This window comes from Crinia signifera, chromosome 4, assembly GCF_055691185.1.
Source record: "Crinia signifera chromosome 4, ASM5569118v1, whole genome shotgun sequence".
Lineage (NCBI taxonomy): Eukaryota > Metazoa > Chordata > Amphibia > Anura > Myobatrachidae > Crinia > Crinia signifera.
This window is the reverse complement of record NC_139220.1, coordinates 97786053-97848905: the sequence shown is the minus strand read 5'-3', so window position 1 is coordinate 97848905 and position 62853 is coordinate 97786053. Positions and strand designations below refer to the sequence as shown.

The 62853-nt window shown below is 43.0% G+C and overlaps 1 protein-coding gene across 1 annotated transcript; it reads right to left on the bottom strand.

Moving 5' to 3' along the window:
* Nucleotides 1-21319: 21319 nt before the first annotated feature.
* LOC146074195 (double-headed protease inhibitor, submandibular gland-like) lies at nt 21320-45905 on the bottom strand. Its single transcript, XM_083182043.1, has 6 exons — nt 45793-45905; nt 44698-44732; nt 31891-32015; nt 29169-29220; nt 23426-23535; nt 21320-21429 (listed from the first exon to the last, which is right to left on the bottom strand). Exons 1-6 carry the CDS (start codon nt 45899-45901, stop codon nt 21372-21374), a joined length of 489 nt encoding a protein of 162 aa, XP_083038169.1. The 5' UTR covers nt 45902-45905; the 3' UTR covers nt 21320-21371.
* Nucleotides 45906-62853: the final 16948 nt, after the last annotated feature.

The window sequence follows — 62853 nt, the reverse complement described above, 5'->3', positions numbered from 1 at the left end:
ACCTATGAAAATATGCACATCGGGAGGCAAAAGGTACATGCTGACATTTACTGATGACTATTCCAGGTTCACAGTCACTTATCTTATAAGAAGCAAAGATGAAGTCTTTGACAAGCTACAAGATTATATATCCATGACCAGAAACAGATTCAAGAGGAATATGCTAATTTTTCGAAGTGACAATGGAGGAGAGTTCACAGGGCAGAAAATAGAAAAGTACTTAAGGAGACTCGGCATAGAGCATCAGAAAAGTGTACCGTACACACCAGAACAAAATGGCATATCCGAGAGAAAGAACAGATCGTTAACAGAAATGATCAAATGTATGCTTACGGATTCAGGACTACCTGATAAATATTGGGGTGAAGCGGCAATGACAGCCACCTATTTTCAAAACAGACTACTCTCCAGAGCAGTACAGAAGACACCTCATGAGTTATGGTATGGTAAGAAACCCAGCCTAAAGCACATCAGAGTTTTCGGATGCAAAGCCTTCGCCTACATTCCCGCAGAAAAACGAAGCAAGTTACAGAATCGAGCCGTAGAGGGAATTCTAGTAGGTTACAGTGAACATTCAAAAGGTTACAGAATCTTAAATCGAAAAGATGATAGAATAACCATAAGCAACAGTGTGACATTCATGGAGGAAACAAGAGTCGATGTTTTTCAGGAGGGTCTGGCTACATACCCATTCACTGTATGGTGAGCAGGCTGACTTAACACTATTGCATTAGCTGTGAGCCTCGCTGTTTGGGGGCATCCTCGCTGTCCTGTGACAGTGAGGATTCCCCCGGAATGTTGAATATGGAGAGCGACCCGCGAGGGGTTAAACAGCGAGGATCACTTGTTTTCTGCGATCCCCTCTGTTTAACTCCCTCGCAGCCGCATTGAATATGGGCCCATAACTTTCACCTGCAAACTGAATAATATAACACTAGATAACCAGCTGATATAACAAAGTATGGGGTATATTGCGCTCTACCTGATGTGTGTGACTGGTGCTGCTAGTCCTGGGGTCTGTCCAAAAGGACCCCCGGGGATTACTTTTACGTGGGTATGGACAGTGCACTCTGGGTTGGTGTGATGTGATGTACAGGGAAATGATTGAGAAAGAAGTGAAGGGGAGGAAAAGTCTAGATTACTATGAGATGAGTGTTGATAATTACTGATAAATGATGACTTTTAGGCGTAAGTGTTAATACAATAAGTGCTTTATTTACATACAGTATAACAGGTGGGGGTTGTGGGGCTTGACCCCAGGCCCTGAGGCAGTGGGGTGAGGTATAGCTCTGTTCTGGTGCTGCCACTCCACAGGGTGGGATCGAGAGGGGGGTCCCCGACTTGTGGTGTGTGGTAGCAGCTGCAATGGCCTGTATCCAGACCAGGTGATTCCTTCATGCACCTGGTGCATGTAGGAAATCCAGCCCGGGAAATTTCTGGGAGCAGCCCTAAGGGGGGGAGTGGTCTCATGAGAGGAGGGGTCTGTTGATGGGAAATTATGCTCTCTTCTCAAAAGCAAGAGCTTTATCAATGTTTCAGCTTTATCATTATATCATTTTTTTAGGTAATGAAAGGTGCAAGGTTGGTAAGGGTGACAGAGAGGTACAGGGGGAAGGGAAATGGAGAGGTGCAGGTGGGACGCAGTAATGCAGTGCAAGGGTGACTGGGGACAGAAAGGTGCAGGAGGTACAGAGAGATGAAGGAGTGATGGGGAACAGAGACATGCAAGGGTGACTGGAGGATGGAGAGATGCAGGGTGGCGGGTGGATGGAGAAGCCTAAACCCGATAGTCTGGCACTCCAAGCAGCAAAACAAAGACGACCAAACAACGGTCTGTAGTAAAAGTTTATGGGGCATTGATTAACCCCTTTCATTAGGACATCAACCACAAATTCAATACAGAGACATTTAAATAGACTCACCACCTCCCCATGTTCGCGGTCCCAGCAACTCCATCACCTGGAGTCGCAATTACATCATCCCCCTCTGTCTATTTGTGCAGCGCACTCACTGGGAACAGGCGCCGCTAGGGGCACGTTTATTTTTAAACAAAATCTAGGTGCAATAAAAGAAAGATAAATAAATAATACAAAGAAACAAAGTAGCAGCATGTAAAATAATACAGACTTGGCAAAGGTGGAGCAGTAAGTCTTTTTTTACTTTGGCACTCCGGTCTGATTGACATGTGTAAATGAAGACTGAAATTAGGGTGCATCTAAACTATGATTTGAGACCGGAGTGCCGCAGTTCGTAATATATATTTATTTATATTCATATCTGACGAAGGTTGAGTAAACCGAAAACGTTCATAGCAAACTACTGAGTGGTCTCAGTCATTTATTGCCCGCGAGTGCCGCCCGTCATTCCATGTATATATATGTATATATATATATATATATATATATATATATATATATATTTATATATTAACTTGTGAGGATAGCACTCATTAATGCTTGAAGTTTTGGACAGGTGCAGAATCCTTATAGAGAAATAATAAAATTAGGAAAACATCATGTCCAGAAGACATATAGAGGCAGCACTCCTTTTTAAAAATGCAGAAGATGATTTAATTCATAAGGCAAAAGTTCATAGCCAATATTGGACTGGGATGCATCTAATGGCAATACAGAGGCATGGAGACTTCAGTAGATATAGTCAACAAGGTGCAGCATAGTAAAACTATAAGAACAACAATCGGGCGCAATGACACTACTTATGCTCCGCTAATTAGTCTCTATACCAATTTGTGTTGGTTTCTATGTAAAGAATATTATGGCTGCTCCCAAAGGCAATTCTGGAGATTGCCACTTGAAAAATGGAGAATTTAGTTGGAAGTTTAACAATCAATTAGCTTTATGTATAAGAATATATTATAATATTACTAACTCAAAAGAGAGCGCCACACATCTGAATTGTAATATCAAGTACATATAAAAAAAAATTTATTATATAGAAGAAAAGAAAAACAATAAAATTACATAAAAATTCATAAAACCAATATCGCAATAAAATTAAGCCTCAATAGGATGCAATAAAGGCAAAAGCCAATAATAACTTTTGTTAATATTCTGGTATAACCCAACTCTGGATGATATTTCTGCACAAATATATACTATTTGATATGTATACAAAGTCAATTGGTATCGGCCCTTTCAACTCCAAAGGGTTAAATTGATTTAGGATGGTTTTTAGTTGAAGGATAAGTATCCAATACAATGAAGTATTCCTTATTTTGTGAAAAGGGCTTGTAGGAGATGTTCTGCACCAATGGAAATAATAATAGGAACAGTACCTCTTGTAATGTACACAGCACTTTGTGTGATCTCCGCTGCGGACCTCTGTGTGGGTTCGCTTCTACCCGCCCGGCTCCAGCTGATGACAGCGAGCCTTTGATGTTTGTAGTACGGCGGGGAGCAACCTCACTGACCTGTGTTGTTTATGCAGGTTCTCCGTGTCCAGCTTCTCAATTAAGCAGATTTCTACGGCCGGCTGTGTGCTGCTTGTAAAAAGGAGGTGCTTTCGTTCCTTTGGCGTGCAATCTCCCGGGGTATGAGGGAATCTCTGCAGATAGTAGTTGGGTTAATGAATGTCCAGATATCGGATCCTTGATGCGTTTCTCCGCAAATTACACACGGCGGTTTCTTCAGAAGGAGCATCACACAGTCAGGTAGCAGTCAACGGAGCAGTTTAGGCTTATCCAGCCTTCATCCTGGGTCACCATCCACATCGGCGTGGAGTTGATTTTATATGAAAACTATGATCAACATTTTTTATGTACAGCTTAAAGGGACCGCGATGGGTCAAACATGGCCCCATCGTATGCAAACCTTTTCATGTATGATTTTGAGAGCAGATTCATTGTATTCGATGTTAATTTTTCACGTTATATTTCATTATACGTTAGATACACCAATGATTTCTTTTTTGTTTGGACCGGTGGTGAGAAACTTCTGAATGAGTTCATTGTGCTGCTTAACTCCCTCCCAGGGTTCATTAGATTTACCCATACGGCTAGTTTTGAAACATTGGATTTCCTCGATGTGTCTGTGTCAATTAAGAGTGGGAAATTTGTGACTAAGCTATTCAAGAAACCCACTGATAAAAATAGATTAATTTTGTCCACGAGTTTTCACCCACAACCCCTGAAGAAGGGGTTACCATATGCCCAGTTGCTCAGGGCAGTACGGATTACTTCACGTAGGGAAGAACTCGTGGGAGTTTTGGAGCAGATGGGCAAATACTTCTCTGAGAGGGGATATGGATCCAAAGAGATAAATGAAGCTAAGACTAAATGTTTAGCTCTGTCCAGGGATGATCTCCTGCAAGAGAAGACAAATGTGGCCAATAAGGAGGAGAGGATAGTCTTTTCGAATACATTCTCTATCACTTCTGGTAAACTACGAGCTGCTGTTAAAACACATTGTCATATCCTTAGCACGGACCCGATGCTAGGTCAGCTGTGTAGAAGACCTTCACTTTTCTGCTATTGGCGCAGCCAAAAAATCAAACAACAAATCGTATACTCTGACATTAGCCCTGGATTAGATAGGGCTGGGACCTGGCTGGATCTAAGAAAAGGTGCCTTCAGGTGCTCTGGATGTGTCAATTGCAAGCATATCATTACAGGCAGCAACTGGCAGCATAAAACCACAGGCCATGTATATGAGTTAAAGCACCGAATGGACTGTGACACTAGATACGTTGTCTATATTGTCATCTGCCCGTGCCAGAAAATATATGTGGGCAAGACTGTCAGAACTCTATAAGAGAGGATTGCAGCCCATCGATCCTCGGTTAAGAAGGCCCTAATAAAAGTGGATAATACCACTCCTTCTGTTGCAAGACATTTTGCTACTAGTGGCCATCGGATGAGTGACTTCAGGTTTATGCCTATCGACCATATCCCCCTCTTGAGAAGAGGGGGTGACAGACAAAAGAGACTGCTCCAACGAGAGAGACAATGGATATATAACCTGCAATCACTTGCCCCCAATGGCCTTAACGAGGAACTTAATATGTCCATCTTTATTTAAATCCGTGTGGGTAAATTCTGCTGGACCATTATGGATCAGTTTACGACCCACCTGGCCTAAAATATATTACTGAATGTAACGCAATACATTATCGGTGTCCCTCACTTGTTTAGAGTTATTACTCTATAAGTTTTCTTTTTGTTTATTTATTTGCTGTATATTTATTTTTGATAATGCATGTTCTGTGCGTGGTTAACTATGCGGTGATAGCTGTTAGTGCTGCATAGTCTAGCGCTGAAATTATTTAAAAGTTAGAATAACAGATATACCAATATGATAGCTGATAAGTAACCAGTTGCGTAACTATAGCACCGCAGTCCCCGCGGTCGCGGGGGCGCTGTGCATGTGGGGGCGCCAGGGGGGCTGCGGTGCTATAGTAATGCCCCCACCCCCCCATCCCCCGCAGGCTTACCTGTCTGCGCGTCCCGGCTCCCCTCCTGGCTTCAATCAATTCTATGGAGACGGACCACGGTAAAATGGCCGCCCCATAAAGCAGACAGTTCTCTGAAACTATCTGCGGTATGGGGCGGCCATTTTATCGTGGTCCGTCTGCATAGAATTATTAAATGAAGCCAGGAGGGGAGCCGGGATGCGCAGACAGGTAAGCCTGCGGCGATGGGGGGGGGCACTGGCGGCCGGGGTGGGGAGGCCGGCGGGGAGGCACCCCCCCATTAACGGCGGGTAGGCGGCGCCCCAAACCAAGCTACGCCACTGTAAGTAACCATGCACATAGTAATGCTTATCCATTTTGGTTTGTTTATTTTGTCTATGTATCTGTATACAAAGGAATTGCCGGGTATCCATGGTGATGAGGAAGCTTAGTGACAACTTCCGGCTTGTGGGTCAGCCTGCCTGTTCCCCCTGCGCCATGTACTAGCATCTTTGGTTCCGTGTCCGGTGATGTACTTCCAGGTATCGGACCGGGACGCCGGACAGCGGTGCATTGGAGGTATGATGGCAATCCGGCCTGGTTGGCGTGAGCCTCAGGATGAGAAATGATGCACAGATAACTGTTGCTAAAGATATTTTTGTTCTTTGGAATCTGGCTTAATTAGTCCTGTCCAAATGCACTATTAATTTATGCACTTATTAATTTATCATGTGTAAAAAGGGGGACTCTGTTGCTGTAATGTGTAAAAAGGGGAATTCTGCTGCCGTAATTTAAATATTGGAGATAACTGTGCTGCGTAATATAAATTGGTATTATTTTGTGGCCACGCCCCTTCCCCATGAAGCCACTTTCCTATATTTTTGGCTTGAGCACCCACCAGCAAAAACATATGGTTACTGTATTTACATAGCACTGTTTTTCTACATACACTTCTATTTCAACGGCACCCCAGTGGCTACCTAGACACAGGGGTGAGAGTGCAGGTCTTGTTTGTGTATATATATATATATATATATATATATAGTCAGGTAGTAATGAGCGGCACTCCAAGGTATAATAGAATCAATAATGCACAAAACAAGTGCTGAATTCTACGTTTCGGTTTATTTCAACCTTCATCAGGAATACAAGTATAGTGCAGTACATGGTTTATATAGGTACAGACAAAGTGATCCCACGTTTGTGAGCCCGCCCAAAGTGGTGATGACGTCATCACAGGTGAGCCGCCTCACCTGTGTCGCATCAATTACATGAATTACATCAATCAATCAATTACATCAATTACATGAAACAGTGCAGGTGAAGAAAAAAGAAAAAAACAGCGACCTTTACATTTACTTTGTACAAATGAAGTGCTTTACAATAAATATATACAAAATACCCGTGCATACTGTTAAAAATAGCAGCAGATATAGTTTATGCCTTTAATATCAATATAAATATAATAGGTTATATATGCCGTTAGAGACAATTAAATTTATTTAACTAAATGTAGCAGGCTAACAATTAAGGAAAAAACATACTACTAATCAGGCTAACAATTAAGGAAAAAAACATACTACTGATCACAAGGCGAGTTATTTATTGCAGGAAACTTGTAAAGGATATGTATTCATTAAGACCTTTAGGGGAGATTGTGTTTAAACAAGAGATCCATTTGGTTTCTTTTTGCAACAATTGTCTATTTCTATCTCCACCTCTTAAACTGGCTGGGACATGGTCTATCATTTTGTATCTTAGTTGTGACAGATTGTGCCCCATCTCCTTAAAGTGTTTTGCTACAGGTTGGTCAATTGATTTGCCCATTAATGTTTGACGGATTGCGCTTCTGTGCTGGTTCATTCTTTCCTTAAATTGGCAGGAGGTTTTACCAATGTAAAGTTTAGAGCAGGGACATTTTATATAGTAGATCACGTGTGTACTGCTACATGTTAGCGTATGTTTAATTGCTATCTTAGCTCCACTGTGCGGGTGAAAAAAGTGATCCCCTGTCTCCAGATAAGTACATGTTGCACATCCTGTGCATTTATATACTCCTGCTTTTTTGGTAAGGAAGTGACCCTGTGTCTCCTTTTTAAAGGGGGTGATATCCGTGTGCATTATCATGTCCCTAATGTTTCTGCCTCTTTTGTGGCAAGAAAGCAGGGTTTTGTCTTTTAATGCAGAGAGACTTGGGTCTCTTTGAATGATTGGCCAGCATTTTTTCGCTGTCCTGTTTAGGTCAGCGCTAGCTGTGGAGTAGGTGTTGACCCAGACCACTGATTGTTGGCTTTTATCCTTATTCTCCTCAGGTAGAGTTCGGGGAGAAGCTAGTGCTTTCTCCATAGCTTGCGTCAGTAATTTATTGCTGTACCCTCTTTGCATGAATTTGTGCTTCATTTTATGCATTTGTTCTAATTCATCTATGGGGTCATTACAAATTCTGTGCACTCTCAAAAATTGAGAGTACGGCAAGCCTTTTTTGAGGGGAACTGGATGGAAGCTACTTGCTGCCAACAGCATGTTGCAGTCCGTAGGTTTAGTGTATACTGTTGTAAGTAATTTATTGCCAGTTTTTTTGATAAGCACATCTAAAAAATGGATTGTCCTACTGTCAATTTCAAAAGTGAATTTAATGTTGGGGTCCATTAAATTGATCGTTTCCATCATTTCAAGGAAATGCTCACGTGTTCCCAGCCAGAGAATGAAGATATCATCTATATATCTTGTAAACATATGTATCTTATTGAAATGCATCTCATTAGAAAAAAACAGGTATTTCTCTACTGCAAACATAAATGAATTAGCATATGCTGGAGCTACACAACTTCCCATTGCACACCCCTGTATTTGCTTATAGAATTTACCATCAAAGATAAAGTAGTTATTGTCCAGTGCCAAACGCAAAAGTCTTATAAAGAATGGAATAGGGGGGCCGTTGTAATGTTCAGACGATTCAAGTAGGGTACATACCGCTTCCGTGCCTCGTACTGTGGGAATGTTCGTGTACAAGCTTGTGACGTCAGCTGTGCAGAGTAGACAGTCTTCTGGTATTTCTCCCAGGGCGTTGAGTTTATTTAAGAAAGTGTTCGTATCTTTCAAATAAGTAGTTTGTCTTTGTACAACCGGCTGCAAGTAATAGTCCAAGTATTTGGCAACATCATAAAAAAGAGAATTTCTAGCCGATACGATTGGCCTGCCCGGCGGGTTGCGATAGTTCTTGTGTAGTTTGGGAATAGTATAGAAGACAGGGACTTTGGGATTGGTTTTCAAAAGCGATAAGGCAATATCTTTGGTTATCCAATTATTGGATACCGCCTCCTTCAATAAACCATCAAGTTGCATTGTAAATTCACAAGTCGGGTCTTTTGCAAGTTGCGTGTATACTTCAGTGTCACCCAATTGTCTCATTGCTTCATTTCTATAGTCCGAAATGTCCTGTATTACCAGTGCACCTCCTTTATCAGCTGGTCTGACAATTATGTCCTGGTACATGGATATTTTTTGCAACGCCAGGTATTCTGGTTTTGTGAGGTTGTTGATACTTGGTGGAGTTTCTTTGTAGTTTTTTATCTCCTCTGTAATGAGGTTGATGTAAGACTTGATTGCGTGGTTATTTGATGCCGGATCAAAGTTACTTCTTTTACGTACTGGTCCCATTGGTCCAGGGAGGTTTTCAGAGGCATTAAAGAATTCCTTCAGTCTGAGTTGTCTTGCAAACAGGTTAGTTTCTACTAGTGCGTCAAATTCACGGTGTTTATTGGTCGGGACAAAGCTGAGCCCCTTGCTGAGGACAGTCATTTCCTCTTGAGTAAATATTCTGCTTGATAAGTTGTGCACGTTTATTTCTTGTTTGTTCTCCGTTTTACTTTTTCTTTCGCACTGTTTGCCCCTCCGCGTCCTGGATCTTTTATTTGTGCTCTTGTGCGCACTCCTAAAGGGAACTGACCTGTGGAAGTACCCGATGCTGTATCTCGTTCGCTGCCAGATGAGATTCCACCACTAGATTGGTCTGTCTCCAGTGGGAATCTGACTCTGCGTCTGTTGTATCTTTGCCGTCCAGGGTTTGGAAAGCTTTTAGTATTGTTCACCCAGGAATAAACTCTGTTCTCCTGGTAATCCTTTGTTACTTTTTCAAATTTGTCCGTTTTGAACCTAATTAGGTCTTGTTTGTATTTTTCAGTTTGTATTTGCAGTTTGTTCAACCAGTCTCCCGGGGGGTCGGACGTGAATACAGTGGTTGTTTCCCTTTCTAATGTACTTATCTTCTCCTTTACTGCAATCAATTCTCTCTGTGATTCTTCTATGACCAGTAATATTAGATCAAATGAAGCTTTATTAAGCACAGCGGCCCATCTTCTACAGAAATCAGGATTATACCTTCCAATTGTAGGAACGTTATGTATCCTGAATCCTCTCGGGATCTTCTTGTCTCGATAATAGTCGGACAGCGATACACCATGCAGGTAAAAGTCGATCTCCTTCTTTTTAAGTTTGAGAAGTTTGAGGAATTGTTGCTCTGCAGTTTCGTTGGAGGTAGTTTGCGCCAATTTATCTTTGAACAGGATGCGGTCCGCGTCACTGTCTGATAATGTGAGTAGGTCTCCTCTGGGGAGGTCAGTATGCTGGAATCCAGGTATCTGCGCTTGGCTTTCGTCTGTCATTCCGTGCAGACTACTGTGTGCCGTGCTCCCTCGTGGTGATTCACTGATGTCCACAATAAATGCGGTGACGGTGCCTTGGCTTTGGGTTAGGTAACCCTATTTGATATTGTATACCTTGGAGTGCCGCTCATTACTACCTGACTACACGATTGATTGGAGAAGGCACCGGGTTAAGCTGAAACTGAATACTGAAAACTGAATAAGAGACAGGAGTGCCGGGCATACAGCAACAATATCAAATAGGGTTACCTAACCCAAAGCCAAGGCACCGTCACCGCATTTATTGTGGACATCAGTGAATCACCACGAGGGAGCACGGCACACAGTAGTCTGCACGGAATGACAGACGAAAGCCAAGCGCAGATACCTGGATTCCAGCATACTGACCTCCCCAGAGGAGACCTACTCACATTATCAGACAGTGACGCGGACCGCATCCTGTTCAAAGATAAATTGGCGCAAACTACCTCCAACGAAACTGCAGAGCAACAATTCCTCAAACTTCTCAAACTTAAAAAGAAGGAGATCGACTTTTACCTGCATGGTGTATCGCTGTCCGACTATTATCGAGACAAGAAGATCCCGAGAGGATTCAGGATACATAACGTTCCTACAATTGGAAGGTATAATCCTGATTTCTGTAGAAGATGGGCCGCTGTGCTTAATAAAGCTTCATTTGATCTAATATTACTGGTCATAGAAGAATCACAGAGAGAATTGATTGCAGTAAAGGAGAAGATAAGTACATTAGAAAGGGAAACAACCACTGTATTCACGTCCGACCCCCCGGGAGACTGGTTGAACAATAAGAGACAGGAGTGCCGGGCATACAGCAACAATATCAAATAGGGTTACCTAACCCAAAGCCAAGGCACCGTCACCGCATTTATTGTGGACATCAGTGAATCACCACGAGGGAGCACGGCACACAGTAGTCTGCACGGAATGACAGACGAAAGCCAAGCGCAGATACCTGGATTCCAGCATACTGACCTCCCCAGAGGAGACCTACTCACATTATCAGACAGTGACGCGGACCGCATCCTGTTCAAAGATAAATTGGCGCAAACTACCTCCAACGAAACTGCAGAGCAACAATTCCTCAAACTTCTCAAACTTAAAAAGAAGGAGATCGACTTTTACCTGCATGGTGTATCGCTGTCCGACTATTATCGAGACAAGAAGATCCCGAGAGGATTCAGGATACATAACGTTCCTACAATTGGAAGGTATAATCCTGATTTCTGTAGAAGATGGGCCGCTGTGCTTAATAAAGCTTCATTTGATCTAATATTACTGGTCATAGAAGAATCACAGAGAGAATTGATTGCAGTAAAGGAGAAGATAAGTACATTAGAAAGGGAAACAACCACTGTATTCACGTCCGACCCCCCGGGAGACTGGTTGAACAAACTGCAAATACAAACTGAAAAATACAAACAAGACCTAATTAGGTTCAAAACGGACAAATTTGAAAAAGTAACAAAGGATTACCAGGAGAACAGAGTTTATTCCTGGGTGAACAATACTAAAAGCTTTCCAAACCCTGGACGGCAAAGATACAACAGACGCAGAGTCAGATTCCCACTGGAGACAGACCAATCTAGTGGTGGAATCTCATCTGGCAGCGAACGAGATACAGCATCGGGTACTTCCACAGGTCAGTTCCCTTTAGGAGTGCGCACAAGAGCACAAATAAAAGATCCAGGACGCGGAGGGGCAAACAGTGCGAAAGAAAAAGTAAAACGGAGAACAAACAAGAAATAAACGTGCACAACTTATCAAGCAGAATATTTACTCAAGAGGAAATGACTGTCCTCAGCAAGGGGCTCAGCTTTGTCCCGACCAATAAACACCGTGAATTTGACGCACTAGTAGAAACTAACCTGTTTGCAAGACAACTCAGACTGAAGGAATTCTTTAATGCCTCTGAAAACCTCCCTGGACCAATGGGACCAGTACGTAAAAGAAGTAACTTTGATCCGGCATCAAATAACCACGCAATCAAGTCTTACATCAACCTCATTACAGAGGAGATAAAAAACTACAAAGAAACTCCACCAAGTATCAACAACCTCACAAAACCAGAATACCTGGCGTTGCAAAAAATATCCATGTACCAGGACATAATTGTCAGACCAGCTGATAAAGGAGGTGCACTGGTAATACAGGACATTTCGGACTATAGAAATGAAGCAATGAGACAATTGGGTGACACTGAAGTATACACGCAACTTGCAAAAGACCCGACTTGTGAATTTACAATGCAACTTGATGGTTTATTGAAGGAGGCGGTATCCAATAATTGGATAACCAAAGATATTGCCTTATCGCTTTTGAAAACCAATCCCAAAGTCCCTGTCTTCTATACTATTCCCAAACTACACAAGAACTATCGCAACCCGCCGGGCAGGCCAATCGTATCGGCTAGAAATTCTCTTTTTTATGATGTTGCCAAATACTTGGACTATTACTTGCAGCCGGTTGTACAAAGACAAACTACTTATTTGAAAGATACGAACACTTTCTTAAATAAACTCAACGCCCTGGGAGAAATACCAGAAGACTGTCTACTCTGCACAGCTGACGTCACAAGCTTGTACACGAACATTCCCACAGTACGAGGCACGGAAGCGGTATGTACCCTACTTGAATCGTCTGAACATTACAACGGCCCCCCTATTCCATTCTTTATAAGACTTTTGCGTTTGGCACTGGACAATAACTACTTTATCTTTGATGGTAAATTCTATAAGCAAATACAGGGGTGTGCAATGGGAAGTTGTGTAGCTCCAGCATATGCTAATTCATTTATGTTTGCAGTAGAGAAATACCTGTTTTTTTCTAATGAGATGCATTTCAATAAGATACATATGTTTACAAGATATATAGATGATATCTTCATTCTCTGGCTGGGAACACGTGAGCATTTCCTTGAAATGATGGAAACGATCAATTTAATGGACCCCAACATTAAATTCACTTTTGAAATTGACAGTAGGACAATCCATTTTTTAGATGTGCTTATCAAAAAAACTGGCAATAAATTACTTACAACAGTATACACTAAACCTACGGACTGCAACATGCTGTTGGCAGCAAGTAGCTTCCATCCAGTTCCCCTCAAAAAAGGCTTGCCGTACTCTCAATTTTTGAGAGTGCACAGAATTTGTAATGACCCCATAGATGAATTAGAACAAATGCATAAAATGAAGCACAAATTCATGCAAAGAGGGTACAGCAATAAATTACTGACGCAAGCTATGGAGAAAGCACTAGCTTCTCCCCGAACTCTACCTGAGGAGAATAAGGATAAAAGCCAACAATCAGTGGTCTGGGTCAACACCTACTCCACAGCTAGCGCTGACCTAAACAGGACAGCGAAAAAATGCTGGCCAATCATTCAAAGAGACCCAAGTCTCTCTGCATTAAAAGACAAAACCCTGCTTTCTTGCCACAAAAGAGGCAGAAACATTAGGGACATGATAATGCACACGGATATCACCCCCTTTAAAAAGGAGACACAGGGTCACTTCCTTACCAAAAAAGCAGGAGTATATAAATGCACAGGATGTGCAACATGTACTTATCTGGAGACAGGGGATCACTTTTTTCACCCGCACAGTGGAGCTAAGATAGCAATTAAACATACGCTAACATGTAGCAGTACACACGTGATCTACTATATAAAATGTCCCTGCTCTAAACTTTACATTGGTAAAACCTCCTGCCAATTTAAGGAAAGAATGAACCAGCACAGAAGCGCAATCCGTCAAACATTAATGGGCAAATCAATTGACCAACCTGTAGCAAAACACTTTAAGGAGATGGGGCACAATCTGTCACAACTAAGATACAAAATGATAGACCATGTCCCAGCCAGTTTAAGAGGTGGAGATAGAAATAGACAATTGTTGCAAAAAGAAACCAAATGGATCTCTTGTTTAAACACAATCTCCCCTAAAGGTCTTAATGAATACATATCCTTTACAAGTTTCCTGCAATAAATAACTCGCCTTGTGATCAGTAGTATGTTTTTTTCCTTAATTGTTAGCCTGATTAGTAGTATGTTTTTTCCTTAATTGTTAGCCTGCTACATTTAGTTAAATAAATTTAATTGTCTCTAACGGCATATATAACCTATTATATTTATATTGATATTAAAGGCATAAACTATATCTGCTGCTATTTTTAACAGTATGCACGGGTATTTTGTATATATTTATTGTAAAGCACTTCATTTGTACAAAGTAAATGTAAAGGTCGCTGTTTTTTTCTTTTTTCTTCACCTGCACTGTTTCATGTAATTGATGTAATTGATTGATTGATGTAATTCATGTAATTGATGCGACACAGGTGAGGCGGCTCACCTGTGATGACGTCATCACCACTTTGGGCGGGCTCACAAACGTGGGATCACTTTGTCTGTACCTATATAAACCATGTACTGCACTATACTTGTATTCCTGATGAAGGTTGAAATAAACCGAAACGTAGAATTCAGCACTTGTTTTGTGCATTATTGATTCTATTATACCTTGGAGTGCCGCTCATTACTACCTGACTACACGATTGATTGGAGAAGGCACCGGGTTAAGCTGAAACTGAATAAGAGACAGGAGTGCCGGGCATACAGCAACAATATATATATATATATATATATATATATAGAAATGAGAAAAATAATAGGCGTGCGCCCCAAGAACAGTTTAACACCACAAAACATATACACAGTTAAAATATCTGTATTTATTACAGCAATTGGTACATAAAAGAACAGTTTTTACATAAAATTTGATCGGTAGATCCAACAAAATGATCCCAGAACAGAAAACGACCCTACGCGTTTCGTCCGTTAGGACTTCTTCAGGGGTGATCTGGATCTAAGTGGTGAAACATGCATCATTAATTATATAAAATCTTTATTTATTAAAAATTATTAGAAATTATTAAGAAAGATGCTATAAGTGTACAGTTAGGTCCAAAAGACCTTAGGGGAGGAGATGAAACATCGAATAGAAGGAGGAGGAGGTGCAAAGAACAGAGGGAGATAACAGGATCGTGGTCACAGATTTATGGAAACTCAACGGTCCCTAAAGTCACCAGTGTTTTGTAAAGGAGCTCAAAAATATATATTTTACATACCCAATTAGATCTTATAAATCGAAAAGGTGCGATTATTTTCCCGCATAAGACGAAAAAAGGGGGAAAGCCGTTAATGAGCGGTCTACAAGAGTTTTTAGCTTCGATTCTTGGGCGAAGTATCACAAAGGCTCCATAGTAACCTATAGGTAAACAGAGTCCCCGTGAACCCTTAATATAGGGCTTTATAGTGTGGTGCCACACATATATAAAAATTAAAGAGAAAGGCATACCAAAAGTTTTGCACTTAGATGTTGGGCAAAGATGCAGATGAACATAGGCGACAGTGAGCAATCGATATGGAGTGAATAATTTCCAGTTCAATTTTCACACAATAAACTTCTACAAATGAATAGGGTGGCAAATCAAATTTCAATGTAGCATATACCATGAATTTAATAAAGGATAAGAATCATAAAAAAAAAAATATAGAAGTGCTGCCCCCATATTAGCGCAGAAAAAAGGCCACTACCCCCCTGTATTCCATATATATATATAATAATGTCCAAGGGTCTGGCACTCTCAATAGTATGTACAACTTGTTCTGGTGCGCATCCAAAGTAAGGATGTATACATGTAGAGAGGGATGTCACTCAGAAACTTTCAATGCAAAAAAGAAATACGCTGACTGCAGTAGGTTGAGATCAACGTTTCAGGGTTGTACCCCTTTTATCAAGACCTCCTCTTGGTCTTGATAAAAGGGGTACAACCCTGAAACGTTGATCTCAACCTACTGCAGTCAGCGTATTTCTTTTTTGCATTGAAAGTTTCTGAGTGACATCCCTCTCTACATGTATATATATATATATATATATATATATATATATATATATATATTAGACGGTATTCTGGTGGCACTCCAAATAACTGGCTACAAGGCACAGGTTCACACCGGGAACGAGTGCACTAATTGGTATGTATGTATGTATACCCTGTATGTTTGTATGTCAAATTGACCTGATGACGAGGGAATAAGGGACCTCGAAATGTTGTTGAGAACCTGTGTTGTAGCCAGTTATTTGGAGTGCCACCAGAATATCATCTATTTATTGGGGACCAGTGTTTGCTGGATCCAGGTTGGGCATCCAGACCTTTCTTATACGTTGTGCGGCAGTGCAGCTATGAACCATTGGAACATATATATATATATATATATATATAGCATAGATGTAACCAGGTGTAACCCAGGAAACAGACAGACAGCGGCACTCAATGGGTTTTCAAAAGTGGTTTTAGTGGTACTCCAACGTTTCGGGGACTAGCCCCTTTGTCAAGGTGTAAGAACAACGTTGTTCTTACACCTTGACAAAGGGGCTAGTCCCCGAAACGTTGGAGTACCACTAAAACCACTTTTGAAAACCCATTGAGTGCCGCTGTCTGTCTGTTTCCTGGGTTACACCTGGTTACATCTATGCTATACACTGGATCCTGAGGGCACCTGGGAAGTTGCTTGTGAGAGAAGGAGTGCCAAGCCGCAAACCCCAATATATATATATATATATATATATATATATATATATATGATGTAGATAACCCGGCACTTCTTTCACATCTCTAGTAGATGCCTTAGTGCCATCTCATTTGCTGCAGGGCATACATACAGGTGAATTTTGGGGAGGGGGAGCGGCACTCTACAAAACTGTAAGTTAATGACAGTAAAGCCAAGAGACCGGCAGTTAATCTAAATCAATGTTTCAGTTTTATTAACCTCTGTCAAGATCTTTACTAAGGTTAATAAACCCTAAATGTCGATTTAGACTAACTGCCAGTGGAAAGGTGTGATTAATGGCCCCTGACCCCCCAACCCCCCTCCCCCCCTCGTCCTCCCATCACCCACAGGCATTAACAAGAGTCTATGCACCTGCCGATGCTGGAACACTGCTGGGTCCCTACGACCACCTATATTGGAAGGGCCCGCATTCAGCCAGTGTGTCCGGACATACACTGAGGAGTGTCAGTTATTATACTGACCTGTGGGATGCATCATGCAGGCTTCACCTCATCAACAGTGACAGCTGCCCTGTATTTCCTGTCTGTAGTACTCTGGGCAGCTCTGCTCTTCTAACTTCCTCAGTGCCCAGGCCAGGGCCAGCTGCCATCTTCTGTTACTGAGGGGTGAATGGCAAGACTTCAGATGGGGGCGTGGCTTCATGGGCGCTGGTGGGCATGGCTTCGGCTGCAGCCTACAAACGGAAGGAGCTTCAGGCATCCAGGAGGTGAATGAATGGGCTGATTTTGATGTGACTGCTCCCCCCTCCTCAGTCCACTTCCATCCAACCTTTAGTGCACTGCAGCTGCAGCCAGTGTCTAGAGACTGAGCCGGCACAGCAGCATTTCTTGTTCCTAGTGTGGGTGAGTGCAGGTGAGAGCTATGGGACCTAGAGGTAGCCTGGGAGCTGTAGTAGCTGCATCGCCAATAGTTCAGCCACTGGCTGGCTGCAGCGTCAGTGACAGTCTCTGGCTGGAAGAGGCAATTGTGCTTACTGTATATTGAAGTTTTAACCTGATTGGTGGATAACCTAGTCAGTACAGTCACCCGCAGCATGACCACGGGTAGTGTCTCACAGCACAGCAGTAGAACTGGTATGTGCGCCTCTGTCCCCCTTTTCCATTCCTACACCCGCCTGGAGCTGCCCATGCTGTTTCAAGCACAATCCCACGCTCAAAGAACAGCGGGAGGAGAGCTGCTTGCGGTCATGCATGCACAGCAGCCCTCCCGTGAGCATCTTCACTTATTTCAAAGCCGGCCTGGCCGTGACCATCTTTGTTCTGGGCAATTCTGACATTGCAGTTGCACGGTCCATGGCCCACCCAGGGGGAAGAGTGGCCGGTTCTTGTCCTTTATGGACCGGCCGACTGGGAAATGGCCCAGTTTCCCGCCAGGGCCAATCCGCACCTGTTTGTGTATATATATATATATATATATATATATATATTATATACACACACACACACACACACACACACACAGAGTATACATGAACACAGTATACATACATGCATACACTATACATGCATACAATCCCCCTAATAGGCAGAGACACACTGTCAGTCTGCCATATGTAGACAATCGCAGGCACAAACAGCCAGCCTCCTTGTGGACCAGTAACATTAAGGGATGGCCGCTCTCTACCCTTACTCACTTTGTAGACAGCTGTAACAGCTCCTCAGGCTGTATCCGCGCGACATCAGCCTTAGGGGAGCTGCTCCCCCTGCCTGTCAGCGGCTGCATCTTCATCTTACAGTACCTGCAGCCGCAGCAGGCAGGGAGCCAGACTGACACTGCCGCTCAGCAGCTGACCCGGGCACGCCGGGGGGGGCACTGAAAGATACATCAGCGGCCAGGGGTTCTAGGTACTCAAAAATTGCAAAACATGATGATGCATAATGTTCAATTCTTTCCAAATATATGCACACGTCTCCAAATCATGAGATTAATCAGTTCTTGCCAGTAGTAATACACACTTACAAAATACTTTCTTTTATATTTGCCAGAAGGAAAATGCAGATAAAGCTAGCCAAATAGGTCAGGTATGTACAATGTGACGTATCAGGGAGGTGGAAATAGAGTAGTAGTGGGAGAAACTATCATAACATATAAGTGATAGTACTAAGTATAGAAACTATCATAATAGTGATAGTAACAACCACACCCAGGGTCGTTATTGTTGTCCGATGCTGAGGGGCTTGATGGAGGCTGAGGATGTAGTCTCATTGAATGATATGGTAATGTATTAAAAATTAATGATTTTAAGAATTGGTGTTAAGCTAACGTATTGGTATCGAGCAATACACTGATAGCAGGGAAATGACAGGTATGTCAGTACGTCAGAGATCTGCAAACAATCATACCTATAATGGGATTTCCTTTGAGAAAGCCGTCAGTTTACCAATGGACATTTTACCGATGGTCATTATACCGACAGTCTGATACCGTCTCGGTCAGTATACCTACATTAATTATGCTGACATGTTCAATTGACCGTCATGGTCAAAATGCCGACATTTCATATGCCAACATGAGTTTTCAAGCAATTTTAGCCCAAAAACATTTATAATTTCCCATCACAGGGGACCTGGGGGAGGGATATATTAGTGTGCCGAGTGCAGCGAGGCACTGTGCCTGAAGCTGCTAAGGGAACAGAGTACACAGTCCATTTTGACCGACATTAACATAGACACCCAAAACAACCCAGAAAACACAGGTCAACATGTTGACATGTCGGCATGTTAGATGTCTGCATTTTGGTTATGTCTGTCAATTGAACATGTCATCATAATGATTCAGAGCAGCGGTGATCAATGAAGAGATGCCGTGCACCTGCTCGTGGCATCACTTCAGTGCAGGGAAGAGAGGGTAGGGAGGGGGCTGCCCAGTCACTAGGAGAGTGCTGGGCACACCCCCGAAAAACTGTAAAAATGTGGGTTGTGGCACTAGGTCATGCCCCCTTTACCCACGGCCTGCCCACTCTTGTCTTAGACCTCGTTTCGGGCCAGATGCACATTATGAGATTAGCAAAATTGGGAAGCATGGACAAATGTTGTCCGTATAATGACCTTCAGTAAAACGTCCCTCGAGAAATCATACTGAACCTTTCCTCTGGGCTCATAAATTCATGAATCTACAATAAAATAATGTGAGAACATTCCTAAACAAAGTGTCTTGCACAGTTGTATGCTGATTTTTATCTGGGACAGGATGCATTAGTGGTATTTGCTGTATTCGCTTTTGAAAGACCTAAACCACAAATAATTATAGAATATATTAGTGTTTATGCCCTTCCTTGTAGTTTCTGGTTGTCATGTTCTCATTTAAATACTATAACTGGACTAAATTTGATTGGTACAGACCAGTGTTCCCTCTAAGCTGTGCGTGTGCACAAAACTCGCCGAGCCCGTGCACAGACATTACAACTGAGCGCACAAAGGTTAAAATCTTGTTTAGTGTGCCACGAGTTTAACAAGGTTTAAAATCACTGCTATAGCCTATATGTGTGGTGTGTGAAGTCTGTAAACATTCAAATTGCTTTATTAACTCAACAGAACTCGAAACCTAGGCCTTTATACGTTATGTGATGCACAAAATTTTTAATTTCCTTCCAAAGTTGCACAGCCAATATCTTTTGCCGCACACGGCCTTCGTATAATTAGAGGGAACATTGATACAGACCCATAAATAGGTTGATTATATGAATAGTGAGTTATCTAGCATACCCTCCAACATCTGCAGGGCGGAATCTGGTACACATTCTCTATTTAATCCCTTGTCCTGGGGGGATGCAGTTAAAATCCCGGCGGTCGGGATCCCGGCGTTCAGAATCCCGACCGCCGAAATCCCGACACTTTCTCCCTCCGTGGGTGTCCACGACACCCCTGGAGGGAGAATAAATAAGTGTGCCGAGCGTAGCGAGGCACCGGGCCCCCCTTGTCGGGATTTTGGCGGTCGGGATTTTGAACGCCGGGATCCCGACCGCCGGGATTTCATATTGAATCCGTCAGGGAGTCCAGTATTAGAGGAGGCAGGCTTTTCCAAGTGAGAGGTGGCTGCTGAAGATACGGTAGTTGACTTTTTTTCAAAATCTACTAAATCCTTTGACAAAGTTAAATAAAGTATATCCCTGTTACTATTGCGTAAATTTACTAAATCTTGAGTTTTTAGACTTGAGAGATGTTTCCCATACCAACCAATCAGATTCTACTTATTCTAGAAGATATAAGTTAGAATCTGATTGGTTGCTATGGGCAACATCTCTCACTTAAAAAAAAACTTCACATGTTAGTGAATTTCCCCCTGTGTGTGTACAAATTACAATGTATTTGAGGAAAGTTGGCAGTATACATATACGTCTGTCCATATAGAAATAGTGGGCAAACTGTCAGAAAAGTGATTTGTTCTAGTAGAGATCTGTGTGGTATGGACATTGCATTGGGATGTGGTTTGAATGAATGAGGGGCTTGCCTTATTTTATCCTGATTTTTGGGAATATTGGGAGATATATTCTTTCTTATTGGTTTTCAGAAAATCCTAGAAATTAAATTGAACTTAATTATCAATTTTGTTTGTCATTTATTGTTTGAATAATCAATACAACAAGCAAGTTGTCATGTCATGTAATTGCACACAATTTTATTTATGTGACTCCTCAGATCCACTTGTAATTATTCATTCACTTCTTGTTCACATGGTCCCTCATGCTTCATCGACATCACTGCATTCCTGCAAAAAAAAAAAAAATCAAACTCTCCATTTTTTTTTGTCCATTAGAGAAAAAAGTGTGCTATCCAGTCTGAATTAGGCCCTATGCCTGGTCTTCAGTAACATGGGCTGTTATAGCTGAAGATGAGTTTTTTTTATTCCATTGAAAGGCATACATTGAGTAATGTGAAATACCACTGGCTGTTGTAGCCACAATTAGTTTACCACGTCCCATAGCATAACTCACTTGTTTCCAATCATAGTCCATGTGGATGGTAAGTAGGAAAAAGTTATAAAAAATATATATATATATATATATATCAACCAGTTTTTGCAGGTCTGGCAATATTTTACATATACAGCAGGCATTCTGTTGATGGCCAGCACTGTGTAAGCTGCTGGCCATGGCCCCAAACCCTCTGCCTGCCTGCCTAAATAAAGGCATGCGCAGTGTCTAATCCCCGCTACTTCCCCTCTACACCCGCCGTGGGACATGCCGGCCACACACATTATGCCATACACTGCAATGCCCCTGACACAAGATTCTGCACAAAATGTCCCACCGTAAGGCTTCTCATAAAATGTAAATGACCTGCTTATTGCCAAGAGATAATGCTTGCTGCCAGGGGTTAATTTTTGTTGTCTGGGGTTAATGCTCATTGCCAAGTGGTCACTGCTTGCCCATCTCAATCGTCTTCCCCCACACCCCTTTGCCTCGAAGGAGGCAGACGGAGGAGTGCGGGGACAGGCGGCGGCTACGGGCGGAGAGCAGTGGTCAAGCCACCCAGATTGCTCAGGCGAGCTACCGGTAGCTCGTGAGCAACGGCATGGCGATCACTAGCATAGAAAATCTTAACCCTTTGAGTGCCAAGTGAATTTGTCAAAATAGGTGTAAAAATTGCCAAGCAAACATTTTTATTCATCATAATGACCTGTGATGTTTACGTTATAAAAGAAGTATAAAAAATAAATTTTTACACAACATTTTTTTATTTGAATTCATATAACAAACGTGAACACACTGGCATTTTTAGCAGATATATTGCACACCTCTCACAGAGATGTTGGCACTCAAAGGGTTATTATTGCTATAGTATGAAAATCATATACAGATTATTTATGTATCCATCAAGACACAACTGAGGAATAGAGGAATGGTCTCTGTGAAACATGATACAGAATTGGCAGCCACCTACTAATGCTTTTCCAGAGTGGAGAGTATTAAATAATTGTATTAATTTGGACCTATTCACAAATCGTTTTACACAGACGCTGCAGGCAGAGCTAGGGGAGGGGGGCGGCTCTTGCCACGCGGCGCAAAAGTCATTAAAAAAAAGTGTCTAAAGAAAATCACGCCACTGCTTGCCGCCCCCAGCAGGTGCCGCCCATAGGCCCGTGCCTCACGGGCCTAGTGGGAAATCCGGCACTGGTGCAGGCAAGGAAATATCAAATTTGATCCAGTAAATCAAATGTGAACACTGTGCTTTGAATGCAAATCTAAATCGATATTGAAATAGATATCAAATGCAAAAGTGCTCATTGAATGTGAAATCGAATGGAAAGCAAAGGCCAAATCGAAAGGGGGTAAAATTGGGGAAATCGGAAGCAAATCAAATCAAAATCGAATTGAAAGTAAATCGATGAGTGTGTGCACAACTTGTTGGGAGGTGGCACTTGGATGCTTGTGTTGGGAATGTCAGCCCAAAAATCACCAAAAACCAATAATTATTTCCACTGAACTGCACCAATGTCACCTTGAATGGAGTATAAATGGGTAGGAGAAAGACATCCCGGCCCGGCAGCTGTCCTACTCAGTAAATATGTATACATAATTATAAATAAAAAAATTGTCAAAGTTAGAGTCTATTCTATTAAATTTGCTATCATCAAAACAGGGTTTATAACCAATAAATGAAAAAATGTATATGAGAATAATAAATATACCATAGAGTGACTGAAGTGACTATATAGTAGTATTTTCATACCTGTTTTTAATGTTTTATATTCCAGTACTCACCTATTCATAGCACCGCAAAACATGCATTTGTTGCTATAGGATATATTGTCAGATCCACAGACTGGACTGTAGTTGAATGGACATGCTATTCCATATCCCTGACATTCTTCCTATAGAGAAATGTATTAAAAAGCAGTCACTAAATAACCCATGTATTGTTTTACTAGCATACTGTACAGCTATAATAAAAATAATATAAACATAACACAAAGAAAAAAGGAACAAATAGGGTTTAAGGATAACAATATGGTTAAAAAGTTCTTATCTGCTGCTAAATTCTATGTTTCTATGGGTCTTTAAAATATCTGAACTTGCCTATTCAATGCTGTCGTTACCGACTGTTCTTTCGGACACAACTGTAGATTGTCGAATTCACGGCTGTTTTCTGACAATTCATGGCCGTTTTCACCAATTTCGGGACTTTTCCAACACTTGACTGTTGGGACTTTGAATACCAACAGTCTAATTACTGTTGGAAGCCAGCAAAAATGGACTGGATTCCAACTGCAGAGACGTTCCAACAGTTGTAATCCTGGATTTAATACCTCCCTATGTTTCTAACAGCCTAGAAAAGTTAACACTGACAGGAAATCTGTCAAATATTTAAATTTGATGTCAAAATTTGATGTCAAAATGACACTGTTCCCACAGCAACTTAATTTGAATTTACTCCATTAAGGTGAGGAGCAGGGTTAAGCTTTTATTATATAGGATCGGGCCAATAATTACAGAATGTTTTTTTCTAAATCATTTTTCCTTGCACAACACCCGGATTGTGATATTTTCTGTAATTAACAGAATAATAATTACAGACAGACTAGACCTAGAAACATACACAATAGGGGTAAAGTAAATGTTAATCTTGATTTGTGCACCTGGATTATGATACTTTCTGTAAAGAACAATTACAATAAATGGTTATCGTTTGGCTTATTTTATAAATATAATATAAATAAAAAATAAAATTTTATTTTTAACATAATTACACAGTAGTTTAGGCTGAACAAATACATCCATCAAGTTCAATCTTTTGTTAGAGGATATGGTCTAATTCAGGGGTGGGGAGCCTTTTTTGTGCCAAGGGCCATTTGGATGGGGGAAAAAATCCTTCGGGGGCCATATGTAAAAATTTCTCTTACAAATTGTCCTGCTGCAGCCGTCCCACGCTCCGGCAGCTGCCGCTGAATAGGACTGACAGTCTCCAGCTGCTGTTGATTAAGAGGAATCTCGCGAGAACTACCGACCTCTCGTGAGAATTCCCCTGTAGTTGACTCCCAGCAAAGCCGCTGGGCAGGTGGGTGGGAGGGCCACTCAGATGGCTGCGGGGGCCGCATACGGCCCCCGGGCCTGAGGTTCCCCACCCCTGGTCTAATTGTTATATCCCTATATATAAAATGTGTATTTTTATTTAATTTTGGACAAATTATGATTATTGGTTGTACCCCTGGATGTTTTTTAACCAACAAATGTTTGTCCAACCTTATTTTAAATGTATTTATTGTGTCTGCTGACACCACCTCTCCAGGAAGAGAGTTCCATAAATGAATTGCTCTCACTATAAAAAGTTATTCCTTCTAAGGGTAGGAAATCTTTTCTATATGTATGCCCACATGTTATCTAGACTCCTTTATCAAAGTAAATAGGGTGTCTGACATTTTATTATATTGGCCCCTGATATATTTGTACATGTTAAGCATGTCTCCGCTTAACGTCTCTTTTCCAATGTAAACTATTACAATTTGTGTAGTCTGTCTTCATAGCTTAAATAACCCAACCCATTTATTAGGTTGCTCTTCTCTGAAATTTTTTCCAGTTCTAAAATGTCCTTTTTGAACTGTGGAGCCCAAAATTGCACTCCAAATTGGAGATGTTGACTAACCAATGCCTTGTAGAGTGGCATCATTACATTTGTGTCCCTAGCCTACATGCCCCTTTTTATACCTGGTATTATCCTGTTAACCTTATGTGCTGCTACATGACACTGAGCACTACACCCCAGTTTGTTGTCAATTTGGACTCCTAGATCCTTTTCCAGTTCCGATTTACCCAATTCCACTTACTATTTGCTACTTTCCAGTTCTGAATGGCATTTACCCAATGCCACTTTCCATTTCTGAATTACCCAATCACCCCACTTAGATTATAACTAACACATTGGTTATGTCTCCCAAGATGCATAACTTTGAACAATCGAACCTCATATTCCAATTTTTCACCAACTGAGTGTAATCACCCTGCACAGTTTTGTGTAATCCGCAAAGATGGAAACTTTTCGGAGTAATCCCAGCCTTATATCATTAATGAATATGTTAAATAAAAAAGACCCTAGCATTAAACCCTGTGGTACACCACTTAGTACTGGTATCCAACCATAGACTGCACAATTTACAACCATACTTTGGACATTAATCTGATCTACATGCTCCCCTGCGCATTCGCACAGGGGAGCGATGGTTTGAGACTGTGCATGCGCATACACATGTATGCGCATATGCAGGATCTTAGTGTGTGCGGGCACAGCGAATTGCTTGTTCACTGTCCTGTTAGCACCTAGAAGTGTGGGCAGGGGGCGTAGGTGGTGGCGAGGGGCTGCGCCCACGGGAACGCCCAGCGTTTCATGGGGTCCTTATGAAACGCTGGGCATTCCCATGTAAATGTGCCAATGATGCGGGGGTGGGCAGCTGGCATCAGCGGATGTCAGCTGCCCGCTTGCTTACCAGAGAGGGAGCGCACAGATCTAAGCCACCATAGGTGGCTTAGATCTGCGATCGCTTGCAAAATAATTCGATGGTCGGTGACCATCAAAATATTTTGTCCCTGCAAACGAAGGCTGCAAATGGATGTTTATGCTAAACATACATTCACATGCATGTGAGGATATTCACTATGCTAGCGGGGGCTGGCATTCGTACGGGCCAAGGGGTGGCGCATATATGACATGACGCATATATGACAAGCTGCAAATTCGAAGCTTTGTGTGTCAACCAGAAAAAGGTCCTTTGTTCTCTATCTTGCCAGTTTGTTACCTACAGTATCTTTAAATTTTTACCCCTAGTCCCAATTCCTCCATTTTAATTATCAACCTCTTATGTGGCACGGTATCAAAAGCCTTAGCAAAATCCAGGAAGACCACATTATCTATTATCTATTTCCATTATCTAATACCAATAACATGCTGACTTCATCGTAAAAGTTTATTAGGTTTGTTTGGCACGACCGCTCAGTGTGTACTTTCAGCAGGTGGGATCTTTGTCAATGACTGACTTAGAAGGTTAATTCCTCAAAATGTGGAAAATAGGATGTGCATCAAAATTAAGTATACATTCCATGAGGAAGACCAGCAATTATGTTCAAATTGAGACTTCTTTAATGGTGGATTCCAGTAGAGATGAATTAATATGTGCGATGTAAACACTGATAGATGCCTTACGCTCATTGGAAGCTTGTTTGTAGGGACCCAAACAAAACAAGCACTTCTTTGTAAAAAGAGGACATTTTATACAAAGAAAAAGAAAAGAGACTGTTTTGTGGGCCGCACACTAATACAATTAAAGTAAAACTTAGCTTTTAATAAACTTATTTTCAAATTCCCTTTTAATAGTTTGAGGGAAATAGTAGTGAAATAAAGAAGTTAAAATCACGGACACACACAAAACCACATAGAACATACACACATATATAGTGCAGGCAGATTTGGGGAGACAGATAGGTAGCAGCATTATAGAAAACAAACTGCACCTATAAAGTCAGGTTATCTGTTTAAAATAGCCTGCTAAACAAATTATTGTTATAGTAACCTGAACAAGATTTGATTATAGTGATGTGAATATTTCCAGCTAGTTAAACCACCACTAGGTGGCAGCTGAGTACTGTTGAATTACATCTGATCCATAAAAATAAATTCACATTAATAATCACTATATATTCAGGAGTTGAAATCTCCCCAATCTGAATATCACTAGTCATTCAAGCCAATTAAGGCTATAAGTGATAAACTGTATCCCTACAAGGGTGTGCTATAATAAATACAATACTTTCCAGTAACATATCGCTGTGGTTTTAAAATACACCCTTTTACTTTTCGAGCACTATATATGTGTGTATGTTCTATGTGGTTTTGTGTGTGTCCGTGATTTTAACTTCTTTATTTCACTACTATTTCCCTCAAACTATTAAAAGGGAATTTGAAAATAAATGTATTAAAAGCTAAGTTTTACTTTAATTGTATTAGTGTGTCCCCCACAAAACAGTCTCTTTTCTTTTTCTTTGTATAAAATGTTCAGCCTATGACTGTTGGGTACAGCACCCCCCAAATCTCAAACGAAATATAGGGGTTCTCTCTAAAAATTACTAATTTTCTCTTAAAAAGCATATGAGAAAATTAATTTAAATAGTGTGCAGGCCTGCTACTAGCCACTTAAATGTGGCAACCTGATATAAAAAGAGGACATGCCTGAAACTGAACTGAACTGATAACCCGAGGATATTTCCATCTTCCATCTTGTTGTTCGACGTATGATTTTGTATGTGACAAATAAAATTTGATTTGATCTTGCACCACTTTTCTTTTCTGGCACTGTATGGAAATGTTTCACAGATGAGCTATAAACTGCCATGTGTTTGTGTTGTTGCGCTGTCACTTAGAAACTGCTGCAGCTTTTGGCTTATATTTGTGAAAACAATATTATGAGCTGTGAGGTGGTCGAAATTGTTTGGAGATTACAAAACCAAAACATGTGAGGGCAGTTTTGACAAAACAAAAGCAACAAATTAGAACCAAAACTAAAACATAGGGTCAGCACACATGTCTAGCTGCTATCAGTGAGGCACAGTAATGTGCTGCTGTTAGTGAGGCAGTGTTGTCCTGCTGTCAGTGAGTCAGGGATATGCTGCTGTCAGTGATGCGTGGATGTGCTGCTGTCAGTGAGGCAGGGATGTGCTGGTGGCAGTGATGTGTTGCTGGATGTTGACATGGTCACAGTGGAGACATTTGACATGTTGACACTCCCAATGCAAACACAGACAAATTGTTAACATGTTCACAATGTCAACATTATGTGTGTCAACAGTATTATTTTAAAATAACTGCAGACTGACTGCTTCCTATCCAGAACTGCTGTTTATCCCTACTACCACTAACTGCTCTCTATCCCTAACCTTAATGTGCCATGTTGGATGATACATTACAAGCATTTTAACATGCTTACCGTATGTTGACATTCTGAATGACAAAATATAACCTATAATACATAACATAATATATTTCCTACGACTACTGTACTATTTTTTTAATACACAGCAATGTATTGCAGCAATTGCAGACTGTTAATTGTAAGAACAAATAGATTAAAACAAGTTTAGAGTGGAAAGAGAGGGCTGCTTAAAGCAGAAATAGTTAATTTTCCTTCTTACTCACTTCTGGGTGCCGGATGACTCACCGACAGTCAAGATTCCAACGGTCGTTTCTCCGACATCGGAATCTTGACTGTCAGGAGCCAGACAGTCGCTATTTTCCTATGTGATGGTCCACAACTCCCATAGAGGGTGAATAGCGCATGTCAGAGAAATGACCATCAGAATCCTGACTGTATGTGAGTTATATCTTACCCCTCACTTCCAATATATTCCCAGTATGTGCTGCAAGGGGAATCTGACTGTAGTGGTTATTGTATAGCTCAATAATTATACAGTACTATGAAATTAATGACGGTTATTCATACTATACAGATATGCAAAGGAATACCTGAATTGTGCATTCTTGTTTATGCATAACCTTGATGTCTTTTTTCATACGTCTGTAAAAAAACAGTACAGAAAAATTAATGTTAGTAGGAACGCGTGTTATCTTGGTACACACTGGTTGATCTATTGTTCATTATATCAACGATATAATGTACACCCTATATGTCTGTGAACATGGGTACTTGCTTCCTTACGGCGCCACCGATGTAGATTGTATGGCATCTGGCGATGCGACCGATTTGACCCGATTTTTAATTGTACAGCCACCCTGCTGGCTGATTCTTAAGTGAAATGCCCCCCCAGACCCGATTTTTCACTGTATACCCACCCTGATGGGTAATTACTATGTCAAATGCCCCCTCCATTGTTAAATCCACGCCACGATCAACGCCAACCCGAAGCGAGTGCGAGCGCAGCGAGTCCGCGAGGGGCGGTGGTACACGTCCTCCGACCTTTTCATACCCCCACTATCCACATCGGCGTGGAGTTGATATTATATAGTGTGACGAGCGCAGTGAGAGACCGAGCCCGAAGCGTGGCAAGCGCAGCGAGCCCCGTGAGGGGACGTGCATTACTTCACATGTATTCCGTGTCCCCGCACTGGGCTCGCTGCGCTCACCACGCTTCGGGCTCCGTGGCTTGCTGCGCTTGCCACACTATATCAAATCAACTCCACGCCGACGTGGATAGTGGGGGTATGAAAAGTTCGGAGGAAGAGTACTGCCGCCCCTCGCGGGCTCGCTGCGCTCGCACACACTTCGGGTTGGCGTTGATCATTGCCATCAGGGTGGCTGTACAATGTAAAATCGGGTATAATCGCGTCGCATCGCATGCCATTGTAATGGCATGCGATGTGACCGATTTTAAAATTGTATAGGAACGTCTTTAAACCCCGAAAATCGGGTCGGTCGGGTCTGATCGGGTCCCATCGCATACCTTAAGTTATGGTATGCAATGGGACCCGACGGGCGCCATGCTAGGAAACAAGTACCCAACATTGTTTACAGGCATATCTGATCTGCCCTGCAGTACATCCTATGCCGATATACTGGGGACTGACTGGCAAAATGTAACCATGAGTTTTTCACGTTTTTTGTTTGAGCCGACAGGCATAATTGAATGCCCTATCATCCACTATGGCCAGATGGGAGAAAATGGTGTGCTAAGCACAGCGAGGCACCGTGCACAAAACATTTGGGACAAACACCGTGAAAACTCATGCCAACATTTTGACTGTCAACCTTCCTATTTTCGACTTTCCAACTCTGTTGACCTATTTCAGGTGTCAACCCAAACCATTTGGCTGCAATTCCTTATGGCTCCTCATCATCTGGAGAGAGGAGAAGTTGCCTGGGACAGGTGGAGGGTGCTGGGTAACAGACATCAGAGGAAAGTCAGGGATATTAGGAGGAGGGATGCAATGTAATATGCATCACAGGAGAGCCAGGGATAGGACAAGTAATAGGCACCAGATGAGAGTCAGAGACAGGAGAAATAGGCTGGGTAATAGAATTAGTCGAGCAGGGAACACAGGAGAAGAAGGCTGGGATAGGTGGAGGTGGATGGATTCTGGGTAACAGGTATCAGAGAAGAGAAGGGAGATAGGAAAAAAGGTTGGCATGGGAGGAGGAGGAAAGGTGCTGGGTATTAGAGGAGAGCTGGGGTCAGTAGGAGGCTGGAACCAGGGAGAGCAGTATGAGGCTGGATTAGGACACATAAGGAAGCCAGGTACTATGATGTGTATTGAAGGTTGAGGGAAGATTTGTAAAGCGGAATAAGCAGGGATAGGACAAGGAGGCATGGTGCCAGGTGTCAGAGGTGTAGGTGAGCCGGGCGCAGAAGAAAGCATAAGCCATGCATTAAAGGGAGTGAGGGGACTCCATGCTATTGGCATATCATTATTCACTGGCAGCACGTACCTGGCCATTCACTGGTAAACTAGCACTGAATGAGGACAGCCAGTAGTCTCCTGCCCATACAAATCAGATGGGAGTAGAGCTGCACAGAGAGAGAGGGCAGAGCCACATGTCTACACTATCTCTCTGTGCAGGGCTGGTATGTACATGTATGTATGTATGCAGGGCTGGTATGTACATGTATGTACATGTACCTCACCGCTGTCAGCAGCTGTAAAACAACTATAGATAGCTTACGTACTGGGTAATAACTTAGTGGGTAAATTTAAATATCCACCCAGTTATGACATCTGGCACAACATATCAAGTGGCCAATTTGTAGGTGTGTCGGAGCGACAACTGGATGGCAGACCAATCGGCTTCTATGTAGGCTGTGGAATAATACTCAGGTCCCTACCTATATGATGTACACTATCTGTACTATTATCACAGAGAGTGTTACTATTAATTACAGAATAATATCCATTATGGAGGAAGTCATTAATCATTTGTGGACTGAATTTCAAGACCAACATTTCCATTCACCAAAATTAAAAAAAAAAACGCAGTAAAATGATATTTAAAAAAAAAAAAATCTTACGAAATCATGTACAGTATTTCATCTTTATAACATCTGTGACATCCTTGATGTCAGCATCAACAACACAAAATCTCTGTTGTTCAACAGCAATTTAAGAAGGAAGGAAACCTCTATACATATTGTCATAATATAAAAAATGATCTCCTTGGTTTTTTTTGTCATTATTTCTAAACAAGAGAAATGCATTTTTGTTCTACATTCAGCTACATCTTGTGATGTGGACTTACAGTTTGGCAGAACAGAGCATGCATTCATTTGAATAGCTGATATAGTCTGTGCCACACAATGGCTTATACATCCTGTTGCAGACCAACTCCTCCTCATTCATTTTTATATAATTATCACAATTAACCTGTGCAAGAACAGAAAATTCAATTATTATTGAACATGTATATATATATAAAATTAATTTGGTTATACCTTGCATTATGACAAATTTTATACTGATACTTGGCGCTTTGGGCCTAATTCAGGTACAGATGAACCTAGGCCCATCATTGAAAAGTACAGATTTTTGTTACTATGAGCATGTATAAAAAATGTTTGGAAGCAGGGCGTCAGCAGATGGTCAACGACTGACAGTCTGTTACCGTGCAGGGAGTTGAAGGGGCGGTGACCGGCACCATTTGTGTGGAGGCGTGTCAACGTTGTTTAGGAGGTGGGAAGAAGTCAGAAATCTTCATTGTAGGTGGGAGATTTCCTAGCCTCTACGACAGGCAGCTTGTGAGGCCACGTGGGTGCCTTCAGCCGCCTGATAGTGTGCGAGCGAACCGATGCTGCATCCTATGATGCAGGTCAGTTCCTTACTGCATCATACTTCCAAGGAAGCAGTAGTTATAGAAACACCCGGCACATCTGAATCAGGCCCTTTATGCCTGTGTTAATAATCCAGATAGTACCGTTTTGTTCTTTGCGATATATTTTTATTTTGTAGTTAATTTATTTATTTTTTAGAGCTACAAGCATTTTTTGTTGACTTAATATATATAATCAAACAGACAATAATACACACCATGAATCATGTGATTTTTCAATCAGAATAAATCCAAGAAGTGATCAAGACTTTTTTTTATACATGTTTGTATTTTAGGGCGTGTTGAAAGATATCCCGCAACATCAGCAATGATAAATTCGACAGTACTTGGATAAAGTAGCAACTGACGTGCCAGACTAAAATTACACAAGTTCAATTAGCGTTCACAGACTCGGAAGTCTTTAGAATCTTACTAGTCATCATCTTGCCTTGGTAAATCACTCAAGGGGATTTATTTACTTCCTGACAAGTTTCAACTTAAATCACAAGTCTAAATAACTGGTGCCAAACCCATGCTCTGCATCGTCAGACACAGTTTTCCTGGCTCCAGTTGAGGTGTTCTGCTTCTCCTCCAACTCCTGCCTCCAAAGTTTTTTAAATTATGCTACCTATCTCTGGAATTCTTTACATCTCCCTATCAGACTCTCCACAAATCTTTAAACATGCTCTCAAGACCCCAAACACAGCCAAATCTCATCTTAACCCACTGTTACACTTACTGTCTACCTCATCAGCGTCACCCCTGTCTGCCCCGCCCGCCCCTTAAGTATGTAAGTTCTCAAGAGCAGGGCCATCTTCCCTCGTTGTTCATGAACTCCCTTGTGGTGCTATATAAATAAAAGGATACTACTACTACTAATAATAATAATGTACTGAGTCCAAATTAGGGCCCTTATTCAGATCGGTGCGGATATTCCCGCATTCTTACGGAGCGGTCCGCACGCCACGGTGTTTTGCCGCATGCGGCCATCGTCCGTAGAAACGCCCACGTGTACTCCGCATTCGGACGGACTCACTCGTTAAGAACAGGGCGTGTTTACGGACGACATACAAAGCATGCGTGTGCGGGAGAAACACTCCGATTCGGCACGGTATCACAGAGTATTACAGAGTATGCTCGGGAATACCGCATCCGAACGGGAGCCAAGCGGTGCTACCGCACGTAAGCGGAGTATTTACGCCAAAAAACCCACTATGAACTATCTTCTGCAAAACATCACATGACCCACTTATTCAATTACCTAGCCTCATAAAAAACAGCTTATTTGGAATTGGAATCAATTAGATTCCAATATATCCTTACAAGCATGCCTAACACATGCATAGCCCACATTAACCCTTACAGCAATGTAAGTGCAATGGTTTCTATTACACCCTGTGTCAAACATTATAAACAATCTACACATATACTATGTAAAGTGCAAATAAAACCGACAACTGTGAACTTGCATAAACATTTTATTAACATATACATTTAGCAAAAGTGAAAAACAAATAAATTAAAATTTAAAGCAGCTGGTCTTTCAAGTCCTGCAGGTCAGCTGGCAGGAGCCGGAGATGGTGCTCAACTCTCATGAGGGCCCCACGCACCCCCTCATCTGCCGGTGTGGTGTCATCTGTGGGCATGTCAAAGGGGCCAAAATTAGTCATGTTATTCATGCATACATTTCACATACTACGACATAAATTGCACAAATGCTAGGTGACATGTGTGTATATATATATATATATATACAGATATATATCTATCTATGTAGACAGATAGAGACACACATAGATAAATATATATGACACATACATATATACATACATGCAAACTTATTTTGCTACATAGTGTATTTTGGCCTCCACCCTTAACTCTGCAGAAGACATAACAGTCATATTGTTTCTTCGCAGTCACAACCCACCCATGACTAACCAATGACAAGCAGGTCATGGCCTCCGTCAATAAGAACTTGTCACAATCTGCTCACTCTAAGTTCAGTGATGGTTGGTGGCATGGGAGTTATGCAAATGTCAGGAATGCACAATACACATCCTCAAAATCATAATTCTGTCTAAACCAAACTACAATTCTGTGAGGACAAAAATAAATCAGAACTACAGGGGGGGTTTAGGTAGAGGAGGCTCCTGGGACACTGCCAACTTGTGACTCCATTCCAAGGTAGGCCGGCCCATACTCCATTTCTAGCATACATCCTACAGTTGATAAATAACATTGACCAACAATATAGATTCCACTATTTGATGGGTCATAATCAACGCTTGCAGCAGGTGAATTTAATCCACAAATGAACCACTCATCCCTTTACTCCAGGATCCTGTTTAACTACAACGGTTATGTGGCATTCAAAATGGAGCTCCAACCCATCCCACAAACCGGTGTAATTCAGAGGTGTCCTGGATGAAAGGGATGCCTTGGACACCCCATCTAACCCGTACCTGTATCTGTAGCTACCCACTTTGGGGTCTATATGAATAGTATGGGCCCAAAATTTTGTTATCAACACTGACACATAACAAATACCTGTACAATAACTTCATGAATGATGCATTATGTTAACATACCAATCTCCTGAGATTCCGGGGCCTGGCACGCCTCCTCCCCATCGTCATCCGACTCCTCCGGGGCAACCGTGGCCTCCTCAGACCCCTCCTCCTCCGCCTCCGCCTCCTCCTCCTCCTCCTCCTCCTCCTCCTCCTCCTCCTCCTCCTCCTCCTCTTCCTCCTCCTCCTCCTCCTCCCTCCTCCTCCTCCTCCTCCTCCTCCTCCTCCTCCTCCTCCTCCTCCTCCTCCTCCGCAACCAACACCTCCTCCTCCGCAACCAACACCTCCTCCTCCGCAACCAACACCTCCTCCTCCGCAACCAACACCTCCTCCTCCGCAACCAACTCGGCTTCAACATCCTCCTCCTCCTCCACCACCATCTCCTCCTCCTCCACTTCCTCCTCCTCCACCATTGCCGGCACCTCCTCCTCCTGGTCTTGGCCCTCCTCCTGTGCCAGGGCTGCCTCCGCCTCTTCCCGGGCCTGTTGTGCTTGGGCTCGTGCTGTGTGTTAGAAAAAAACATCATGGTCAATGTGGGGTCATTGGGGCACATGTAGTAATCCATAACAAGACATATATGGAAGGGTGATAATGATGGCAAACTATGCAGGAAAGTAGCTCCTTACTGTTAATGGATTCAAAATAGTGACATTTAAATTAGTATGTGATTGGTAGTAATTTGTTCACACATTACAACCCAGCCATTTATCACTGTGTAACACATATTAGATCTGGCACATTGTATGCATCAGAATCCTCAATGCTATGGCATTACATATAAAAGCCACATGACTGCATGTTAACCAGGAAGAAGCACACATAACAGTCTATGGACTTTTAAACCCATGGACACCCACTTATCATGAGACACATTTTATTGTTTATATATGCTATGTTGTAAGTGCGAAATTTCATAGCTAAAATACTCACATTCCGCAATTTCGCCCCTTAGTTGTGTCAGCAGCTGGGGCTGGCGCCTGCGGAGGTCGGACCACCGCCTCTCCAGCTGCCCGAGGGACCTACGCACCCGAGTGCGGGCGTAAATCCGGCGCCCTGCCGCAGCGTAAGCCCTCCGCTTATGGCGGTTGGTTATGAAGGGCCCCGCACGGCCCAGCCTTGTCTCCATGACGGAGACAAGAACTCGCAGCTCCTCATGCGTGAAGGGTTCTGCCCTCCGTGTCTCCGCCATGTTGACAATGGCATCTATCAACCAATCAGGTGGTGGCATTGGTTGATCACAGTTATTTGTGTTAATAACTTTATTGTTCATTTTTACATTAACAGCGTCTCTGCGCCAACACAAATGGTGACAAATTCGCATGCCTTCAAAACCGTAGTGTTGATGTATGGCAATGAACAAATCTGATATATATAAAACACAGTGTGTATGCACTTAGCAAATCCAATGACGCCTCGCTCCGCCAAGCAACGCGTGCTATAGCTTAGCAACGCATAGCTGTAGTTAGCATTATTTACTCTATGCATCTATGTGTATGCGTACATTTATGTGTAAAAGACACATACACACACTTGCAGGTATCCTGAGACCACCATTATCCAACAGCCCTGCCTGCCTGCCTGCCTGTCTGCCTGCCTGTCTGCTCCTTGAAATGTAGAAACATGTGAATAAATTCTAATATCATATATATAGATATATATATATATATATATATATATATATATATGCAAACAAATCAGACATCAACACATGATAAAATCCCAAACACATTACAGAAGAAATCAATGTACTCACCAGTCATCAGGGATAGTATCAACTACAAAAATGAAGATAGAACAAACACATAAGATCCCTTGTCCAAGGTCTAATAATTAGCACCTATATAGAACTTCCCCCAAAACTCTTCACATATGCTAAATATCTCCTATTTCTTTGCCATTAGGAGGGCAGGCTGGCTAATGTTGGTTTTGTAACACTGACAACTAACACACCGGACTTATTTGAAGGGGTGATTGTGACTAAAATGGGTGTGTTATGTCAACTCAATAACATGTACCTGAAGTATCTTTGCGCCACAGAGTCCCGCAGCTGGTATCCCCTCCGGCATTCAGGGGCGCGGGATGGCCGCATGGGCGGATCTTGCGGCTCAGATGGTACCTCCCACTCCTCAAAGGGTATCTCACGCCGCACAGCAATGTTATGCAAAAATACACACAGGCCCACGATCCTCGACACCATTTCAGGCGCATATTGCAAGTCACCACCAGTGCGGTGGAGCACTCTAAATCGACCTTTTAAAAGGCCAATTGAGCGCTCCACCACTTGCCTGGTGGCAACATGCGCCACATTGAATGCCTCCTGTGGGCCCGGTGCTGGGTAGCTGTACGGCGTAAGTAGCCAGGGCGTACATGGGTAACCGGAGTCACCCAGAACCCACGCATCACGGCCTTCCAGCTCTTGTAGTCTTTGCCATATCCCGGTTTGTCGGATGACATGAGAGTCATGGGCACTTCCGGGAAACTTCGAGTTGAAGGCGAGAATTTCCATGGATGGGCCACATACCACCATCACGTTCAGTGAGTGGAACAATTTGCGGTTCCTATATATCTTCTCACTTCGAGATGGAGGCACAAATGGTACATGGGTGCCATCCACAGCCCCTATCACATTAGGGAAGCCAGCAATTTGTTGGAAGGCGTGCTGGCTTCTGCGCAGGGTCTCGGGGGCAAATGTCATGGCCATGAAGTGCCCCTTGCGCCTGAACATGGCCGACGTCACACGCCTCAGGATTCGGCAGAAGGCCGGCTGAGATATTCCAGCAAGTACTGCCACTACTTGTTGGAACGATCCTGAGGCGCAGAAATGCAACACCGCCAGCAGCTGTGTGTGAGGCGGAATTGCTGTCGTGATCCCGTGTAGAGGTTCCAAATCGCTCTGAATTAGGTTGAGCAGATCCAGAATTACATTTGGGGGTAACCGGTACCTAGTAAGTACCTCATCATCGGGCATAGCAAACAGAGTCACCCGTGTGCGATAGATTCTAGCACGTCCTGGCCTCCTTGGGCGACGAGTGGGGAGAGCCGCAAGTGCCCTTACCCTCCTCTCCATGTAGCGCAGAATAGCTTCTGCAACCTATAAAGAAATGAACATAAATACTGATGCACCTATGCACATAATGGCCATATCCCACTACAAATTGATTTGTAGCCTTCAATACGTACAATAGATGGGCGCCCCGTGTAATCCCGCAGATCCATTTGACTCTCTAATGATGACACAATAATATGAACTCAATACACACCGTCCAAAACACACAGATAAAGGTGTCAGCATTTTTTGCCAACATCATGTACTATGAGACATTTCATCTATTGCTGGGACATGTTGTCCTGCAATAGATGAACCCACACAGGTTTAAGACCTGTGAGTGAAATAGTGAACATGTGACATGTTGCAATAATGATACACACACTTTGCTGGCCCAACAATCTGTAGGCAGTGAGGCAATGGTGCATACCTTCATACACTTACATAGTGAATGGATATCATATCTACAAGGAGCATGGAAGAGCTTACCTTAGACCCTGACAAGTGGTGATCTGGAGACAACTGATTCTACCAGCAACTCACTATTTATAGGGCTCTCACATGTGTTGTCTATAACAGTAGAGATGAGTATTGCCTGACTTGTGGCGTGGATTCTCTAAGGGAATGGGCTACTTTTAGCTTGCAATGAAACGCCATCATACGACAGTAGTCATGAATCAAATGTCATGTCATGCTAGCAAATAGCATGTGTATTGTGCAATAGTCCCAGGTGTATCCGAAGATTCTATGCAATGTTATCATTGGTGACCAGTATTTCATTTAGAACTTTCGCCAGGTTTTCCACAATGGAATTTCCGCCACCGTATGCGGCGCGAAAGAACAGCGACGTACGCTCACGCACGGAACGCAGCTGCCGCTGATGTCCGCCAAACAGGATACTCAAACAGTATAAAAAGGGGTATTACAGGGTGACAATGTTGTTGCTAACATGTCTGGCTCCCAACCAGAGTTAGACCCAGAGCTCCAGCAACTTTTTGCCAAGCTGGACTCCAGCACCACCTATGTGCCACTGCACATGCAGGCAGTGGGTAATGAGGAGCCTGCTGGCCCTTCTACAGCAGGCCAAGCTGCACATGACCATTCGACAGCAGAGCAACCAACACCTGGCCCTTCTGCAGCAGCCCAACCTGCAGCTGGCTCATCTGCAGCATCAGCAGATTTGTTTGGAACACAACAGGGGACTTCACAAGGTAGTACCATGGCCAGCACTTCAAGTGCAGCGACTGGTGCCAGGGGGCGTGGCCAGGGACGTAGCAAGGGGCGAGCCAGTGCAACAGCCGAACCACCAAAAAAAAACAAGGCATATGAAGCACAGGAGCTGGCCATCCTGGTTCCCCGAGCACGTGATTGGATAGAGTGCCCATCCGAGAAGCTGACACACACACGCCGATGGAAGATTTGGGAACAGATAACGGCAGAGATTAATGCAGTTGCGCCACAAGTTCGTGAGACGGACCATGTGAAGAAGAGGCAAGTTGTTTTGTCATACATGTGCCCAGTAATAGCCAAGTAATGATTTAATTGATGCTTATATGCATTTTGCAAATGGCACATGAGGTTGTTACGATACACATACATTATTGCCATGTTATTTCCTTGAGAGTCAGAGTAGGGTGATTGTGAATGTGTATTGTAACGGTTGATATCATAGTTGCATGTAATATTATATATGGGACATTAATCACATGTTGTAAGATGTAGCACATAGCAATGGCTGCAACAGCTAACATTGGGAGTGACATGTATTAATATGTCAACTTACATTGCAGGTGGCAGGACTTCAAAACCAACCTGAAGAGGAAGATGACCAAGCGGTGGGACCACAGCCAGACATCTGGGGCCGGCCCCATGCCATCAGGGCTAGAGCTCACCCCCCTGGAGGAGATGGCGGAGAGCTGTATCTCAGTTGAGGAGATCAGGGGGGTGAGCACGATGGATAGCGAGGCCCCAGCTGAAGTGTTTGCGTCTTTTCTGGAAGGTAAATATTGGTCATGCCATAAACTTGTGCAAGTAATTATCGTAGAATGTCTCCTAATTGTGTTTATCTTTTCCCACAGACACCCCACCGCTTGGTGAGGACTCTGCTCAGGAGGTGGAGGAGTCCGTGCCACCTGGCCCCAGAGGTAGGCCTGTGCAGCAGCAGGCATCGGGCCAAGCCGATTTGGCCGCCTTGGCCGAGGTGCTTGGGGACATCAACCAGCAGGGAGACTTGGCATCAGAACGGGTGCGTAGGACCGAGGAGATCCTGGCGAGCTTGGTCAGCACCCAGCAGTCCATGGCTGCGAGCATGCAGGCCATGGCTGCAAGTGCTCAGGTGCTGGCCGAGCAAGCCACCCGCCAAAATGATCTCCTCCTCCACCATAATGAGCTTATGGTGGAGCTGGTTACCAGCAACAGGGTCCTAATGGCATCCGTTTCTGGTGCATTACCAGCGGAAACACTCCCTGCTGGCAGGAGGGGTAGACCAGCCAACCCCTCCACATCATCTGCTCCACCTGCCCCAGCATCTGGGCGTCCCCGAAGAGCTGCTGCACAGGCCAAGGAGCCTACCAAGGCCAAACGTGGTCGGAAATGAACTTGTGGCCGCATTAATCTCTACCGTTATGTGTTCCCAAATCTTCCATTGTGCTGTGTGTGTCAGCTTCTTGTGTCCAATCACGTGCTGAGGGGAACCAGCTGAGCCCTTGCTTCATATGTCCTTTGTGGTTCCCCTGTTGCCCTCTTGTGCCTGGCATTACTGTCAGCTGTACTTGAAGTGATGGCCATGGTACTATCTGGTGAAGTCCCCGGTTGTGTTCCAAATGAGTCTGCTGATGGTGCATATCAGCCAGCTGCAGGTTGTCCTGCTGCAGAAGGGCCAGGTGTAGGGTGCCCTGCTGGAGAATGGTCAGGTGCAGCTTGCCCTGCTGTCGAAGGGCCAGCAGCCTCCTCATTTCCCACTGGCTACATGTGCAGTGGCACATAGGAGGTGCTGGAGTCCATCTGTGTGCTATTATATTTGTGTTTTATTATTATTTATTTTGCTGCATTCCTGGCATGTTGTTTATAGTTTTGATGTTTAATTTTATGGTCATTGCATGACAGTGGCATTGAGTGTGACATGAATATAAATAAATGTGTTTACTTTACCCAAAATGTGTGGTTTCATGAGTACATGTCGAATACACATGTGTATTGCTAGTATTAATATTCTGTCATGTCAATTGTTAGCAGTTTTTAAGTGTCTGAGAAGTACAGCATATGTGGGGGATTACTAAGGTTTCCTTGAAGCAGCAATGGTTTCAATTAAAGCACTGACAAGCGTCCTATTAGTGAGTAATGAGTAAAGGAGTAGATTGTATTGGGTTCAGGTGTTAATGGTTGTAGTCATTAGGCGTACGTTCGCCTACCGCATGAACGAGTGGTGTCCGCAAAGCAATAGTACACTTGTGGACACCGCACATTTCAGCCCTTTTTGCTCGCGTGCATTCGGAGTGGTTTCCGAATGTACGCCCCCCAACATAAGTGTACTCCCCCGTGTCCGCCCATGTTTCCGCCCCGTTTTGCCCACTTTGAAACTACGCCCATGTGTCATTCCGCATGACGCCCATAATACGCCCCTATTTCCCGACTGATTGCGGTGACCAGTTTTGGACGGTCTTTGTCCGAACTGGTACCGAGTCAAGGCGTGGCACATGCGCGTAGCGTTCTACACGCATGCGCAGACGCCGTAAAGACGCAATCCGTAAGAACGCGGTAAAGTCCGCATCAATCAGAATAAGGGCCTAGGTGCGCTAGGGCTACAATTGTCACGACCATCATCAGCGGAATGCACATTATTATTGTATATATCTATTTCCTCAAATAGGTTACATGACTTATATTTATCTTTAACACCACAGCGCACTGTTTTTTATTTGTATATTTATGTTGTCATAGCCTTGTAAGCTTGTTTATACACTTGCAGCCATCTTGTTTTTCTTTATACATATTTAGTAATGTCTGGGGAAGAGTTGGCGGCATAACTTTTTATGCATAGAAAATCTGTCAGATGCCTACTGCAGCAAAAGAATATTTTCTCGCTGCTGCTACATCCAATCTATAAATCCAGGCCAGAGACAGGAACCATATTGGTCTAATCACACTTGTCAGCTCTTTTTTAGATAAATAGCTGTTCATTATAAGTATACTTTTCAAAATAACACCTGCGACAACTGGTGAATTTCCATAGACCAGTGGTAGCCAACCCTAGCCCTCGAGAGCTACCAACAGTTCACATTTTCCAGACAACCTAGCTGCTGCACAGCTGCACTCATTAATCACTGACACATTTTAAAATATACACAGATGGAGCTAATTAGCTCACTTGTGATTCTGTGAGGAGAGCTGCAAAACATGCACTGTTGGTAGCTCTCGAGGACTAGGGTTGGCTACCCCAGCCATAGACTGAAATCCACCAGTATAGATAATCCTTTATTGGTACTTGTGTACTAGCACGGCATCGCAGACCATAAGGCATACGATGGTATGCGATGTTGCGCGATGGCAGGCGATGGTATACAATTTTAAATGGTATACCATGGCATTGTATGGCATTGTTTGCCATTGTATTGCATGTACAATGGTATGCGATTTAAAATTGTATAAGCACCCTAATGGGTGTTTACTATGTTAAAAGTATCCCCAATGGCACCCCCACTATCAACGCCAACCCGAAGTGTGGAGAGTGCAGCGAGCCCGCGAGGGGCGGCGGTACGCGTCCTCCGACCTTTTCATACCCCCGCTATCCACGTCGGCGTGGAGTTGAATTTATATAGTGTGGCGAGCGCAGCGAGGGGACGCGGAATACATGTAAAGTAATACGCGTGCGCTCGCCACGCTTCGGGCTCGGTGCGCTCACCACACTACGCTTCGGGTTGGCGTTCATAGTGGGGGTGGCATGGGGGTGCATTTAACATTGTAAGCCCCCATTAGGGTGCTTATACAATTAAAAATCGCATAGGGGGCTTATACAATTTAAAATCGCATCGCATCGCTGTGCATCGGGTGTATGGCATGCGATGCGATTATAAGTCGTACACACTTATATAATACACAAGTACCACTTTATTTATTATACCCCTACTCAGTGCCGGACTAGGACAAGAAAGTCCCCCAGGGAAAGAAGTGGTAGGGACCCCATGCCTAGGGATGTGATCAAACTTCAGAGGGAGTGTGGCTAGACACAACAGAGACATAGCTGACTATCAAGCCCCATACACACTACACGACCGCGGTCGATATAGTAATCCATATCAAGCGAGGGCAGTCGATATGGCCTCTACACACTGAACGGTATTGGCCCCCATGCGGACCTGCTGAACATGAAGGTAATTTGGCTATATTGCCAAACTGAACTGCATGTTTAGTAGATATCATTCACATTAACGATATTGAGTGTTCACACTAGACGAAATTATGAACAATATCGCTCAGAAGCCCCTTTGTGAGCGATATTGTTAACAATATCGCCTAGTGAGTATGGAGCTTCAGAGAGTGCATGGTCGGGCAGGATGCGGTCGTTAGGTCGACAGTAATTATGGCACAGTCAATAGGTTGTCCTATTGGTCGACATTCAAAAGGTGGACACGTGAAATAAGGTTAAAATACATTAGTTCGACATTGAAAAAGTTAATTTTTTTCCAAAAAGGTGGTTTCAAATTCCTAACAATCCGCATGGACAAAGCGGGAGAATATAATAGTGTGCTGAGCATAGCGAGGCACTGTGCCCGAAGCATCGCAAGTGAAACGTACCATGCGAGGGAATGTGGTACACTTATACGGTGTCCATGCTGACTTATGTCAACATAGACACGAAAACCATGAAAAAATCATGTCGACTTATTCCTCGCGTCAACATTTGACTATATCAACCTAATGCATGTCGACCTCTTCCATGTGTCGACCAATTGTGGTCGACCTATTGACTGTTGACCCATACCCGATCTAGGGCCCCATATATACGGGTATGAATAAAAAATCTCTCTCTCATAATAGTAATGCACTGTAGTAAATGCACCATAGTCTAGCACAGTCTAGAACCTCAGGTAGTGGGACCCACTGGGAGTTTCCTATGTTTTCTGAGGGCCAGTCCAGCCCTGCCCCTGCTAATGGTATAAATAATTTATTTAGGTCTAAATATGGCTCACATTACTTAGAGGATGCCTCTGCTCTACTAATAACAATAACGCTAAAATTCCAGGAAACCATTCTCTGAGAGCTGACCCTAGAATGCAATACACTAATAATAGATCCTTTGGCCATTTGGAGAGAAATCATCAATCTAAACATAAAACTTTCCAGAATTATCCTAAGAAAGTGATAAATACATTAAACACTACTACAGTATACAAATTTAAAACTACAGTACTACAGTATACACATTACTGTATATTAAAAGTAAAAAGACTACTATACAAATTACTGTATATTAAAAGTAAAAAGCAATATACAGCTTAAATGTCTGTTTAATCAGAATCAAAATGTACGGTAATTATAGTAATCAGTAATCAATAGAATAAAACTTAAAGTATTTTAGAATATTGTCATAGCATATTTTATGTCATGATTGTAGATTTACATACATACCTCATATTCTGTTTCAACAGGGTTGCATCTGACACCTAAAAAATATACAATTTACATACATTTAAATATTGGGAACTTTTCATATACAAGATCTTTTTCTACAAAGTACAATTGAAGAAAAAATATTTCAATATTATGTTCAAGTGATTTTCAGCTGTATCAGACTGACAGTATTAACCCTTTGAATGGCAATATCTATGAGAGAAATGTTTAAAATATCCAATAAAAATGTCAGCATCGCTCACATTTGTTATATAAATTCAAATAAAAAATGCTGTGTAAAAAAAGATTGTACTTCCTATATAAGGTAATCATTACAGGTTATTATGATGAACAAAAATGTTTGCTTTTTCAATTTTCACATCTATTTTGACAAATTAATTTGGCACTCAAAGGGTTAAACTGGATACACACTATAGGATTATATGTCCATTTGATTTCATCAATTTATCTGAATGATCAGTTTTGTCCAATTTCTGGCTTTTGGGAGCAAATGGTTATTGTCCTTTGCTCGCATACATTACCAGATGTATTACTCCAACCATAAAGACGGGACAAATAATCTCATAGGGTAAATTTACTAAAATGCGACTTCTCTTGAAAATAGGATGTTGCCCATAGTACCAATCAGATTATATTTATTAATTTAGCACCATCTAGAAACTAATAGATAGAGGGCCAGATGTACTAAGCTTGAAAAGTGATAAAATGGAGAGTGATAAACCACAAGCCAATCCGTTCCTAACTGTCATGTCACAGGCTGTGTTTGGTTGGTGGTTATCACTCCCCATTTTATCACTTTTCAAGGTTTAGTACATCTCGCCCAAAATCTGATTGATTGATTGCTATGGGCAACATCCCATGTTTAATATAACTTCCATTTTAGTAAAAAAATAACAGGAACTGGTTATTGCTATTTCTTCCCATTATATCTCTCTCCATGCATTGGTAGATACCCTGCTATAGTAAACAATTCATGTTATAAAATGATTGTATCATATATAAAGCATATACAAAAAAAAATATGATAATAGATACACAATTCGCGCACAAAATAATCAAAACTATACAAAGAGCATTAAAATGTTTCCACACCTGAGAAAGTGATAACTGCTACAAAAGCAATAACAGTGACTGAAATGGATTTCATGATTGAATTATTGTTGAGTGCTGCCTCAGTCTGTCCACAGAAAGGTATTGTCATGTTGTCAATGTGCAGCCTTTTATATTCTGAGTTGATTTGCTTAAGGTAGGTCTAATGTGGAAATGCAATCATTATTACACTAAATACACATACAAAATCCAAGGCGTAGCATCCCTCTGGATCACTTGGACTTAATGTCTCAATAGCTGTAACATTTTCAAATATTGGCTTTCTCTGAGAGACTGAATAGGGTGGAGAGAGAAAAGAATAAGCGAGTGAGTGAGGAAGAAAACTAAATACACAGTAAGGAATTTACTAAATAAATTGTGAGAAGTTGAAAGTGTTTCTAGATCAGTCCAGTGGCGTAACTATACAATCCCCCCCTGGGCCACTCAGTTACCTAGTGCTTTGGGCCACTATACAGGTAAAATGAACAAAGGGCACTGGTGGTCCAGTGTGTCCTGCGGCTACAGCCAAGGCTGCGACTCATCAACTGTACAGCAGCCGCGGCAGTCGCACAGCCAGGAGCGAGTTGCTGAAAAAACGTTAGCTAAAGAGTGTCAAGGATCAAGGCACAAGCAGCAGCCGGGGAGTGGGTGCCGAACAGAGGCTGACATGAGGGAGCCAGCATGTCAGGGTCTGTGGGGAGTGCTGAGATTCTGCTGAGGGGTCAGGCGGGTCGATAGCAGCCTGCCTGCTTAAGCAGCATAGTCGGTCATCAATCCCCTCTGTCTGCGGCGCCTCCCCTTCCCGAGAAGCGCCACCTGCTGCCTGCAGCTGTCAATCTCCCCATGACCCAGCACTGCGGAGTGAGCGGCGCACCGCCGGAGCTGATGAAGTGACGTCCTTCTATGACTCCTCACTGCTGCCTGCTGTATCTCTGTCTTTCTGTGAAGAGCCTCACCGGGAAGCAGACGCCATGCTACCCACACTTAGGTACCCACAGAACTGGATTAAGGGAAGGGGGTTTGTTATATATATAAAATAGGACCTGAGCATGCTGAGAAGAAGGGAGGGGCCCCTATCTTAAGTGCTCTGGGCCCCCCTAACACTTAATCTGGCCCGGAGTAATCACCTCACCCTTCGCTCCCACTAGCACCTCACCCTCTAACCCTTGGTAACCTCACCCCTGGTCATCTAACCCCCTCTCATCCCTCTGTCACCTGACCCCCTAGTCAGCTTAATGACACGCCCTCTTTTGAGCGACCACACCTTTTTTTTCAGGCCGGTGCTCTGTAATTGCCCCTAGGCTAAAAGTTGCCAGCCAGCCCCTGACAATGACTAAAGTCTTATTTATACAATCAAGAACCAGGGGTGAAATGTAATAGGATGAGAGATTCAGAAAGTGAGTGATTTGGTAAGAAATCTCCAGATTTTTTTAAAGCAGCAATCATTTACACTGCAAAACCAGTTTGATTTTGCAGTGTAAATGATTGCTGCTTTAAAAACAATGGAGATTTCTTACCAACTCTCATCCTATTACATTTCACCCAAGATGCCCCACCACTCACTTTATTTACAAAATATGTGTCTTGTTTGCATCACCAATGCAAAAAAAGTACAATGCACGGGTACCCTGGACATTAGCGCTGGCATTTGTGCAATTCAGAGAAAGGGCACAAAAAGAAAAGTGTGAGGACCAATAATACTAATCCTAAATGTGAGGACCAATAATACTAATCCTCCCTCATAGTACACTATAAAGGGAGATATACAGTATAGAAAAGCTTAGAGAGAGATAAAATGGACAGATATGAAGTACCATCCAATCTGATCCTAATTGATGCTTATAAAATGACAGGTGACAGTGACACAGATGAAGTGCCCACTGTCCTTCAGCCTTGAACAAAGCTCTCTCCCTTCCTGTGTGGAGTCCACTCCACACAGGCAGTGACCTTACGTCATATACAGAATTGTGCAGCATAGTGAGACTGTGCTAAGCTGACTAAATAAAGTTGCTTTCATGAAGAGCCTTGTCTGTCTCTACACCCTAATGCTGGGTGCACACCAGGACGACTAGGGCCTGATCCCCTCAATCTAGATCCAATTCCGACCAATTGGATGTAGATTGTGTGCTGATTGGGCCCTTTTCTGTCCTGGTGTGGACCGATACCGATTCGATGTGCGGTCCCGCGGGTCGGTCGGTCGTTATTGAGATCCTACCTGCTGCAGGTAGGATCTGAATGACGACCATACAGCCGGGTGCGGGTCGCCATCGGATCGGACCCGCTCACGGTGCACATCGTGAGCGGGTCGTGCCCCCCCGCGTCACCGTGAGCGGGTCGGACGAGACACTGACAACCCGCTCACGATGTGCATCGTGAGCGGGTCGTCGTGGTGTGTACCCTGCATTACTGTTGGCTCTCCAACGTGAAATGTCTCCTCAATCATTGTCGGAGGGACTTACATTGAATACAAAACACGCAAGAGCCAATGCAAGGAAGATGATATTTTGTATCATTTTGGAATATGAGCAAGACAGGAAAACCTGAGTTAGCCCTTGAATTTCCTTAGAAGCCAGAAATTCAGGTAGGCTCAGTTTACAGAGAAATGGGTCAGCTTATCCCTAGTTTTACGACAGGAGGTTAGGATAATGCAGAGCTCAATTCATATTTCAAATGATATTTATTTTTGTAACATTATTTTGTGCAAAACAATATTTATTTCTGTATACCTAACATTTTCTGGGTGTGTATAGATCTATACTGCCTCGATACCCAGGCAATAGATCAATACCATATGGTCCATAGTGTTCATTCTAGAACCCGCTATATTTGAAAACCCATACAGTTCCTGTTCCCTGCCTGGGGTGTCGTTGTCTACTGTGGTGTTCTAGCACCGGTCTGGTTTGCATATCAGTGCTGATATACAGACCACACTGTGCTAGAAGCACTACAGCAGACAGTGACACCCCAGGCAGGGAAGAGGAACTGCATGGGTTTTCAAAGATGGCGAGTGCTAGAATGAACAATAGTCCACATGCATTAGGCAAACAGATAGAAAAGGTCAATAAATGAAAGATTTACAGGTACTGTACAAAGGGTCAAAGGTTAACACAAAAAAGAGTTGTGCCATGTATTTGTGAGTTTTTTTTCCCCTATTCTTCTAAACTTTACAATCAAGTCTTCTTGGCTTCCTATCAAGAGCATTTGGGGCATCACGGACGGCGTAATGGTTAGCATTACCGCCTCAAAGCGCTGAGGTCATGGGTTCAATACCCACCATGGCCCTAACTGTGCTGAGTTTGTATATTCTCCGTGTGTTTGCGTAGGTTTACTCCGGGTACTCCGGTTTCCTCCCAAAATCCAAAAAATATACTGGTAGGTCAATTGGTTTCCAACAAAAAATTAACCCTAGAATGTCTGTGTGCGTGTATACATGTGCTAGGGAATATAGATTGTAAGCTCCACTGGGGCAGGGACTGATGTGAATGTTCAAATATACTCTGTAAAGCGCTGTGGAATATGTATGTGCTATATAAGAAACGGTTAATAAATAAATAAAAGCAAATTCAAAGAATGGAGGTACAATGAGGGAAATTTACTAAGCCGCGAGAAACAGCCTATCCTCGGTACAAATGGATACGTTCGGAATCGGCCGTATACCGGCGAAAATACAAATTGTGAATATGGCAAATTTACTTATCTGCCGTATTCACCTGGTTCGTATTTTCCAATAGATTACCCATTTTTATTTGGCAGCCGTATTTAACGGTAGCCAAATACGTAAGATGCAGTAACATCGGACAGATCGGTCAGAAACGTGCAATGCTGCCCTGTGTAAAAAAAAGGGGGACTTATTTTTTTTAAATGGTGTAGGGTTCCCCTGGTTGGAGCAATACATCTGGCAATTTATGGGAGCAAATGACAATAAACCTTTTGCTCTCAAAAGCCAGAAAATGGGCAAAAATTGTCAGATTAATTGGTTTTATCAGATGTATTTAACCCATTTGTCCTCACCTCTTTTTGCCAAATATGGTCGTGGGTATGGTATGAGTCTAGGTGTTTAACTGGTTGCAGCACCATCACTGCCCCACGTCATCTGCATGTGGCTTGCATGATATCTGGAACAGCACCCTGCAGCACTCCTCCCCCCCCCCCCCCCCAAAAAAAAAGCATACAAAGGAACACCCTGGACAGGCACCCTGGAGCCCTTGCAGCCTTAAGACGCTTAACATTGTAAGGACCCATCAGGGTAGTTGTACAATAAGAAATCATCGTATGCATCGTATGCGGCTATATGGCATGCGATGCGATCGCATAAGATGAAAATCTTGGGTGCCGTGCTAGGAAACAAGTACCTAGGGTGACATTCTATGCTATGCGATTTTCTGTTTTTGGCGTTATTTAGACCACAAAATGGCGATATCGCATTTTTCTGCGAAATCGACAATTTAACGTGATGCGTTAAGGGACAGAAATCGCATATTTTGTGCGTAAAGGTATGCGGAACAAAAGTGCGAGATTAATTCGCACTTTTATCGCATCCAGATGTTTTCCAATGCAAAACTATACAAACCGCTTATTTAATGCTATGCGCATTTGCAAATCGCACTTTTGCGGTGTCTATTTATCGCACTTTTTTCAGACCTGGTTCTGTTTGGCGCATTTGCACACACCTCATTTTGGGCAAGTGCGCACATGGTTAATTTCAACACAGGTGCCTTCATTATCAATCCCAAACCCCCCTACCTTAACCCCAACATCAGTAAGGACACCTGTGAGGGTTTAATTCATGTAGATTTGTATGACTATTTTAAACTTGCTTATCTGTGATGTGTCCCAATTGGAGGGCCAACGCAGGAGGGAGGAAGGTGGGCAAAAGATGCTGGTTGCCCCCCCCCACTACTGGGTACCTCACGTATGTATGGTGCTCACCTGTACCTGGACTACCTGTCGGATCAACAGGTTGTGGGGATGGTTACGCTGAACCCCATTACCCTGTAGGAGTTATATGAGCAGGTGAGAGATGATTGGGCCCATTTTGTGGGTGCCAACTATGTAGTGTCTGGCCAGCACTAATTAATGTGTGCCCTCTACTATTTGTCCACAGCCTCCACTCAGTCTGTGACCTCATGGGCCTTGGTGCTATCACAGGCCACTTTGTCTAAGAATTGTACTGTACTGTTACTTGCTAGAAATAAGTTGTTGCAGACATACATCAGCAGGCGTAGCTTTTCTGGTAAGCACATGTGGCCTGTACTCCAACATGTACCAGTGTTGGAAGTGTACTCATTATCAAATAATTGACCAGTACCACCGCTTTCCACCCATATTTAACCTAACACCAGTCCACAACAGATGCACATGGTGGTGCTCACCTATCCCTTGCTGATATCTACCTTCTAAGTACTCTGGGTACATGTAAAAATTCAGTTTTCTGTGAAACATGGCTCACTGGTGTTGTGGAACTACATGTTCCAGCATGCCCAGACACACTACAACCATTACAGTCCAAACCATGAGTGTCAGAGCCTGCAGGTAAATGTACATCCACAACCTTAGCCAGCCAAGGAGTTATACCACACTACTTTACTGCAATCCCATAGTCATATACCATTACAATATGTTATAAATCACACATTAATTTATATAGAGAAAAAGACACAAACACAATGGAATGCGGTTTGCAAATTTTACTTGTTTTGCTGTAAACCATTCTGCAATGTAACATGTGCAAAATACAAACTGTGGGGCCATGTACAAAGATATTTGGCATATTATTATGTATAAACACTGATGTAGCAGCTACCTTCGGCCAGCATCAGGCAGCCCTACACCACTTTTAGAGGCGGAACTAAGCCCACCACGGGTCCTCACACTACGACGGGGTGGGGAAGTGGGGGAGACACTTATTGGGGTGCTGGAGACACTGCTGAGGGTTGAGGTAGTGCCACCTCCCACATTGCCTTCCTGCTGCTGCTGTATTTGTGCCTGCATAGCTAGGAGGGCATTGGTCTGCGCTGTGCATGTGTGGGCTAGGGCTGTAAGAGTTTGGGCCAGGCTCCCAATATGGCTATTCTGCTCACGTATTGCAGAAGTTAGTTCTGCAAAACGGCTGTCAAGACTGTTGGCAATGTGCACTTGAGTGCCTACAGCTACCCTTACACTACGTGCCATTTTGCGCAACTGCAGGAAGGTGTCACGCATGTACCCCTGTATATTTCCCATTTGGAGGCTTTGGGAGGCCATGAATTCAAGCTGCTTGTCCTTGAAATTCACCAAGGAGTTAGCTACTTGGGAAGCAGTAGCTGGTGTATGGGGTTGCTGGGTGGTTGGGGGTGGGTTGGGAGGCACCCCACTTGGGGGAAGATCACTCTGGGACGAGCCCGGCATTTCTTCCTCTGCCGCAAAGGTGTCGACCGGATCAAGAATAATCTCCATTTCATCTAGCACCAGTCTTGAAGAATCTGTTTGGTTTGAGCCTAGTTGTATAGCACCTGTGGATACAGAGAAGAGGTAAGTACTCATGCATATATAGGCCACACTGTCCTCTATACTGTTTTACATATGCCTATAGATGGCTGACGCCCATACCTAGGGGTGTTATGCACTTACACATGTACCCCGATACTGCATGCAACAATGACATTATTAATATGTCACATGCCTAGCTCAGATTACACTCATTTCCGTTGCAATGTAGCAGCAGGAGCAGAATGTAGTGTGAGATATTGTTGATGTGACATGGGTGTGTGTACTGTATGTGTAATGGGGTGTTGTTTAGGCATTTACCTGCTTCCGCAGATTCTGCAGCAACGGTTCTTCTTCTCTTAGATGCTGCAGCACTTCGGGACGGACAATCTGTACAAGGAAAGATGCCCAGGCATTATGCACCTTGCAATGGATATGCATTTTCACAAAACATGCAGTGAATTCACAATAATGGACAATACCCAATAGAAAAGGGCAGCATTATATCTGGACCACCCTCTGTTTAGTTTTCAGGCAAATCTTACATTTCAGACTTAGTAGTAAACTAGTGTACACATGACAACTATAGGATATTCGGTGGTATGTAGGCATGCCAGCTAAACCTCCAGTACACCACAGGGTTTTTGTACACATAGATGGTAGTCTGCTGCAAAGAATGGTACACTCATAATCAATCAGATTAGTTGTGGAACTACAAGGCCCAGCATTATCAGCAATTTCAAAGCAGGAGCAGCCATTTTCTTGGGCATGACCTTGCTGGGCTATGTAGTTCCACAGCAGCACTTTACAAAGCATAACAATACAAGTGCACATTACAGGTATAATACATTGGCATGTATGTTACAGTTTGCATGGGGTCACACTTACCAGCTCGCGGTGGCGTTTGGGCCCTGTCGGTATCCGCCACATGCAGGCCAGGCAGGACCTCAGGGGGGATGATGCGCTTCAGCTTCACCTCATAGGCATTGTAGCTGACAGTGGTGGGGCTTCCTCCTCCAGTCCTGGTGGCCTCCTCCATCTCCTTTTATATCGTTGAAGCGCTTCTTCACATTGCGCACCAGGCGCTTGTGATTACTCACAGCGTTCACCGCCTGGGTGATGTCCTTCCATATAGCGCGCTTGCGCTGGGCAGTGGTCTTGTAGTTGCTTTTGCCAAGCAGCCTCTCATACACTGGCATGATAGCCCTCACAAGTGCCACATTTTCCTCATAGGAAAACCTGACCATGCGGCCACTTTTGGTGCGACCAGCTACCACCTCCTCCTCCTCATTTTCTGCAGCAGCCATGTCACCCTCCTCCTCCTCCATGGCAGTGTCTTCCTCCTCCTCACCAGCATCTTCCTCCACCTCTGACATGTGGCCCTCCTGCAGCTGGTGTGGGGTATGGTCTAGGGCTTGGCTGTAGGATGGGGATGCCAGCGGATCCTCCACCTCCTCCTGCTGGGGCTGGACGGCCAGGGTCTGAGCTGAGGCTGGCCTTGCTGTGGCCATGCTGCCTGCCACACTGCTGCCTCTCACACTTGTCTGGCTGCTGCCAGTGCTCCCTCTGCCAGTGCTCCCTCTGCCAGTGCTCCCTCTGCCACTGGTTCCTCTGCCACCAACTCCTCTTCCTGCACAAACGCTTCCACTGCTCCTCTCCATGCTCCTTACTTCCTATCAAAGAGTGAAATGGCGCCAATGGCCCTTTATATAGGGGGTGTGATGCATAATGGAGGGGACATAGGTGGGCCAATAGGTTTGGGGGTTCTTAGTCATGCGGAGACAGGTTTGTAAATCGCACTCCCGTTGGTCCAAAACTCGCACATGACCAGCGGAAGAAATGGCGCGTTTTTCTGACTAAAATTCGCACTTTTTTTTTACTAAAACTCACACTTTTTTTTTACTAAAAATCGCCGCAAATCGCAACTCTTCGCACTTTTCAGCCTCAAATGCGCATCACATTAAATAATCGAATTTTGACTGAAAAGTGCGAGTTATAAAAATGCGATTTGCGGCGATATAGTTTGCGAATTAAACATGCGCATTTAGCGCATAGCATAGAATGTCACCCCCTATTACCTTTATGACCATTAAACCGATAATTACATTCTTTGGACTCAAGAAACAACTCCATTAAACCATTAACCCCCTTACTCTTTCATGCCATTAACTAGAACCCAACAATATCTACATTAAAATTTAATCATTAGTTTTGCAGCATATTTTAATCTGATTCAAGGGATGCAGTGTGCAGATTTATGTGGAAAAGTTTACACAGAAGCTATCTCTTCCTCACACGGTAGTGACACGGCCAACTTCTGAGTAATCTACTATTCAAACAGTTTAGAACAGGATTTTCCCCTCTACTGGTGATGCCAGATACAATTTAATGGCTTAGAATAAAACTTCTCTTCAATTAATAACACCTAAAAGATAAACATACCTTTATCTAAATTATACTTTTTTATTATGTGATATTTTAAATGCAGTAGATACATATAAATTTGTTTAATGATGCATACAATGGGCATGTCAATAAAATAAAACTTTCATGTTGATCAAAAAGGAGTTGTTTTTTTGAGTACAGTTAAAACCAGAAGATCAGCATGTGGTGATATAATGTAATATAATGCTCAAAATCTAATCAATATTTTCAATTGTCCTCATTTGTTTGCTTTCTACCGTAATGTATTTCTCTTTCCAAGGTTTATGTAGAATGTGCGTCATGTCCCATAACAAAATATACATAGCAAGAAATATATAATTGAGCCACAGGATTACTATGTTTGCCAGGTCTTTTGTTACACGTTATAAACCTTTATTAAACAGTGATATCTGGTATTGTACAGGAACTGATAAATACATTACGATAAGATAAGAGAGAAGATAATAGTTTATTGTCATTGCGACACAACATAAAAATTGTACAACAACGAAATTACATTCTCAGAGAAACCCAAATTAACAATTTTGACTAAAATCAATAATTGCCGCTGGGAATAAACTGTTTTTCAAATGAGAAGTCCTTGACTTAATGCACCATAGCTGTTTCTTTGAAGGTAAAAGGGAAAATATATAAATAGAGGTATACAGTATCTGATTGAACAAGAGATAATGTTTACAGTGGGTAATAAAAATTCTGAGTGGCCCATGTATCATTGATCACAATTTCAATTGCAATGCGATCTGAGCATTGCAGAATGCCTTTGTAAAGGTCACAGTGTAGGGTGGGTTACCTTTTGGTTGCTAGAGGTCTTCTCGTCGCACAGCTTCTTCAACACGTCGGTTGGGAAACCGCACCTCTGTAGGAACCAGAGCAGGTACAACTGCTTACGTTTTATTTAGTGACAACAGTGCAAATCCGCAATTAACACGCAATTAGAATGCTGTACATGACTTGAAAGCATTTAAAAACATAAACTGGTACACATTTATAGTAATCAACTTCTACCCGCCTAGCGGATCACTCTCCTGGACTAAGTCAACAAAGTTTAGTGCAACGTATGTGGTGTCCTTGGGTCACCGGAAAAGTTAAGGAACTGATCCTGCGGGCCGTAATGTGCCAGTTGAGGATACAACACTCTCACTCAGCAGCGCCAGTGACACACATGGCTCTAGCCACCTACTGCAGTGCAAAACTGTACACAAAGGTCACACACAAAATATAAATACATGCAACAAAACATTTGATGTAACCTGAAGACGTCTTCAGCGACTAACTGTCCCAGAAATGTGCACAAGGACCTGTCGCTACCCACTGGGGTGATATTCCGGAAAAGAACCAGCACTTCAACATTGAATCAGGGCCGTATCCTGGTAATATCAATTTAGACCACAAGATGGCATTGTCTTTCACTAAATAGAGGCGGCAGCAGCAGCAGCTTCTCTTAATAAATAGTAAGAAAAGTGAGCTTCCACAGGGATCCACTGAATTGGGTGAAATAAACTCCAATTATCTTGGGGGTGATGCATGGATTCCTTTAGGGAAAGCACTTGACTTGATAGTCTCACCTGACTACTCCTATCTGCTCTGGTGTCAGGTATTTTACAAAGTCTCGCCCCTATATGGGGTATGTACTCTCTCGGTGCCACAGAGGACTGGGTTGGAGTGGGGTTCTGGAGAGTCAGCCCTCCAAGGTGGGGAATCTCTGTGCATGCTGGGGAGAGCACACGTGGTTGCGTCTGCGGTCCGCCTGGGGGTGGCGGGTGGACAGCATGTACCTGTTTGCAGGCTCCTGCCCGTCACGGCTCCCCTCTGTGCTATATGTCGGCTGGCTGTCAGGTGCTGGGTCTTGCCAGAGGGTGCACTAGTGTGGGCGCCGCAGCGTTGCCACACTCAGTCCCCTCTCTGGTCGGCTCCTCTACCTCCCCATCAAGCGGCCCTGTCCGTCCCATCTTGGCCGGCTGCTCTCCTTCCCCCTCCCGCGACGGTGCTCTCTTCTCCTTCAGCAGCATCAGCTGCTGGGAAGGAGTCTTCTCCTGCGCTGGAATGCCGCTGCTCTCCTCCCCGCTTGGCACACTACCTTCTTCCTCTCTCGCCTCACTTGCTGGGACCCCTTACCTCTCTGGCACATCCCCCTCTGAACTCTCATTGGTCCCTGCTGAGCTGCCAATCACTTGGAGACTCTGTTTCGCGCCCTGTGCTGCTTCTCCTTACATTAACCCCTTGGGTTCCGGCGCTGAACGGCCGCAAAGTACGATGGTTCCCTAGCAACCCAGTTGCCACTGTCCCTGGGCAAACTTTAATACAGAGAAAGAAAAAGTGTGTCCTTAACGGGTGCACCTGAAAGGTCCTTAGCAATAAAATTTAACTTTTAATAAATGTTTATTAAAACTCAAGCGAAATATGACAAACACACAAGTAACATGGACATGTGAATACAAGGGAAAGGATAGGTGTGTTTATTTAAAAACGGTGGCCTACTCGTATCGCACTGATATGTATAACAGGTTATTAATAACCACGTTTGTATCTGCACCTTAAAGGTTAATAAAGATTAATAAAGATATTACCGCGTCAGTGTCTAATGTCGTGTCTACAGTCAATTAAATCTATGGTAGTGTCCATATATATCTTCAAGTCACTTCACTGAGATGGAAGGAAAACACACACCTGAGGAGCAAATGCCTTTGTTAGTATAGGCACAGTCACATGTGTCGATTCTGTGTCGTCTCCCAAGCTGTATGTTAGGTTATGGGCCCCTTTAAATAGTGCCTTGTTAATACATCATCAGGGTGCCAATACATACAGTCAGGCGATTATCTGCAACACCTTTATTAAATTCAGATGTCGAAGAATATGTGGTATGTCCACTACTACCAGTCGACACCAGGTTTTACGTATGAATGCAGCAGAAGATGTAGTTATATTCCTAAGCCACAAAATCTGTGTGTGGGACAAATCTCCTTTCTGCAGCCCAATCTTTAATCTGACAAATATAATTTTTAAGTCAGATTAGTGTAAGGTGTGTCAATCGTCGTGTGTCGACACAAAATATATATATGGATCAGTAAGGTGTGTGCTGTCTACATAACACTGTAGATTTCTACACAGGTTTGCAGGAGGGGATAATTGCTGGTTCAAGAAGACACTTTATTTAAATATTTTGCCACACATATCTGAGGAGTCAGTGCCTTTGTTCGTATAGGCAAAATCACTTATGTCTATTCTGTGTCGTCTCCCAAGCTGTATGTTAAATCTTAGGCCCCTTTAAATAGTGCCGTGTTTATACATCATCAGGGTGCCAATACATACAGTCCGACAATTTTTCTGCAAACACCTTTATTAGATTCAGATGTCGAAAATTGTGTAGTATGTCCACTACTACCTGTCGACATCAGGTTTTACGTGTGAATGCAGCAGAAAATGTGGTTATATTCTAAGCCACAAAATCTATGTGTGAGATAAATCTCCTTCCTGCAGTACAATCCTTAATCTGACAAATATAAATTCTAAGTCAGATTAGTGTAAGGTATGTCAATCGTCATGTGTCGACACAAAATTTATGTGGACTAGTAAGGTGTGTACTGTTTACATAACACTGTGGGTTTCTACACAGGTTTGCAGGAGGGGATAGTAGTTGGTTCAGGAAGACACTTTATTTAGACATATTGCAACATAGTGTTATACGTAAGATCATGAGCTCATGTAGATAAACTTTATTTAACACATGGTAGTAATATGTTGCATTTGACAACGGATGGTTACAATATCTCTGCTGCCTGCACATTTAAATGGGGTAGACTACGATGGTATCTCCCATTATATATGCAGACACAGGAAGAGTGCAGAGGTAATAATGAGAATTCCCTGCAGCATACACTGTACACTTATGCCGTGGAGATAGAAGGTTAAGTTGGCGTGTGTCTCAGCTCTATGGCTGTGTGGCCAACCCCCTATCTCACCAGTAATATGCGGGGTTACGTGGTGAGCTATGTAAATGACACAGTTGTATTAACGTGCCAGGTATTACAGCTAAAGTCAAGCTACCGCCGTTGCCCGTCTAATAAATTGCGGGAACAACAGCCGGTAATAGACAGTAGCCACGCTCTCATATAACCTGTGGGTAAAAAATTCATAAATCAAAATACAGTGCTAAGTATTGGCGAACGAGTAGGCGCCACCGCTAGCCGGCGCGCGCTTCGCCTCCAGCTTTTTCAAGGCCAACCCGACTCTTGAACCGGATGCTCCTTATATACCCTGCTAGTGTGGGCGTGTAGCGGAAACTTCGTTCCTGCATGTGATTGACATCTATGTTTCCCTATCGGCAGATTACTGCTGGATAGGGGCGGGCGAGTTACCCGTAACTTGGATTAGCAGCTTCTTCTCAGCCACCGGGTCGCGATGAGGTAAATATCTTAGTTACAGTGTGTATGTATTGTGATGCCGGAAATTCGTCTTCATAAGAATCATGTTCTGTACATGTTATGGTTCTCGGCTATTTCTATTTCAAAGGATCCAGTCTGGATGAATGTGTGCAACATGTCAATGGTAGTCATGGTAACCCAGGTAAACATATCCTCCTAATATATTACGTGGGAGGTTCGTGATGCACATATAGGATCAAATAGGTAATTGGTTAAAATAAGGTTCATTCCCAGTTAGGGCTTCCCTTAACATCTCGTTTCAATGTCATTGTCGTTCTGAGATTAATCCATTAAAGGTATGGTTTGAGGGTCTAAATGCAAAGAGTCTTCACGAATCGCTGGTAGTCATGGTGACTAGAATAAACATGCCCTTCTATGATGGTATGGCTGGGAGCTGCGAATTTAAAAGTGAATTAGAATATATATGTGATCTATGTGTTAGTTAATCACTATTTTAATAGTGATTAACTAACACATAGATCACATATATATTCTAATTCACTTTTAAATTCGCAGCTCCCAGCCATACCATCATAGAAGGGCATGTTTATTCTAGTCACCATGACTACCAGCGATTCGTGAAGACTCTTTGCATTTAGACCCTCAAACCATACCTTTAATGGATTAATCTCAGAACGACAATGACATTGAAACGAGATGTTAAGGGAAGCCCTAACTGGGAATGAACCTTATTTTAACCAATTACCTATTTGATCCTATATGTGCATCACGAACCTCCCACGTAATATATTAGGAGGATATGTTTACCTGGGTTACCATGACTACCATTGACATGTTGCACACATTCATCCAGACTGGATCCTTTGAAATAGAAATAGCCGAGAACCATAACATGTACAGAACATGATTCTTATGAAGACGAATTTCCGGCATCACAATACATACACACTGTAACTAAGATATTTACCTCATCGCGACCCGGTGGCTGAGAAGAAGCTGCTAATCCAAGTTACGGGTAACTCGCCCGCCCCTATCCAGCAGTAATCTGCCGATAGGGAAACATAGATGTCAATCACATGCAGGAACGAAGTTTCCGCTACACGCCCACACTAGCAGGGTATATAAGGAGCATCCGGTTCAAGAGTCGGGTTGGCCTTGAAAAAGCTGGAGGCGAAGCGCGCGCCGGCTAGCGGTGGCGCCTACTCGTTCGCCAATACTTAGCACTGTATTTTGATTTATGAATTTTTTACCCACAGGTTATATGAGAGCGTGGCTACTGTCTATTACCGGCTGTTGTTCCCGCAATTTATTAGACGGGCAACGGCGGTAGCTTGACTTTAGCTGTAATACCTGGCACGTTAATACAACTGTGTCATTTACATAGCTCACCACGTAACCCCGCATATTACTGGTGAGATAGGGGGTTGGCCACACAGCCATAGAGCTGAGACACACGCCAACTTAACCTTCTATCTCCACGGCATAAGTGTACAGTGTATGCTGCAGGGAATTCTCATTATTACCTCTGCACTCTTCCTGTGTCTGCATATATAATGGGAGATACCATCGTAGTCTACCCCATTTAAATGTGCAGGCAGCAGAGATATTGTAACCATCCGTTGTCAAATGCAACATATTACTACCATGTGTTAAATAAAGTTTATCTACATGAGCTCATGATCTTACGTATAACACTATGTTGCAATATGTCTAAATAAAGTGTCTTCCTGAACCAACTACTATCCCCTCCTGCAAACCTGTGTAGAAACCCACAGTGTTATGTAAACAGTACACACCTTACTAGTCCACATAAATTTTGTGTCGACACATGACGATTGACATACCTTACACTAATCTGACTTAGAATTTATATTTGTCAGATTAAGGATTGTACTGCAGGAAGGAGATTTATCTCACACATAGATTTTGTGGCTTAGAATATAACCACATTTTCTGCTGCATTCACACGTAAAACCTGATGTCGACAGGTAGTAGTGGACATACTACACAATTTTCGACATCTGAATCTAATAAAGGTGTTTGCAGAAAAATTGTCGGACTGTATGTATTGGCACCCTGATGATGTATAAACACGGCACTATTTAAAGGGGCCTAAGATTTAACATACAGCTTGGGAGACGACACAGAATAGACATAAGTGATTTTGCCTATACGAACAAAGGCACTGACTCCTCAGATATGTGTGGCAAAATATTTAAATAAAGTGTCTTCTTGAACCAGCAATTATCCCCTCCTGCAAACCTGTGTAGAAATCTACAGTGTTATGTAGACAGCACACACCTTACTGATCCATATATATATTTTGTGTCGACACACGACGATTGACACACCTTACACTAATCTGACTTAAAAATTATATTTGTCAGATTAAAGATTGGGCTGCAGAAAGGAGATTTGTCCCACACACAGATTTTGTGGCTTAGGAATATAACTACATCTTCTGCTGCATTCATACGTAAAACCTGGTGTCGACTGGTAGTAGTGGACATACCACATATTCTTCGACATCTGAATTTAATAAAGGTGTTGCAGATAATCGCCTGACTGTATGTATTGGCACCCTGATGATGTATTAACAAGGCACTATTTAAAGGGGCCCATAACCTAACATACAGCTTGGGAGACGACACAGAATCGACACATGTGACTGTGCCTATACTAACAAAGGTATTTGCTCCTCAGGTGTGTGTTTTCCTTCCATCTCAGTGAAGTGACTTGAAGATATATATGGACACTACCATAGATTTAATTGACTGTAGACACGACATTAGACACTGACGCGGTAATATCTTTATTAATCTTTATTAACCTTTAAGGTGCAGATACAAACGTGGTTATTAATAACCTGTTATACATATCAGTGCGATACGAGTAGGCCACCGTTTTTAAATAAACACACCTATCCTTTCCCTTGTATTCACATGTCCATGTTACTTGTGTGTGTGTCATATTTCGCTTGAGTTTTAATAAACATTTATTAAAAGTTAAATTTTATTGCTAAGGACCTTTCAGGTGCACCCGTTAAGGACACACTTTTTCTTTCTCTGTATTAAAGTTGTTCCCTTAGTGTCCAGTGGTCGCACACCTCCCACATATGAGATTTTCATGACTACACGTTAGTTATTACAAAACCTTGGGGGGTCCACCATTTCCTCCTACTATAAGGAGGATCCTGTGCGGGTGACCACCCTTTTCCTTTTTTTTGCTCTGTCCCTGGGCAAACAGAGGTACCCCAGATCAGGGTGCCACACCTTCACATCGAGTGAATGTATCACCCAGCACAAAAGTTCACCAGTAATTAGACCAAAAGGTCGACATGGGGAAAAGTCAACATGATTTTAATTACAATTTTAGGGGTCAATTTCAGCTTCACTCAGGCCAGATGCCTCGCTCCACTTCTGATGTGATCAGCACACGTAAGCATTCCCAACTGGAGTCCACATGGATGTTAGAGTTTTAAAAAAAAAAAAACATGAAAAACTCAGGCATGGAGGTGGAGAGTGAGCAGCAGAATAGGGTGGCATAGGAGGCTGTTGGGAGACAGTGAGCAGGAGGATGGGGTGACACAGGGAGCTGGAGGGAGACAGAGATCATGAGGTTGGGATGACAAAGGAGACTGGGGAGACAGTGAGCAAAAGGAAGGGGTAACACACGGTTGTGGGGAAATAATGAGCAAGAAGATGTGTGAAACCGGGCTGTGGGGGGGACAGTGAGCAAGAGGATGGGGTGACATACTGTAGAGGGCTGGATG

Bases quoted from the DNA above. Each gene is read 5' to 3' on its own strand.
- LOC146074195 (XM_083182043.1), bottom strand. From the start codon at position 45,901: ATGACAATACCTTTCTGTGGACAGACTGAGGCAGCACTCAACAATAAT. The intron at 44,733-45,792 runs GTGTGGAAACAT...TATATTTTTTAG, and splicing joins AGCAGTTATCACTTTCTCAG to GTGTCAGATGCAACCCTGTT. The intron at 32,016-44,697 runs GTATGTATGTAA...GTTCTTGCACAG, and splicing joins CTGTTGAAACAGAATATGAG to GTTAATTGTGATAATTATAT.